This window comes from Pinus tabuliformis, chromosome 1_2, assembly GCF_031772625.1.
Source record: "Pinus tabuliformis cultivar Carrire ecotype Pingquan chromosome 1_2, CPIR1, whole genome shotgun sequence".
In the NCBI taxonomy this organism is placed as follows: domain Eukaryota; kingdom Viridiplantae; phylum Streptophyta; class Pinopsida; order Pinales; family Pinaceae; genus Pinus; species Pinus tabuliformis.
The window spans coordinates 1,001,607,534-1,001,679,622 of record NC_142298.1 but is presented as its reverse complement, the minus strand read 5'-3'; the positions used below and the strand labels follow the sequence as shown (position 1 = coordinate 1,001,679,622).

Here is a 72,089-nt window from a genome sequence, read left to right as displayed (position 1 = left end):
GAGTAAGATTCCTATATTTGATGGCACTCCTCAAAGTGTTTCCGCTCGGTAGCACATAGACAGAATGGCAGATTTTTGTGATTTACATGAGATTGATGAGGAAGATGTAACTATGCGGTTGTTTGTGCAAACATTCGGAGGAGAGGTAAGAAAATGGTTCAGAGGCTTGACAGCTAGAAGTGTACCTACATTGGCTAAACTTCATAGACAATTTTTAGATCGAAGGGAAATAAGAAAAGATCCACTTCAGATCAATGCCGAGTACAACAATATCAAACGCAATCATGGTGAGTCTGTCCAAGACTACATTATCAGATTTAATACAGTTTATAATGCTATTCCGGATGATTTAAGACCATCTAGAAAATCAGCTCTTCTTAAATTCCCGGATGGTTTTGATCCGGAGATGGCTTATTCATTACGGGACAGGGATCCGCCTAACTTGGAGGATATGCAAAAGATTGTTGTTAGTGTTGAAGCGAATTTGAATGATAAAAGAGCAAGGATGAAAGCTAAAAAGCGAGTGATCATCAAAGAAGAAGCTTCTACATCAGATCAGATACTTCGCAAAGTAGAAAGGATGCTCGAAACGGTCACTCTTGACAAGCTGGAACCGCAGATCTGCAATCCCAATTTCCGTGGTCAGCAGCAGCCACAATACAAAATTAAGAAGCGTGAACAAAGAACACAAGAGCCGGCAGTTCAGCAGCAGGTAAAGACTCCTCTTCAGCAGAATTTTGTTAGTCAAGAATCTGAGGATGAAGGTGATACTGTAGCGGAGGAAAATCATTTCTTTACTCCTGATTATCTGCCTACCTATATTACGGAAGAGGAAGAATTTGTAGAAAGCTCCACCACACACCAAGATGAGGATTATATTCTATCAAATGATGCAGTGCTTGAAGAAGAATCGGAGGAGTACCAAAGAGGATACCTGAACGCTTTGTCCGCCCAACAGAAGCAATACTCATTAAGAAATCGAGATGTGCCCATAAATCCCATTCAGAAGAAGAAAGAGACTTCAGCTAAAAATGATTCAGCTGTACCACTGAAGAACGAAAAGAGATAATTGATCCCGCAGCAAGCAAACCATCATCATCAGACAAGGTAAATCAGCCACCAAACACAATAAGGGATAAAGCTGAAAAAAGAGAAGTTCCGGTCAAAGAGGTTGAAAAAGTTTCGGCATTTAGTTTGGAGAATGAAATTTCAAAACTCAAAGTATCTATTCCTTTGACTAAAATCATGAAGAACAATAGCTACCAAGGCCAAGTTTCCAAAATTCTGAATTTTGATCCAATGTTCGACACGGTAAATGTTGAAGATGATCAGCGGGAATTGATTTTTGGGCCTGCTTTAGATGGTGAGTCTCCTGAAAGTGATGTTCCTCCTTTTTATATCAGTTTGAGGTTGCATGAGTATGTTTTACATAATGCTATGTTTGACTTGGGTGCTTCGCACAATTTGATGCCAAAAGCAATCATGGAAAAGTTGGGATTAGATATTACAAGAAAATACCATGATTTGTATTCATTTGATTCCAGCCGTGTAAAGTGTATCAGATTGATCAAGGACTTGGTGGTAAGCTTAGATCAAATTCCAGCTAAGAATGTCTTGATGGATGTGGTTGTGGCGGACATTCCTCCACGTTTTGGTATGCTGCTTTCAAGATCTTGGGGGGCTAAGTTGAAAGGTACACTACAGTTAGATTTTTCTTATGCCACAATTCCAGTCTTCGGGAAAATGAGAAAGCTATATCGAGAGCAGAAGATGAAATACATGATAACAAGCAAAGAAAAACCAATCAATCATCCTGTAAATTATGTACATACAGCTTTGGAGTCGTTTGTTTTGTTTGCTGATAGTTTTAATGAGATAGATAGTCAATTAGTTCAGGCAGAAGATATACCAGAGATCACTGAGAATTTTAGAGAAGTTCTGCAGAAAGAAAGAAGTGAAAAGCAAGCTATTATGGAGCAAACAGCTGAAAATAATGGGCAGCAAACAGGAAAAACAGAGCTAACACAATTTCAGCACTTGGAGGAGGATGAAGATGGTCTTTGGACCATGGATTTTGATGGCGCCGTAGGTAGTGATGGTGCTGGAATTGGTGTGTGGATTCGAAGTCCATTTTCCGCTCAAGATAAGGTTCCAAGCAAGGTGAGAGTATGTTCCTACAAACTAGCATTTGATTGTTCTAATAATGAAGCGGAATATGAGGCTCTCATTGCTGGCCTTAAGATTCTTCGAAAGCTGAAGGCGAAAAGAATTGCAGTATATGGTGATTCAAAGTTGGTGATAAAGCAGGTGAAAGGTGAGTTTCAAGCCAAGCATCCTCGCATGAGAGCATATCGAAATGCAGTTTTAGATATGTTGAAACTCTTTTCTGATCATACTTTGACGTGTGTACCTCACATACAAAATGGTGTTGCTGATGCACTGGCTAAGGCAGCAAGTAATTTAAAAATTCCAATGAATTCCAGCAACAAATTTGAGATTTATGTGAAACACCGCCCCACAGTTCTGGATAATCAGCGATGTTGGCAAGTCCTTCAGGATGATGAAGAGATTAATGATTTTCTGCAGAATAAGGGTAAGTTTAAAGATACCTCCATAGATACAGAACATGATGATGGTAATGTTGATATACAAGTAAATCAAATGGATGTGCTACACCTTAAAGATAACATTATTCCTAAGGGATTGATTCCTTTAGAGGAGCTGTTTGACCAAGACGATGTGGCCCGCAAACCGACATTGACACCGACTGAAAAAGGTGTTGAGGAGGTAAACATTGGGACAACTAAGAATCCCAAGATGGTAAAGCTATCAAAGTCATTGTCACCAAAGGTAAAGGAAGAGTATATCAGATTGTTGTCTTCATTTTCTAATGTTTTTGCATGGGATTACTCAGATCTGAAAACATATGACACTAATATCATTCAGCATACTATCCCTATAAAGCCAAATCAGAAACCTTTCCGTCAAAAGTTGAGGAGAATCAATCCTAAGCTGCTTCCATTGATAGAAAAAGAAGTGAACAGGTTGTATAAATCAGGAATCATTGTGCCTATCAGATTTTCCAATTGGATATCAAATTTGGTACCTGTAAGAAAGAAAACCGGTGAGATCTGTTTATGTATTGACTTCAGAAATTTGAATAAGGTGTCCTTAAAAGACAATTATCTGCTACCTAAGATGGACCATATATTGCAGCGAGTAGTTGGAGCATCAAGGATGTCGCTACTCGACGGCTATTCCGGATACAATCAGATTTTAGTGCATGAGGATGATCGTGACAAAACTGCGTTCACCACTCCATGGGGAATGTTTCATTATGCAAAGATGCCGTTTGGTTTGAAAAATGCAAGTGCCACTTTTCAGCATGCGATGGACATGGCTTTTGCCAGCGAGAAAGATGTATTTTTGGTTGTTTACCTTGATGATTTAACCGTGTTTTCAAATTCTAATGAGGAGCATTTAAATCATTTGAAAATTGTTTTCCAAAAGTGCAGCAAATATGGCATTTCGCTGAATCCAAAAAAGAGCCTTTTCGCCATGGATGAAGGTAAGCTCCTTGGCCACATCATATCAAAAGACTGCATTCGTGTGGACCCTTCACATGTTGAGGCCATCCAGCAAATTGAACAGCCCTGGAACAAGAAAGAAATACAGTCATTTAATGGCAAACTGAATTTTCTGCGTCGTTTCATTCCAAATCTTGCTGAGCATCTTAGGGAAATCACGAACATGCTGAAAAAGGACAGTCAGTTAAAGTGGACAGAAGAGGCGGTGAAATCATTCAATTTGGTAAAGTTAGTTCTTTCTTCAGCCCCTACTTTAATTAGCCCGGATTACACACAGGACTTCATTTTGTTTTCATTTGCTTTTGAGCACACTTTCGCAGCTGTACTAATGCAAAAAAGGGATGGAGTTGAAAAGCCTATTGCTTTTTTCAGTCGTATTATAAGGGATGGAGCATTGAAATACAACATCATTGAAAAACAAGCACTTGTGCTTGTAAAGGCCTTGAAGGATTTCTGTGTGTATATATTGCATTCCCACATTATAGCATATGTTCCTAACACAGCAGTAAAAGATGTTTTGGTACAGGCAGATCCAGAAGGAAGGCGGGGTAAGTGGATTGCTACATTGTTAGAGTATGATGTGGAGATTAAACGAACTAAGCTGATCAAAGGTCAAGGACTCGCCAAATTAATTGCTGAAACAAATTTGCATGTGCTAGATATAAATATGATGGCTGCTATGTCCGATGAAGATGAGGAGAGTCCAGCAAATCAGGTATCTGATATCTTTGTTTCTTCTCCTTGGTATGCTGCCATTATATATGTACTTCAGAATTTGTCTTCACCTCCCGGGATGCCTAGAAATAAGAGTAGAACATTGAAGCTGAAAGCTGCCAAATTTTGCATCCTCAATTCTGCATTATATTGGAAGGACCCTGGTGGAATGTTGCTGAATTGTTTGGTAGAGGAGGAAGCCAAACGAGTTGTGGAGGATTTTCATAGAGGTGACTGCGGGGGCCATTTGTTTTGGAAAACCACAGCGAATAAGATTCTAAGGGCAGGTTTTTATTGGCCTTCGTTATTTTCAGATGTGTATAAGGCTGTTAAGAATTGTCACGAATGCCAAATTTTTCAGGGGAAGCAGAAACTACAGCCATTGCCTCTCAAACCAATTGAGGTCAGCGCACCATTTCAGCAGTGGGGCTTGGATTTCATCGGGGAAATTCATCTGGCATCGTCAGGATAGCATAGATGGATATTGATAGCTACAGACTACTTCACAAAATGGATTGAAGCCATTCCCACCCGGCAGGCCACGGATGCGGTAATTATTTCTTTTCTTGAAAATAATATACTGTCACGTTTTGGGTGTCCTAGTAAGTTAATCACAGATAATGCAGCGGCATTCAAGTCAAAGAGAATGGTTGAATTTTGCTATAAGTACAATATCAGCTTGGGGCATTCAACCGCCTACCATCCTCAAGGAAATGGGTTGGCGGAATCTTCAAATAAGTCCTTGGTAAATATCATTAAAAAGTTGCTGGAAATCAATAAAAAGGGCTGGCACAAGAAATTAGTGAATGCACTATGGGCTGATAGGGTAAGTCAGAAAAAGTCTATTGGCATGTCTCCTTTCGAGTTGGTGTACGGGACAGACACGGTTTTTCCTACTTCACTTGCTATTCCGGTGGTTAAATTACTTCAAGAAGTTGGTAGTGAGGAAGATCCCATGCAGAGGCGGATTAATCAGATGATTCATTTACAGCAGACACGGGAGGAAGTATTTCAAAATACTTACAAGTTGCAGGAGCGCATAAAGAAGATTTATGATAGGAAGGCAAAAACAGATGAGTTTCAGCTAGATGAGGTGGTTTTGAGATGGGATGCCCGGAATGAAGATAAAGGAAAGCACGACAAATTTGAAAATTTATGGAAGGGTCCTCATAATATTGTAGCATATCGTGGTCAGAACGCATTTCTTATCAAGGAAATGAATGTAGATGATTGTCCTGGAGGGTCGATCAATGGTCGGCTGCTGAAACGGTACCATTTTTGAGTATTGTCTACTTATGTCATCATCATTGTATATACCGTTTTACTTCTGTTCTATTGCATGTGTGTACCGATCTCTCATCTTCAGTCTGGGGCCCACAGCGAAGGCTATAATTCTGGAGATGAAGGTTAGTTTGTTTGAGGTTTGTTGATTTGTTTTTATCAATCCTTTTCGTTTTCAAAATCGAGTCAGTTTAGGTCAGAGTTGTGTTCAGTTTTCAGTCAAATCTGCAGTCAATAAAGGTGTCAAAGTTTTGTGTTAATTGTTGAAATAATGACTCCATCACCCAATGGATGAAAGCACTGGTATGCTCTCCTAGAGATCTGTGGTTCTTGGCGTCTCCAGTGGAGCCACCATCCCCATTGGAGCCAATGTTAGAGTCGGTCTTTACAGCCCTTTGTCAGAGATCTTTTTGCTTTTGCATATCATTTTTAGGTGTCTCGCTTGTTCCACTTCATTGCATTCCGCTAGGGGAATGCCATTGACTGACGAGGGGGTCTGGTTGTCTTGTGTTTCCTCATGTTTGTCCCTACAGGGTCAGTCAAAAATTTCTCTAAAAGTTACGAGTACATGGTCATAGCATTCATCATCATACATGATTAGTTTTGTTAAAAGGGTCTTTAGTCCTAGAGTCTAGGGTTGTCAGTCCTTTGCATATACATTATACAAGCCCGCAGGCCATGAGGTTCATTTCGAAAGATTTTTATTTAATAGTTTTTCCGGAAGCATTTTAAAACACATTTTTAATCCAAAACTCTGTTTTGGAAATAAAATGAGTTATTGTAAATAATTGTATTGGTTACATTTCAAAAACTTCAGAGCAAGCCTCTGATCTTCTCCTAAGCCAAAATGCTAGATCCCTGCAAAAAATCAACAAAGATCATCAGTCCAAACCTCAGAAAAGCAAGAAAAAATCAAAAAGTAGTGTTGTATTAAAAGACCAAAAGTGAAAAGTGCCAAACCTTACAAAGTGGGTTTTGAAATTAATTTAAATCAAATGAGATATTTTGTTTACTTATAAAAGGGGAAAACAAGTCTATTTGTTCACCAACTATCAAGGCAAGAGCGTGTTCAAGCGTTGGAAGGCGAAAACCCGTGTTTACACCCGCGGACAGTGTTACGGGTGTGTGCTGCGCATAGGAAGTGCGCGCTGCGCATTGGGCAGTGTGCTGCGCATTGGGCGGTTCAAGCCAGTGCAAAATTACACAGGCGCTACGCATAGGAGCATGCACTGCGCACTGGGGTGGCGCGTTGCGCGTTGAATCACAGCCACAGGAAAAACTTGTCTATGCGCCCAGATCGTGTCTAAACGCCTCCAAAGCTACAAGTAGGTGTTTTATAACTGATTCAATCAATTTGATAGTGTTTATAGTGTGTTTGAAGAGAGGGGGTGATGTGTTGGATGTAAGAAACAAATGAAACCCTAGGTCAACAAATGAAACCCTAGACTTCACCAAAATCTGCCTTAAGGGTGTTTATGAAGATTTGTCTGCTTTCCCTTGGTGAAACATAAGCCTCATACCCATTTGTAAGCTTTGAGCCAAACAAAATTTCATATTTTGGTCCATTTGTCAAACTGTCCTTATTATTGTTTTATCCCCAACACATTAAAACAGAATGTCCATTATGGCATAAGTCTCATGATATTTCGGTTGGTTTTTGAGCATGTATTGAAATAGTAATTTCATCACACCTACAACCTACTATTGCAGACAGCATACATTTTGCAGACATTGTGTTTTCAGAGCTATGTCAGACACAGATTCGTCTTATGAGCAGGGGTATGACAGTGATTCTACAGCAGAGGGTAATGTGCCACGAAGGTCCTGCAGAGGTGGCAAAGGTGGTAAGCCTCTCAGGGAAGAACCTAGTTCTTTGGTTCAATTGCAGGCTTGTCCGCTTGCAATGGATTGTTTTCGTCGTCAGTCCCGCTATCGCTATTGTGAATTAATTTCACAATTCCAGCATCATCGTGAGCTAGCTCGTTTGTTCATTCTACATTTACATGATGGCCATGTAAACCTCGCCGGAGTTGATTTCATTTTGTCACTAGAGACTATTGCAGAGGCCACTAGGATACCAAATGTGGGAGAGCAATGGAATAAACATCAGCAGTTAGATAAATCTTACTATCAGCCATACATCAAACTTGGGTATATGAGGCACTTGTCTAGAGTTTTTCCTTTCCAATACCTGAATGATCAGTTTGCACCTTTGATGAAACTCATCATTCGGTATTTCAGTTGTGAAGGCAGATTCTCCCGTCTTTATGCGAACCATGTCCGTTTGGTAATGCGTTTTACAAGGGTACGTATGATGAACATTCCATACTTCATGTTTCGCAACATAGAGAAGATGGTGCCTCTTGTACAAAGGAAGATCCCAGCACAGCAGCATAACAGTATTTATCATTATGCCTTGATCAAGATAGTGGTGGTTCATCAGTTAACACAGCAGGGCATCACTTGGGAGGATTTTATTTCTCGTGACCTTTTCACAGTGCCTCATCCAGCTCCGGAGATAGTTCATGATGAGGGAGAACCTTCACAGCAGTTTGACATTCCCGAGACCGAGCATGTCAATGCTCCACATTATGTGACATATCAGCGAGGCCACAGGGCCTTATTTGCAGCTACACGACGAGTACTATCTCCACATGGTGTGGAAGGGGTCTCGCCTTCTTCTTCAGCACAGGTACAGGTACAGATTCAGGACAGAGGCAAGAGGTCAATGCATGAGGAGGGCCCTTCAAGAGGCCTTGATATTGATGCTATATTTACTGATGTGGATAGGAGCTCTCCTAGCTCGGAACTCAAGGAGATCATCCAAGAGCAAAAAGTTGAGATTTGTAACTTGAATGATAAATTGTTGAGAGTAGAATGGGTGATCAACTATTTGGAGCAGCGCAATAAATATTTGGAGCAGCACAATAAGCAATTAGAGGATGAACATACACTTATAGAGCTACAACAAATCCGTGAAGACCGACAGGCTGCTCGAAGACATATTCATGAGATGACAGCTATTGAGCAGGAGATAGAAGCTGACCGGGAGACTTGGCTTGAGAGGGTCAACATTCACTTAGAGAAACTGTTGGTAAAGGCTAATAGAGATAAAGATATGCTTCGACATATGAAACATCATTATTGGGCTTGCATGCATGTCAATAAAGCAAAAGTGAAAATTTTGCAAAGGAGGTTGAGCCAAGCACCAAAATGGCGAAAAAGGTCGGATCCACTTCGAGTTTTGGCCGAGGCTTCGCTGGCTGAGCATGATGCATGATGGAGGGTCTTCACTCCGAAATTGAACGAATTCAGAGAAAATTTTGTCATTTTGAAATTTTGGGTCCTAAAAACAGTTTTTTCGGCTCAACGCGCATGCGCGCTCGCTTTTTATTGGGATACTTGTTGGAGAAAAACCTTATATTTTTGGGTTTGTCATGGTAATTTATACATGCTCAGTTATTGCCGAAGCATTTCATCAAGTTCTGGACGGTCAAAAGGCACAAAAACACCATGAAAACCACCTTGCTGCCACCTTTTGCCACAGCAGGAAGTACCTCAGGGAGAATGTAGTTTTGAGGGGGAAAATGAGCTCCAAATTGGAAAATTCCACTTGGGTTAGAAAGTAGACATCCAGGGCTTTCCAACAAGCTATTGTGAGCTAAATTTGGATGCTGGGAAGTGCCTCAAAATCAGTCTGAAAGGTGCGTTGCGCATAGAGATCAGGGCGCTGCGCATTGAGGTTTTTGGTCCAGTTTTCATCCTCCAGCTCAGGAATTCAGTCATTTTTCACCAGTTTTACTCCTTGATGTGATTTTTGACCCACCATGATGTAAATTGATGTATGTAAGGTGACATGGCACCTATCTACCTTCTTCTAGATGATTCATTCACAAATTAGCAAACAATTAATGTAATGAATCAGTTTCCTTCTTTTTAGAAGCAGGTTGTTTTGGTCACCTAGATTCCTGCTCCATGTTTAGAATTTGTTGAAACTGCTCTTAGAAGGAGGAGCTCGACCCCTAGAGGGTATGGAATGAGGTTAGCTTGATCTATATATGTAAATTTTCATTCAGTAGCAGAGGTTGGACTCTTGGGAAGATTTTGGACACTATTGTACATATTTTTCATATTTTGGCTAAGGGAAGATCAGAGATTTTGCAGCACCTGTTGGGATCCTTGTGGCTTTGTGTGTTGATGGTGTGTCACTTCTCTAATTGTAAGTTGTTATTGTGTATCATTTTCCTTCTTTCTTCTTCTGCAATTGAACAAATGAAGTGTTAAGGTAGAATCCATAGATTGTTATGCTCTGCCTTTAAGTTTGTTTGATTTTCCATGTTTTCGTCAGTTTGAAGAGGATCCATATTCTCTTTTGCCCTCTTGAACTCCTTGTCATTCTGATCCGTCCATACACCTGATCAAAAGGCATCAATACTATTGCCTACCTCGCCCCAACTCGATCTCTGCAAAAATCTGAACTCAATCCCTGCACCCAAAATTGGTTTTCCTGTTTCTCCAACAAAAACCCAAAAAAAAAATCTAAATAAAACCTTCCTATCTCTTTACTAGCCTAAGATCAACATTTCACTATTGGTCATCTCAATCCCTTTTGCAAACCTTTTACTGAGATAGACCTGGAGAGAACCCTCTCCTGTCCTCGTAGGGCTAGCTACGAGGCTGAGCGTGGTTTAATGTTGCCTTGAGTTTTGCCTTTTTCAGCATGAGGCAAATTCGAGCGTTAACAGAACTCATGTTTGTTAACTACCTCCTAGAAACAACACTGGAGTGTTATCCTACATGGCTAGCTCCAACCTCACCAAACACGAAGTTGGGACTCCTTCCTTTCCAAACTGATGGTAATGGAACTTGTACAATTTATTTTTTTGATAGTAGAAGTAGTAGTAGTAGTACTAGCACACCAAATATTCCATGTACAGACGAGCTATGGGCCATGAGTCTTGATGAATATGAAACACATGATGGCTTAAGGACAGAGTGTATCTTAGTCATCCAAAACAACAAATAATCCATGATTTCAAGCTGTTTGAAGTTTGAATACATAAACAATGATGTTGAATATGAAGCTACCATGCTGAAGATACAAATGACCACCATTACAAATGAACAAAGCAACCTAGAAACCTAGCATGATCTGAAGATAGCTAGTCTTGGTACAAGCTAGACACCGCAGTAATGACAAAACGTTGATTGCCTGTCCAACAGTACCAGGATGGGTCTACACAGGCAGCTGATGACCTGAGTACATGCTACATGCAAGCAATCTATTATAGATCTAACCTACAAATATATAATATCATACCAATATACCCAATAACTGTAAATAATCACCAGAAATAACAAGATTTGAATAGATAGAAATGCTTCTTTAATGATCAAAACCTTAAGCTAGGGAAAAACCATACATTCACTCCTTAAGGAAGGAGAACACTCTACAAGCCATAAGCTTTTCCATACAATATTCCTTGACATCTCTCAATGGGGGAGCCTCTAGCCTCTATATAGGCCTCATACATAAATACCATGGGTCATTACCATGGTTCCCTCAATACCATATATCTAATACCATGGGCTTATTACATTATTGCTAACTACTTGTGGTCTCTTACATGATACGGGTTAACCATTTTATTTTTTACTATGGCCCATCCCATTATTATATTATTCCCTTGGCTACCTCCCTTTGTACCACATACTATCCCCCCTAGGTATACTACATTCCATCCCCCTTAAACATGTTTCGTCCCCGAAACATAATAAGAACACAAATAATAAGATTTACTCAAAAGAGTAGTCCTTTGATACCATGCACATGCATCTAGCCATCCAAGAGAAAGTTGAACCCTTGATCTAGCTGGTGCCTCACTTGCTTGAGATGGAAGTTGACCCTAGCAACTCTTCTTTGTTGGTGTGTTGTGGGTGGATTGCCACCCCTCTCTATATGTCATGTGGGGATTGTTGTCCTTGCTATTGATTCATTGCCATCTTGTAGGTTGTTGTCTCATTGGGCGATGTGGGTAGTGATATGCTGAAGCTTTAATTGATGGAATATATTTCTTGAATTCCTCTACTATTGGTGCATGAGTGGTGTCTAATGCTTTTTCTAATACCTGATTTAATGTTTGTGTTTGGTTGTCGACCATCAAAGGTTCATCATTTGATGTGTCAATGTCATTAGAGCTTTGTGCTTCTGCCTCCATAGCCCCTGCTTCATCCACTTTGGACTCTACCTGTTTATTGATGGACATATCCTGTAATGTAATTTTCTTCTTTTTATACCAGAGCTTCAAAAATTTCTTCTGCACATTAATATTGATAGTACCAACAGATTTGATCTAAGGGTATCCCAACACAACATCCACATTACCTATATATGAAACGTAAAAATCAGAATGAAATACATACTTATCCATAGAAATCTTAAAATCTTTATAAACTTGCGCTTGCTCATTATTAACTTGTGTGTGCTCCATTTGTTTAGCTGGAATTTGCAATTTTTTTGCCAAGTTGACACTGATAAAATTATGCTTGCGGCTAGGATTTATAGACACAATGATCTTCTCCTTCTGAATACATCCATGAACCTGCAATAAGGAGATATCGGTAGAAATAACTCCTTACATGTCTCATTATCATGTTTTCTAGCATGAGACCATTTTCCCATAAGGAGTTTTTCAAGTTCTTCACTTGAAAATTTGAACTACTGGCTGCCAAGTGAGTGCCACCATATGGCAGCCTCTCCTTTCAAATTAAGCCATAGGGAACTTCTCCAAGATTTCTGATGGTTTTTCTTAATATCTTTTATGAATTCTTCAATACTGGGACCATTATCTTTCCCTATAAAAAATTGCTTGCTAGAAGCCATTAAGAGGGTTTTGAAAACAAATCGCTTACTTGGCGAAAATTTGAAATGGCCACAATTCAGTCAATATTGCTCAAAATCCCTATTATGACCTATTTTCGGAAATGGAACAACCATTATGCATCTTCCCAAGTGACAGAAATCTCGATCTAGGCCCTGGAATTTCAGATTCACATTGCAACTGTCCCTCCGTCACAATTTTTTTTTGAAAAAAAGAGTTAATTTTGTAGAAATTCTCATTGTAGATCAATATTATGCAATATACTAAAGAAAAATATGAGCAAGATCAAATAGAACACATATAACTGAGAATGAGAAATCAATCACACACGAACACAGAAGAATACTATGGGTAAAGCCTTAGCTAAAAACCCCGATCTATGTATGATAATACAAGTGGAAATATGTTTAGATTACAAAAAGAATCAACTCACAAGATATCCTGCTCTCTCTGCAATTGAATAATACAACTCACAGACTAAATAGACACAAGATATGCCTTCCATCAGCCCTCCAAGCCTCCTATTTCCTTGCGCAGTTTTCCTTGGGGTCCAATGCTGCCACCTGTGTGAATTGGCCTCATCACACACTCACCAAACCCAAAAGTAACTGTGCAATCTCCAAGGAATGAATTCCTTCTGTATGCAAGAGATATTATCCATGGAATATTCCTGAAACTGATAGTACACTGTCCCATCATTTGATCTCAATTGGGTCTTTGTCTGAACTGACTTTCTGAGTTATTTATGAGAGAATATTTAGTTATCTGAAGTGCAGTAGTTACATGCATGCATTCATTAACTAACTGAACTCACAATTAGTTCAACAAACTATTTGAACTAATCCAATTGGACTTAGCTCAGTTAATTGGGCTAACTAATTACAACTCAATATTACAACTCATCCTTATCTCTTTAACTAAGGGATAAATTCCTCAATCAATGGGATAATTGTTGCATGTCCTCACATAGACTTCATGTTTGATTTTCTACAACTAATTAACTCAGGATGAATTAATTAATTATTTTACAAACAGCTGCTAAGACCAAATTTGAATTTTACTTCTCTATTTTAGTTCAGGGACTAACTAAAATAGGAAGGTGTCCCAAAATTCTATTTATGGCAGTGCTATTTTTAGAACTTCTATATTTAGCATTTCTTGTTGCTATTTTCAACACTCCCTCTCAACAAGAAAGGGATTATCAGTAACCCCAATCTTGTCTTTGTGGAACTCGAACTTGCATTTTGACAATGCCCTAGTCAAAATATTTGCATCCTGTTCCTCAGTCAAAACATACAACAACAATATGATCCTCTTGACCACATAGTCTCAAAGATGGTGATACCGGATATCAATGTGCTTAGACCTGTCATGAAAAACTGGATTCTCATAGAGTTTGATACAACTTTGATTATCGTAGTAGATCACAGTTGGATCCATCCTCTAACCAAACAATCCCACTAGAATCTTCCGCATCCAAATGGCCTCACATGCAGCCTGACTAGCAACCATGTATTCAACCTATGCTGAGCTAAGTGCAACTGACCTCTATTTCCTACTGTACCATGAAATTGCAGCTGAAGCAAGGTTGAAGATTCTTCCAGAAGTGCTCTTTTGGTCTAATGGACTCCCTGCCCAATCCGCATCTGTGAAGCCCTAAAGCTTCACTCCCTCTGTCCAACTGTACCACAATACAAACTGAGATGTGCCTCTAAGGTATCTTAGCACATGCTTCGCTGCCTTCCAAAACAACTTGGTAGGTTGAACCATCACTTGACTCAGTTGGTTCACCGCAAAGCATAAGTTTGGTCGTGTGTTCACTAGATACATAAGTGAACCCACAAGCTTCTGATAAATAGTAACAAATACTACCTCACCTGAAGTGGCATCCTCCTTTCTCTAGTTCCCAACCAGAGGAGTCTACATGGGCTTGCACTTCTCCATGTGAAAGAACCTAAGTATCTCATTAGCATACTTGCCTTGAGACACAAATACTTCACCATATTTCTGCCACACCTCCATGCCTAGAAATTAATGCATAAGACCTAGGTCTTTCATTTCGAACTCTCTTGCAAGGTCCTCCTTGCCAGATTGGATTAGCTGATCATCACTTGTCAAAATCATATCATCGACATAAAGAACAATGATCAATGGCTTACCTTCTACCATGATGTGGTAAAGGTTCACATCTGCTTCACTCTTGGTGAAGCCCAGCTCGGTGAAATGGTTGTCGATCCTAGTGTACCAAGCACGGGGTGCTTGCTTCAGCCCATACAAAGCCCTCTTGAATCAGCACACATGCAACTCATGATCGAAGGTCTATGACTTCTCAATGTACACCTCCTCCTCAATATTCCCATTGAGGAATGTTGTCTTCATGTCTATATGATGGATCTTCCAACCCATTTGAGCTGATAGTGCCAACATCGATCTGATAGATGAGTAACTTGCTACAGGAGCAAAGGTCTCATCATAGTCGATCCCCTCAACCTATGAGAAACCACGAGCAACAAACCTTGCCTTATGTTTCTCAACACTACCATCACTTGCCTGCTTTACCTTGCAAAGCCATCTGGAACTCACCACTGATTTTCCCTGAGGTCTTGGGACAACATCCCACACACTGTTCCAAATGATAGAGTCGTACTCCTCTACCATTGCATCAACCCAGACTGGTTGTTGCATTTCCTCCTCGACTGAAGAAGGTTTGGTATCTACAAACTCCCCAACCAGGGCCATGTAACCATTGTACCGTTAAGGTGACCTCCTCTATCTGCACTAATAAGATGGATGTCCCACATTCTCCCGCACATCCATCATCAACCGATCAACTTCCCTTGAGCGTTTCCGCCCATCTCTGAAAGTCTCAGCATGAGTGGATGTCTCCACTCCCGGATCCTCTACATGCAGCTGCTCCACATCTATCTGAGGCTCCTCCTTCTTAGGAACTCAAAGTTCCTCCTCTTTATGCAACTTGAGCTCCCTCTCAAGTGATACTCACATGGCTTTCTGCTCATCAAACTTCAGATCTCTGTGTACCACTATCCTTTGACTGGTAGGCAGGAACACCAAATAGTTATGGGGTGTATCTGTGTACCCCACAAGTATTCCCAACTTAGTTGTTGGATCTAGCTTCTTCTGGGCATCTTTGGTCACATGGAAATAAACTGACGATCCAAAGATTTGGAAGTGACTCACATCTGGTCACTTCCCAGAAAGGGCCTCCATAGGTGTCTTCATTCCCAGTATATGGTGCGGGTTTCTGTTCTGCAAGTATATTGTTGTATTTCATGCCTCATCCCACAAATGCAGTGGTAGGCTTTGGTCATGCAACATCACTCGAGCTTCTCCCACAATCGATTTGTTCTTCCTTTTGGCCATCCCATTCTGCTATGGGTTATCGAGTGCTGTCAACTCCTGTTTAATTCCTTATGCAGCATAGAAGTCCCTAAACTATGGGAGACATACTCTCCACCATTGTCGCTACGTAAGGATTTTATTTTCTTTCCAAATTCTTTCTCTGCCAAGGCTTTAAACTCACTAAACCTTAAGAAGGTTTGATCCTTCTTTTGCATAAAGTAGATCGAGCATCTACGAGAAAAATCATGAATAAAATTAACATAGTACCTTTGTTTAGTGGTGGAGGCTATAGAGAATAGTCCACAAACATCTAAGTGAACTCGCTCCAAAATTGCTCCAGCACTATTGTCTTGATCCGGAGCGGAAGATTTCACAAACTTACCCAAGGTACAACCTTTGCATGTATCCGTCTACTCTAGTTTTTCCTTGGGAAGTCCGGTAGAAATTTGCTGCTTGATCTTCAGGGCTCCATGGTGCAAGTGGCCCAGTATTCTATGCCATATCTTGCCAACATCTTGGCTCTGCACCATCTTAGCTTTGGAACTCAATGCAGCACAATCATCTACCTCCAGCTTGTAGAGATTCTTTACTTGAATCCCGATTCGCTTGGTTTGTCCAGTACTGATATGCCTCAGGAATACCTTTCCTTTACTAAAAATTACATCATAGTCTTTATCTTCTAGCATAGCGACAGACACAATATTCTTCTTCAGACTTGGTACATACTTTACATCAGTAAGGGTGAGGGGAGCTCCATGCTCCCTCTGAAACACAATCGTACCTTCAATTGTAACACAATACTTTCCATCATCGCCAATCTCGATCCACATCTGGAGATCCTTCTCCTGCAAGGTACTGAAAAGATTCTTGTCACCTGATGTTGGGTCCCTATAATACTAGTGATTACCCCATTACTATTGTAGTTATACCCCTTATTAATATTGTTGTGCCCCTATTTCCCCCATATTGTTATTACTGTGCCCCATAGAATCCCTCTATATTTATTTTTGTGGCTTTATATTATTATTGTTAGGTCGGCTGGATTATATTGTGACTCCTTAGACTCCTATATATAGAAAGGAGGTTTTTCCATTTGTATCATCCAAGAATTGTTCATTTATGTAATGTAAAGGAGGTTGCCCCCTCGAAGAGGCTGAATTATAAGGCGTTGATCTATCTTTTCTATCTTTTCTTGAGCTGGTTTCATAACATATGGTATCAGAGCTTTGGATTCTAGGGTTTCGCTGCTCCAAACAGGTCCTCGTGGAATTTTTGCTATAACTTTTTTTTCTACGTCATTTCAGAAGCTTCAGAAAAAACCCATTTGAGAAGCTATCGCGCTGATTCTCGAGTCTGAATTTCAGATCTTTTTGTGCTATATTTGCGGAGATATCATCTGAGGAAGTTTGTCTTTTTGCAGACTCCTGAATTACATTCCAAACAGGTGACCTGGGGAAAATCATCATAACTTTCTCTCTGAGCATCAGATTTAAATTTCGTAAGAAGGTATAGAAAGAGGATAGACTGTAGCTTCTTGTATGAATTTTTCAGATCCAGAGGTCGAAACAGTGACTCGTGGCACGTCATACAAGTTCGCTCTACTGAACTAGTCTACAATCAAGTCACTGTGGGAGATTTCACATAACTCTTCCTTGGAGAATCCAATTTGGGTCAGACTTGTGGATTTGGAAAGAGGACACAGAGGGCTACTGCAAGTCACAAATTCAGTACTAGATGATCAAAAAGTACAGAGATACATCAGAGGCAATATCAAGCTCCTACAAAGTGAAAAAAGGTGTGTAGATTTTCTTAAATTTTTGCTTAAGCTTGGTTTGAAAATTTATTTTGAAGGAATTCAAAGGGCATAATAGAGAATTATTATCTGTAACTCATGCCCCGAGGAAAGAAAATGCAAACACCTAGTAAGGAACCTGAAAGCTCTAGCATGACTCATGAAGAAGAAGAAGAAATGCTATATGATATATCAAAATTACAAGAAAAAATGCAACAAGTGTCACGTGCACAAAAAGCAACAAAATCTAAGATGGATGGTTTAAGGAAAGATGTAGAAGCTAAGATGGATGGTTTAAAGAAAGGTGTAGAATATAATATGGATTGTTTAAAGAAAGGTGTAGAAGCTAAGATGGATGGCATGGAAACTAAGGTGAATGGCATGGATGCTAAAATTGATGGCATGGATGATAAGATGGAAGAATTGAAGATAAATATGAATAAATTGCTACAAGAAATGTTCACTAAGGGTGAAAGGGTACTAAAGAAAACTCATGATGAGAAGAAAAGAAATGTTAATCATGATTCCATAGACTCTAATGTTGGATCGAAGACTCACCATATTCCAAAAATCGATATGAGGAAGTTTGATGGCAGGGATCCCGCCACATGGATATTACAGATGGAGCAATTCTTCGATCTCAATAATGTGCAAAACACACAAAAGGTACGTATGGAAACTTTATATTTGGAACCAAATCAGTTTGTATGGTATCAATGGCTTTGCTCTCGTAAACAATTTATCACTTGGGCAATTTTTACGGAAGAATTGATAGCACATTATGAGGATACAAAAAAGCAACACTTTTTTTAGCCAATTGATAAGTCTCAAACAAAAGGGTTCAATAATGGAGCACATTGAGGAGTTCCAAAAATTGAACATAAGGGTAAAAGATATTCCAGAGGAGCATAGGATTGATGTGTTCATAGGGTCTTTAAAGGATAATATCCAAGACGATGTTCGCCTTTGGGAACCTGATTCATTAGAGAAGGCATTCAGGTTAGCAAGAAAAATGGAAAGCAAAATTATGGCAACCAGGAAGCATACCACTCACAACTATAAAGACGGAAGTGTTGTTGCCCCTAGTCTTTCACAACCTATAAGGTTGACACCACAACAATTGGAAGAAAAAAGAGCAAAAGGGCTTTGTTACAGTTGTGATAGCAAATACACTAAAGGTCATAAGTGTGCTGAGAAGAAATTATTCTACATAGATTGTGAAGAGGAAGAAGAAAAGGAGCAAGAAAGGTCAAAAGAAGAGGATATACTCCAAGAACAAAGCCTAGATGAAGAACAAATAAATCCGACCATATCTTGTAATGCATTGGCGGGAATTACCACTCCTCAAACCATCAAGATAGAAGGACAAATCAAGAAGAAAAAGATAATAATGTTGATTGATTCAGGAAGCACCCACAATTTTATTCATTGTAAGGTAGTAAAAGAATTGAATTGCTTCCTATATCCAGCACCAGAGTGTCAAGTGATGATTGCAAATGGAGGAACAATAAATTGCTCTGGAAAGTGCCATAATATCAAGCTATCCATGGGAGAATAGGTATGACTATGCTTTCCATTCCAATGGGAGGTGCTGATGTTGTACAAGGAGTCCAATGGCTACAATCCTTGGGTACAATAGCTTTTAATTTTCAAGAACTTTTCATCAAATTTTCTATGGAAGGAAAGGAATTTGAATTAAGGGGTATTGCAGGGAAACCATGAAATATAATCAGCTCTAGTGGTATGACAAAGCTTCTAAAAAAGGAGCAAAGAGGTGTAATTGCACAATTATGTTCACCAGATGTTTCCACATCGGAATCATCTATTTCTCCAGATCTCCAAAAAGTCCTGGAAAATCATTCCAAGGTATTTGAGACTCCTAAAGGTCTCCCACCTATGCGTGATCATGATCATGCTATTCATCTGATTCCAGGAAGTGTTCCTCCAAACATCAGGCTGTACAGATATCCCTATGTCCAAAAGAGTGAAATTGAACGTATGGTTGTAGAAATGCTAGAGGCTGGTGTAATTCAACCGAGTCAAAGTTCATTCTCTGCTCCAGTAGTATTGGTGCACAAGAAGGATGGATCATGGCGCATGTGTCCGGATTATAGGGAGCTCAACAAGCTCACTATTAAAGATAAGTTCCCCATTCCTGTCATTGATGAATTACTGGATGAATTGCATGGATCAATTTACTTCACCAAGTTGGATCTTCGTTCAGGATATCATCAAATCAGAATGAAGACTGAAGACATTCTGAAAACAGCATTTAGAACTCATGAGGGTCATTATGAATTTTTGGTCATGCCTTTTAGCCTTACCAATGCACCTTCAACATTTCAAGGTTTGATGAATTCAATTTTCAAACCATTCCTTAGAAAATTTGTGCTAGTATTTTTTGATGATATACTAATCTACAACAAGTCTTGGAAGGATCATGTTGAACATGTTGACAGGGTGCTACAACTATTGGAGGAGAAACAATTATATGCAAAAAGATCCAAATGTTTCTTTGGAGTCAAGGAGGTGGAATACCTGGGTCATATTGTATCTCATGAAGGAGTTAAGGTAGACCCTAGCAAAATTAAAGGCATTAAGGAATGGAAAATCCCCACATCCATAAAGCATCTGCGAGGATTTCTCAGGTTGACAGGGTATTATCGCAAGTTTGTTAAGAATTATGGGAGAATAGCAGCACCTCTAACAACATTATTGAAGAAAGATGCATTTTCATGGACTCTGGAAGCAACAAAGGCCTTTGAACATCTTAAAGAGGAAATGTTCCAAGCACCGGTCTTAGCTACACCGGACTTCACAAAAACCTTTAATGTGGAATGTGATGTTTTAGGAAATGGAATCGGTGTTGTTCTAATGCAAGATGAAAGACCCATTGCTTTTGAAAGTCGTCCAATCAAGGGAAAGTTTTTAAGCAAAGCTATTTATGAGAAGGAAATGTTGGCAATACTCCATGCACTTAAGAAATGGCGACCCTACCTAATGGGAAGACACTTCAAGGTAGAAACAGATCATGATAGCCTTAAATACTTTTTAGAACAAAGATTATCCTCTGAAGAGAAACAAAAGTGGGTCACAAAGATGTTGGGTTATGACTTTGAAATCATCTACAAAAAAGGGAAGCAAAATGTGGTGGCAGATGCACTCTCAAGAAAGGAGGAGGATGTGGAAGCATTGTTGTGCACCATTTCTATTATCCAACCAGATTGGATAAACAAAGCAAGGGAGGAATGGAAGAATGATGAAGAAGTGTGGGCACTTATTCGAAACTTACAACAAGATTCTAGTACGTCTAATACATTTAGCTGGAAAAATGATTCGTTATGGTACAAAGATCGCTTATACCTCTGTAAGAATTCCCAGCTAAAACAAAAGATTCTTATGGAATTGCACACTTCTCGCTTAGGAGGGCACTCAGGATTTTTAAAAACATACCACAGGGTTAAGAAGGAATTTTTTTGGGATGGCCTTAAATCAGATATTCAAAAGTTTGTGGTGGAATGTTTGGTTTTCCAACAAAATAAAGTTGAAACAATTAAGACACCGGGTCTATTACGACCTTTATCCATTCCAAGCCAACGTTGGGAGGAGGTTCCAATGGATTTTATCACAGGTTTACCCAAGTCCGAGGGAAAGAGTGTCATCATGGTGGTAGTTGACAGACTTACCAAGTATGCACACTTTTGTGCATTATCACATCCATTTAAACACAGTACAGTTTCTACTGCATTTATGGAAACAATTCAAAAGCTACATGGAAACCCAAAGATTATTGTAAGTGATAGAGATCCCATTTTCACTGGAAATTTTTGGACAGAATTATTTTCTTGTCTTGGTACTCAGTTAGCTCATAGCTCATCTTATCATCCTCAATCTGATGGGCAAATTGAGATAGTAAACAAATGTTTGGAAGGATATCTTCGTTGCTTTGTATCTGATAAACAGACACAATGGATCAAATGGTTCCCTCTGGCTGAATGGTGGTATAACACTTCCTTCCATACAGCAACAAAAATGACCCCATTTATGGCACTTTATGGGTATCAACCACCATCCATCACATCATATTTAAGAGAAAATTCTAAGGTTCAGGCAGTGGAACATCACATCAAACATCAACAACAAGTCCTCCGACTCTTAAAGGATAACCTCGTGTTGGCACAGAATAGAATGAAACAACAAGCAGATCAACATCGCAGTGAAAGAAGTTTTGATGTAGGTGATTGGGTATTCCTACGGCTACAACCATATAAGCAAATGTCCCTCAAGCAAGCTAAGAAGGATAATAAATTATCACCAAAGTATTATGGTTCGTACAAGGTGTTGCAAAATATTGGTACTATGGCATACAAATTAGAGCTTCCTGCAGCTTCTCGATTGCACACAGTTTTCCATGTTTCATGTTTAAAGAAGGTTATAGGCGACAAGCTCCTAGTCCAAACAATATTTCCAGAACTTGACGAGGAAGGAAAAATTATATTGGAACCGGAAGCAGTCACAGAAACAAGAACTCGACAGTGACGAAATCGATCAATTTCAGAGTATCTTATCAAGTGGAAGAACTTATCCGCTGAAAATTCCACATGGGAGGATGAGAATTTTATGCAGAAGTATCCAGAACTACTCAAGCATTGAGGACAACACTTTTTTGAAGGAGAGGGGCATGTTGGGTCCCTATAATACTAGTGATTACCCCATTACTATTATAGTTATACCCCTTATTAATATTGTTGTGCCCCTATTGCCCCCATATTGTTATTACTGTGCCCCATAGAATCCCTCTATATTTTTTTTTGTGGCTTTATATTATTATTGTTAGGTCGGCTGGATTATATTGTGACTCCTTAGACTCCTATATATAGAAAGGAGGTTTTGTCATTTGTATCATCCAAGAATTGTTCATTTATGTAATGTAAAGGAGGTTGTCTCCTCAAAGAGGCTGTATTCTAAGGCGTTGATCTATCTTTTCTATCTTTTCTTGAGCTGGTTTCATAACACCTGACATGTGGAATGAAGCTCCACTATCCAGGTACCACATGCATCCCACCATGGATGAAACCATGCATATGATAAGAGAGAAATCCAACTCAAACTGTGAGGCCAGTGCCTCACCATCAGATCCCTTTAAGGACTCCTTCTTGGTTTTCTTCTGTGGACAATTCATAGCATAATGGCCCACTTCATGACAATAAAAGCATCGCACTTTCGATTTGTCAAACTTCTTCCCACCATGGGAAGAACTGGATTTGGGATGGGATGCCTTCCCTTTCCCTTTCCTTACCTTACTTACTAAGGCTAGATTTTCCTCATCATCTTGCTTTGAAGAGGATCCATCTCTGGTGCTTCTTCTTATCTCCTCCAGCATCAGATCCGACCGAAGTCATTCCCAATTTGGTAGTTTTTCTCTTCCATTAACCGAGTCTTGGTAGCTATGCGAGCTCTTACGAAGACTCAGGAGTGCAAGACTCACCATGTCATCATCGGCTGTCATGATCCTTACACTTCCAAGCTCATTTCTGTTGAGCATTGGAGAAGGTATGTTATTTTCATTTACTTTGTCATCTTTTATTCAAAACTCATAACCTCTTTACATCATGAGCTAGGTATATGACAAGAGATTATGATAAAATCTAGAAGATTTATATGTAATGTGAAATAACTAATAATTATCCATTTTCTATGTAGAAAGAGGAGAAAACGAAAGACTGCCATCCCAAAGGAAAAGACAAGACAAAGTTAACTACTGTCCCTTTGACAGGGAACAACATTCAAACAAGGTGATCCAAATTGGAGCGTAATAGCGAGGAAAAGGAAAAGGAGATACCCAATCGGTGCAAGAGAACAAGAGAATAACTGAGAACTAACAGTTTGGCAAATCCCTTGGGATCCTTTAATCCTAAGGGATCGCTACCTTAACAATCTTTTGTATCGTTGATATCTCCACTTGGTTGTTATAAGAAGGGGTAGCATTGTTAGCATAAGGGGGCGAACTATTATTATTTTTATGAAATTCTTCTTGGTACTTGAAACTTTGATCATCAACTCTCTTTGAAGAGCGATTCACTGTAACTATGTTTGATGTTTTAATATATAAATCTTGTTGTCGTTCTATCTTTGATTCTAGAGTAACCTTAAGTATTGAGTCCCTGGAGGATAAGGGCCTGGCCTTGGTGGATCACTTGCTCCTGTACCATTATTTCTGATTCATGTGTGGTTTGATCTCTTCCATTTACTCTGTTTAGTAATCTGACGTGCTTTGCTATTTTACATATCGGCTCTATTATATACTTGACTAAGTAATGTTATTCCCTGCAACAGGAATGCTATGTTATTCATTTTAACTTTATATCGCATTGTTGTTCCTTTTGGCAATTGATATAACATTGCTGTTCCTTACAAATTGGCATTGCTATTCACTTACAGATTAACAGTGCTGTAAATTCCTAAATCAGTACTACTGTACGGTTTATTCTTAAAATGTTATTGTTGTTCATTCGGGATTGTTGTTCTGTTGTGATCACAATTACTGTTACTTTTAATATTAAGAGTGCTGTGTGTTTAATCTAGTTTGTTGTACATTTATATTTGATATAAGTTGTTGTTCTATTTTTTATTTCTGTTAGTTTTCCATTCCATTTTTGTTTGCTGTTCGATTCATCTCTAAAGTAAAGACTGTTACCTAATTCCTATAGGATGTAATTATTGTTTCATTCATTTTCGTAGGTTAAGGTTTTGCTATTCAATCCTGTTTATAAAATTAGTTGTTGTTCCATTTCTTGTCATTTGAGTTATCATTGCTTTGGTGTGCAGACAATTTGAGACTGTAGTGAACATCAACATATGTTGTATAGTTCCCAGATTGATGATCCTTTCCTTGAGTGATTTCTAATTGCATTAGTTTACAGAGGGAAGAGTTACCATTACTGTACCCTTGACTGATAAATTGATGTAGCTTTCTGAACGCATGAGTCCTCCTTTGTTGTTAGACTTCTAATATCTCATGAGACTTTTGTGGAAGATCCAAAATGGTAAAAGGATTTGTTGGGTATCTCTTCGTATCTCGATGATGAGGTCAGTTTATTGCAAATTAGGTTTCCAGATTATGGTAACACTGAGTAAGAAAAATGCTTGTACAATTAATTCCTCCACTGGATTGGCTACAACTATTGATGCTTGACATTGTCAAAAGTTACATTGTATGGTGATTTGTTTCTAGTTGAAAGCATCCTCTGTTGTGGAAAGCATCCGAGTGTCATTTTGGATATGGGTATTATAATCATGGCAGATAGTAATGGAAAAATGTTTTACAACTATTGAGTTTGAATCCACATATCTTCACGCCCACGAATTTGAGTCCCAATAGCGTTCTGCTCCACCACTCTACAATAGCATCGAAGATAGCCTCTGCCCCGTCAATATCACCTGCCTTCTCTTTTAAAGATACTAATGTAGCAACAGTTCTAGCATTGATCCTCATGTCTTCAAAATTTCTCTAGAATCTGTCTATCAGTGTTCTAGACACTAATCGGGTATTTTTCTCTGTTCATACATTTTATTTATAAATCAGAGTCAACTAGAGTTAAGCATTAATACTGAGTTTAAGCGCTAAACCTTTCCTTAAGCGTATTTATTAAAAGTATGAATTAAGCATGTGGGTGGTATTGATAAGTGGGAAGCGATATGTCGCGCGCCCTAAAGGTTGTAAACAATATTCCTAAAATTCATGTGATTAACCTTAGTGGGTGACACGTAGCACAGGAAAACCACTTTTCTCACGCGCTCTCAACCTGATATCGGTCGTGCAAGATTTCACGCGCGATTATGTGACATTCTTTCGATTAGATGGGTCACATCGATGGTGGAGATCATCTGGGTTAGTTGGTGAGTGAACGACACGATATCCGTTGGATCTGGAGAAGTGAGATCAATGACGTGGATTGAAGCGCTTGATAAAAGGAGAAATCAACGAGGGACCGACAATGATTGGTCAGATAAGTGGGACCCCCAGGAGGAAAATCCACGTACATAATCTGTTTGTGCAAGCTGATTGGTTACAAAGCTAACTAGTAGTCAAATTACAAACTACCACCTCATTTCATCAACCTCCTATGTCATTTTGAGATAAAACTCATCAATTTGTGATAAAATTACTGAAGTCCTCATTGTCTCTTTCGACTCCTTACAGAAGCACTATTTATAGGAAGTTTGCAATACTTGAACCAAGTGTTTTCAACACATCTTGTTTTCTCATAGTTCTCTACACATGACTTGTAAACAGGATCAACATCGCTAGCACTTGCGTAGGAAGCCACCACCGAGTTGAGGAGGAGCACCTCTATCTTGAAAATTGAAATCCTAACCATTGTTGGTCTCTGTGAGAGCTTTTGTAACAAAGATTGTAACAAAGAATATTGTCAATGAGGCTATCGATATCTGAAAGCTTCCTATGTTTCTGCACATGTGGGAAGCTTGCTCCATTAATGAATGGTCGGTGAGAGTCACTAAATTTAGAACTATTTAAATTGTTGAATTTGGTCTTACAGATTGCAACCTAAGATATTAAATGTAAGCTGCAACGAGCTTGGCTTGGTTTTGATGCACTGAATAAATTTGACTGTATCGAGAATTGTGGCAAGTTTTAGAGTGATCATTGGTTATATTGCCAAATTTGAGTGTATTTTGGCCATTGTGAAAAATTATCTTTGTACATTTTGTCCAACAGGGTATCTTTGGTTATTGTTGCAACCATTTTAGCCATATAATTTGAGAGACTTATCTCATTTTTTCAATGAAAATGACCAAAATTAATGCAATATTGGAGTTCTTGAAAACTCTGATACTATCTACTTCTAATGACACATTCCAAATCAGAAAAGTCTCTCTCTCAAAAATTCAGATGTGTCTACAATATGCACAAGAACAGACTGATTTTTTGTAGCTTGAATCTCAACTACAGCAGGAAGAATTACAGCAGTGGAGTCATCATTCTAAACCTATTTTTTTTAGAAGATGAAACAAACTCCCATAAAAAACAAAACAATAATCCTATAGTTGATTTAGATCAAGTGCCTAATAAAACAACAGAGTTACATGCAGATGAAGAAGTTCAGTTTGCACTTTCCAAGCCCATCATCAGACATTGGGAAGAACTTGTCCACAAAAAGCACATAATAGGTCTTGGATATGATAAGGAGGTTTCCTTTCATATTCTAGACTCTTCCAAGCCCATCAAATTTCAAAGTGTTGGGTTTCTTCATGACAGTTCATCTTCATATGTTCCTACTCCTCTTCCACAATAATCACAATAGAATGCCAGATGCCAACACTGTGATAGAATTGGCCATATGAAAGATCACTATTTTGATCTTCATCCATGTAAACACTGTCATAAAACCAGTCATTCTTCAAATAGATGATTCAAAAACAAACCTCTTGCAAGAACAAAGATTCATCTTGGATGAATCGCTTCTTGGCAATGGGCTTCGACAACGAAGAAGATATTTCACTCATACAATAGGATTTTTTCTGGAGTATTGAATAGTCTTGCAGTTGAGTTTTCTTCATATTGTCACCTTGTATCTGACAGGGGGGGAAGTGATGGTCATATACAAGCTTCAAAGCCACATCAAGCGAGCCTGAGACACAACCTGTCTTACAAGATTCGGAGTTGTATCCTGAGACAAATATGTCCCTGAGCATGCCTTCAGTTAGTGATACATCTTCAAAGAATTGGAGACACTTCCTCTACCAGAAGACTTCAGCTTCTTGCTAGTTTTGGAAGAGTTCCAGGAATTTCATTAAGCATTCCAGTGTCGGTGGTAATCCTTAAACCATCACAGGTTGAGACCTCCCTTTTCAGGTTGAGGTTCTCCCTTTTATGCGGGGTGAAACCTCCCTTTCATGGTTGAAGGTTTCACTATTCAAAACATTTGGAGCACTTCCTCTAGCAGAAGACCTTAGCTTCTTTCCAGACCTAGAAGAGTTCCAGGAACTGCACTAAGCGTTTCGGTGTTGGTGGTCATCCTTGAACCACCTCCCTTTATACCAACATTTCATAGAGCACATTCAACCTAGTGTTGCCATGCATTTTTGCAAGTTTTGTATTACAACTCTCTTCTTGGATCCATACATACCCCTTTGGATTAAGGGGGGAATGTTGGACACCTAATCCTCTAAGGGTTGGTGTGGAAGCTGAATAGTCTAAGGAAGTCCAAGATACCTTGGAATACGAAACCAAAGGTCATATGAATGTACTATAAATGCATATCATTTGTTGATAATAGATATACTCTCATGTTTATCTTTAATATTCTGTTGCTTCCATGTATTTGTTCAACAAATTTGCATAGAACTTTTGATAGTTTTTAAAAAGACATAAGCATGTTGTTATGGATGAGGCCATTGAAGATTAATTGTATTGGGGCATGGGGTTTCAGAATATTGAAATTGACAAACATACTTTTCTCACTAGATGAGAGAGGGTTGTGGATATAGTAAATAATAGGTGGATATCCTAGATAATAAATCCTCTAACTTCTAGGTTCATCCCTTAATCTTAGGAAATGTGGCAACATTCACTAATGATGGGATTAGTTGATAATAAGAAATATTTTAATTTATCATAAGTTTGTAAAGGATTTAAAGAGGAAAATTAATTAAAATTAGCCACGATAGCTTGGGAGAAGAAGGAAAGGGAGGATTTTAGTGCACTGCATGGTAACTGAAGCTTTTAGGATGAGAAGGAAAATTTACTTAGTGGAGTTTCTCCTCACCATGCATATTTCTTATTCTTTGCTAATGTATTTTTCTTTGCTATTAAAAATAATTTCTTCTTAAAGTGGTTATGAGACCTTGTAAGTTTTTTCTTTAGTAATCATGAAATATATTATAGACTTGTTCTAATTATTTTTACATGATTGTCTTGAATACTTAGTCAATAATAGTTTGAGCGAAATACAAGCTATTTTTTGGATTATATTGGAAGATTTTTCATTGTTCTGAGTGATTTTCATTTTTAAAACTTTGTAATGGGTTTAGCATCTATTGTTCTCTATTTGTGATAAGAGCTTTATTTCTCATAAATAAAAAAATTCAAGGGTTTTTAGTTGTTAATGAGTTTGGATAGAAATTTCATTTGTTTTCATGTATGTAGTGAATTTTCTCTAGATTTATCTAGTGGACTTTCTTTCTTATCAAGAGATTTAAAGGCTATCAACCTCAATAACCTTATTGATATATTGTAACTCAATACTATGTACCTATGATGTTTTCATTGGTATCTTAGACTCTTCTTCTACACTATTTGTTCATATTTTTATGTATTTATATGATGGGACAAATGTGCTATTAAAAGGGCCCTAGTTTAAAGATATAGTTAGAGTTAACTAGTATCTTTGGCCTACATTAATACCCCAACATTTTATTAAAATATCAACTTTTAAATATGGCATTTGAGGGCTTAAGTGAGTTGTTCCGAGGCTATTTAGGGCAACTATCTTTGTAATAGTTTATGGGATATCCCCTCTAGTCCAAGAATTAGTTTGAGGCCAAAATCATGGAGGATATTATCCTTCAGAGGGTTCCCTAACACGTTTCTCTTCCATAGAACAGTCTTGAGGAACAACATAATCAAACATAGATTCCTTTTTGAATGAGAAGTATAAAATTGACCTTAGTATATGGGATGTTGAATCTCAACCTATTATGTGTGCAAACAACCACAAGAATTTTTTATAGGGCTATGCTAATATTAGGATATCATTGGATAAGAGATTTGTTGGCATGTGTGCTAATGGATCCATGAATTCCTTTAGTATTTATACACCCCCTAACTAAGATCTAAGTAAGATTTAAGGAAAGAATTCGTAGACCTTGGGAATCAAGAGTATTTGGGTTTTTCCTGAGAGAGCCACCTAAATCATTCTAGTATTAGAGTCAAAATGACGAGCACACTAGGAAACATGTTCTCTAAAATCAAATACTTTAGGAACACACCTAGCATTTTCCAGGTTAGTGGTTTAGATTTTATTCTTCAACTTCTACTCAGGTGTAAAATTCAAATACCAATGGTTCATGTCAACCAATCAAAATTCTTATCTTGTTGGTCTAGAGAGTTAGCAATATCTCCACAAAATACCTTTCCTTTTAGTTTCCATATTCCTTTATTCTTCCAATGCACTTGTATGCACCTGACAGGCTAAGTGTTGCATTATAAATGTCTTATCTATTTAAAATCTCACTTCATGATCAACATTTAATTAAAACATTCATTCGTCATGTACAACCTTCATTGGGACAAGTAAGAACGATAACCATGATTTAACTAACAAAGGCACACTATTTATGAGAATATGAATGATTTGGTTCAAATAATGCCATATCACTACATTTTACCTTGAATATTGAACTTTCTTAAATGCTTTTGGGACTCCTCTTGAAAGGAGCAAAAGGGGTAATGTTGTGATTTTTTCCAAGTATGGATTATAAATAAAGAAACTATTCTTTAGTCCTGAGGTTGTGGTCCAATGATTATGTGTGGAGGTTTGGTCCCCACAATTCCCCTTGTCCAATCTCGAGTAGGACTATGTGCACCTAAGAGCCAGGCACGATTTCTTCAATTTGAAAAAAATAAAGAAATCGTTCTTAGAAAAATATATGATACTATGGTGTGGAACATTCATATATGTGTGTATGTGAGAGTGAAAAATTATGAAAGTGTAGGAGTAGATTATGCCGAGAAATGGTTGTGTGTAAGAGCGTGAGGTGTCTTCTCCACAATAATATAAATAGGCCAAGCGTGGAGAACAATGTGGAAACAATAATATGTGGTAGTGTGGCACATAAACAATGAGGGATATGGTGGGCTTGTTTGGAGCTACAAGTTTACACACAAAATTTCAAAATTAAACTATGTATGGAGTACTCAATACAAAAGGGGAGGTATGCATAAGGACTAATGAAGAATGAAGATGGGTGAGGCATTGCTAGGGTGATACTAGAAAATGGATTAACCCTTCTTTCATTTGAAGACTATATAGTTGTCACTTTGGGTGAATTCAGTTTGTTAGGGATTTTTTCATATATAGGTTCTCCATTCTATTCCACATTTATGATAAACTTTCCCTCCAACAATATTGAAAAGGATATTGTCTACCAAACACAATCAAATGGTGGTGAGAGTTCTTGCATCAAAATATCCCAAGTCTTTATCCAATGCACCCATTGATTTCTCTCTCTTGCTATCCAATGCATTTTGCAATATTTGTTGCACTAACAAAACATCTTGATCTTCCACAATTCAAAGGTGTTCTTCCCATTGAACATGTTCACCTTGAATTTTATGTTCATTATATTTTCCATTCTGTCTAGGTCCATAACCTCCACTAGTAGGGTAAACATAACCAAATTAAAAAAAAAAAAAATCACACATTTTAGCCTCCATGTCTATACATTCTCATGTTGACAATGGTTAGTTCCAACTCTATTTAAATTGTCCCTAGTAGCTTTGCACGAGCTCCTTTTCATCTGAATTAGGCCCAATAGCTCTCCACATGCTTCTCAATCTGTGACTTTGGACCAATTCTCTCCACAAGCTTTCCACCTTGTGTATTAGGCCCCAACAACTCTCAATGAACTCTAATATAGGTAGAACAATCTTCAAGCTCTTATACCATTTGTATTTATGGAGCCCTTTAACAAGTTAAGAAATGAGCCTAGCTTATGTTGGCTGAAGAAATTGCTCCAAAAAGTTCCATAATGGGTTGCTAGGGGATTAATAAGTAGTTTCTTAAACCAAGTTGAGGGGAAATTAAAGACACTCATTCATTTTTAGGTAAATACAATAGCACGGAAATCGTGGAAACATCCCATTGAATTTGTGTTGTGAATCGTTGGATTGGAGCATGCACAACTTAATTCAGAAGCAAAACTTGTAGAGAACAAAGATGGAAGACAATTTATATCACACAATGCATGAGTATCTCTCATTTTCAAGAATTCGTGGGGGTTTGCATTGAACATGGTTCAACACCATTTATAGTTATACAATTCTAGTATGCATTGAGGAATGTAGATAGCCCAGAGTTAATTTGAGAAGCCCTCCACGTTGTTATAGAATTTGAACATGTATTACTATAAAGAACATTTGTTCATCACAAACCAACATGATATTTATCTATAAGTGCACTATATAATAAATTTATTATTATAGAAATATATACTATATCAAGAGATATGAACCAATGCTAATTGACCAACATTCAAAATGATGATATTGATAAGTATTAACAATATTTTATTTTGATATTTTATAATATTTATTAACATTAACTTTCACAAATAACATTTATAATATTTATTAATATTAACCCTCACAAATAACACATATTTATTAACATTAACCTTCACAAATAACACTTGATTTTAAAATCTGCCACGAATTTACAATTGAGCATCAGGTGAGCTGCAATTTCTGTGTTTTCTCCACACAACGAGCAATGAGAGGGGCCTAGGTAGCCTCTTTTCTGTAATCTATCATCAGCCAAGATTCTTTGGTGACACAGGAGCCAGCAGAAGTAGTCAATTTTAGGAAGCAAAGACTGGGACCAAATCCCTTTCCATGGTTTTAGATCTTGAGGAACGTGGGGATGTGATAAGATCTGCCTGTAACCCTGAGAGACTGAGTATCGCCTAGGGGTCTGACCCCAGCCACGGTTATCCACTTTCCTGCTGTTCAAAGGAGCCTTGTCATTTAAGAAGTCTAAGAAGATTGCAAACTCGTTGGACAACGTCTGGGGCACCTCAATGTTAATCCAGCTATGCTAGACTCCATTCTCCCAATTAAAAATATCCCACAGTGTAATGTGACCTGCTCTGTACATCCAGTCTTTTAACAATGTCAGGGAGCGGTCATCAGCCAGAGGATCGCAGCCCATTATATAGTCTTCCAATATTCTAATTTGCTTGCCATTACCGAGGATCCAATGAGCATGTTGGCTAATTAGGAAGGAAGATTTTGCATAGAGTTTTTGAATTAGCGAGCTAGAGTTTGCTATGGGGTGGTCCAGACACCTTTTTCTCTACCCATGAAAGAATTTTTTCCACAAGGCGAGTTGAGCCCACCCTGGATTTGGGGCAATTATCCTCTAGATTAGCTTTGCTCCCAACGCAATGTTCTGCGTGCAAATATTCTTAAAATTCAATCCGCCTTCCAATCTGGGCATGGAGATTTTAGCCCAACTTATTAAAGGGATTTTCTTTTCATTTTCTTTCCCACCTTTCCAAAAGAATTTTCTTATATGATCCTCCATTTTCTTCATAATTCCAACTGGAGCCAGCATCACAACAAACTGATAGATGGGGAGGTTGCTTAGGACTGCTTTTATAAGCACTGACTTGCCTGCTAGGTTAAGCTAGTTAAATCCCCAGGAGTGGATCTTAGATTCGAACTTTTCCAGCAGGGACAACCAGTCCCTGCTGACAGCACGATTTTGGAAAATAGGGAGTCCCAAATACTTGAAGTAAGACCAAGATGAGGAGGCCACGAAGCCAAAGCAACAGGAGATGGCTTGCAGCGTGATGGCAGGGGTATTACAGCAGTAAATATGGCATTTACCTTTATTGAGACTGCTTCCTGAGTCTTCACAATAGTCATCAATCACATCTTTAAATCTTTTAGCTGAGGACACAGAGGCAACACCCAACAAGAGGGAATCATCCACAAATAACGCATGATTAATATTGTTAACTCCTTTCGCAATGTTCAAGCCCATTAATTCTTGTTCCTATTGCTTTTTGTTCAATAGGAAGCTGAGGATAGAAGCTTGAAGGACAAAGAGCAGAGGGGACTTGAAGAAGTCAGTGCCCTCCCATTCACCAGAGGGGCTATCCATGGCTTGCTGATACAAGCCTTAATGCAGTTGATAAATTTGGATCCAAATCCAAATTTGCACAGGACATCCATCAGAAAACTATGTCTCACTCTGCCAAAATCATTTTCAAGGTCTAACTTAACAACCATTCCTTTTTCTTTGCAAGCAAAACTAGAGTGAATCACCTCTTGGACCAGGATAAAGTTATCCTCAATCTGTCTTCCTTGAATAAAACCTCCCTGGTTCGCAAGAATGATGTTTGGGAGAATGATTTTTAATCTATTGGCAATAGCTTTCGTAATCAGCTGATAGCCTATATTACAAAGGGAAATAGGACGAAACCTGTTGAAGGTGTTGGCGCCTTTCTCCTTGGGAATGAGGGCCAGGAAGGCCGAATTAGTGCTTCCCCCAATTTTCTGACACTCTTGAGATTTCCGAATCATTCTGCGTAAGTCCTTCTCCACAATCTGCCAACAGGACTGCCGGAATCTGGCGGTAAAACGATCAGGGCCCGGGGCCTTATCCGGTTCCATAGTGAAGAGGGTGTTTTTTATGGAAGAAGGAAGAGTTTCTATCTCCCGCCTTGAGCCAGAGACTGCGGGATTTCAGTCTCCAATACTCTTCCTCTGCCAAGCTAGCCTTAAGGAGCATATGCTGAAGATTAGCCTCCTTGTCAAGTATTTCTTTTGTGATCTTGACATTTTCCGAAACCAATTGGTGCATCTCTAGTCGTTCCTGAAACATTTTCCTTTCCATAGCAGGATTTGGCAAGGATTTTGCCCAAGATTTTAGAGCAGATTTAACTCTCCTAACTTTCTCCTCCCAAACAAAGAAGGCAGAGCCTTTGACTGGGAGCTTCCAACTTTCTTTTATCAGAGGCAAGAATGTCTGTTCCTTGACCCATTGAGAGCTGAATTTAAATGGAATAGGTCCTTGATCAAAATGTGCCAACAGATCAAGTTTAATGAGGCGATGATCGGAAAAACTACAAGGGGGAATATGCATTCTAGACTCTAGACCAAGAAGAAGAAAAGAACTTTGAATAAGGAATCTGTCTAACCTTGCAGCGATATGTCCCAGGCTGATTCTTTTGTTTGTCCAAATGTACTTCCTAGATGAAGGCTTTATATCTATCATGTCCCAGTCTTGAAGCAAATCCTCAACCCATTCCTGCGCCGGGTCCCTAACAGTGTTTCCTCCACGTTTTTCTGACAATGATAAGGTGAGATTTAGATCCCCTACAATTATTATATTAGCCAAATCTTCAGCATCTGCCAGACTTCTAATGGAGTTCCAACAATGCTTCTTCTCTCCTACGCTAACAGGAGCATACACGTTAAAGAGGGAGAGAGTCATATCTGTTTCTACGTGATGTATCTTTGAGAAAAACCAATGGGTGTTTTTGACTTCTTTGATCTTTCTGAATTTGTTAGCATTCCAGATAGTGCCCAATCCACCTAAAGCACCTCGAGCTGAGATTGCTTGGCCTTTTCTTTTCTTCCACAACTTCTTACCGATCTGGAGTGGGAGATTCTGCTCTTATCAAACTTCTTATGGCTTCTTTTTTTATTCTGCTCCCCATACCCCTACAGTTCCAGGAGACGATCTTCATCACTTGCTTTTTGGATGGTGAGCTCCCCTAGAGCTCTAGGACTGATTTTTGTTCTTATTTAGAGTATTTGCCAAGAGTTTCTCGAGGGTTGGTTGACTTCCCTGAAGTTTGTCTTTGTAAGTCTCTTGCTCTCTTTTTTCCCGAGTAGATTTTCGGCCTCTCAATGATCTTCTGGCCGAGGTTTGTGAAGCCCCTATTTCGCCTTCTTCTTCTGATTCCTCTGAACCTTGCACTTCCTCTGTCTCTTCAATTAAGATCTCTTTTGATCTGTCTTCATTACTTTCCACAAGATTTTTTCCCAAGGGGGACTCCTTGTGGGTCGATCCTTCATTCTGCATCTCTGATTCTTGGGTTCCTTTTATTGCTGAGCTTAACTGAACAAATTTGTTTCCTTGCTCTTCCATGATAGGGGTTTGGTTTCTAGGGGTTGTCTGGGGGCCATTGCCATTTGTATTGCCAGGTCGAAAGGCTTTGTGAGCATTTTTGGATCTTTTAACCTAAGTCCAACCTTCATCCTTGCTTTTCTCCCCTTCACTATTCTTTGGACAGTTTCGAGCAAAATGGCCATAGACCTGGCATTTCCTGCACTTAAATGGAAGCTACTCATAATCCAGCTTTTGAACTTGAGTGCAGCTTCCAACCCTGATCTTTACTGCTTTGGGCAAACCAGCCTCCAGGTAAAGTTCAACGCAGATTCTAGCACAGTCGTATTGGTCTTTGTTGTTTGCATGGTCGATGAATTTGCCCAAGGTGTTTCCGATATACTTTAGGGACTCCCAATTCCAACAATGCACTGGCAGGTTGGGCAGCCTAACCCACACAGGAACAACTGTGGGAACGTCAACTGCTGGGTCAAAATCGAGCATCCACTTGTTGAGATACAACCCCTGAGGGCCCATGAAATAGGGACCGTTCTGGAATATCAGATCCTTATCATCCTTATCAGTGAATTCAAACATAAAGAATCCCTTCCCTAGAAAATACGAGGTGACACCATTTTTAATCAGCGGAGCCCAATTTCTAGCAACCCAGCTCTCCGTGGTTTTGGGGAGGGCCAGAGGCAGTGGATTGTCCTACCAAAGCTCTCTCACCCAGAGAAAGGGCGACCTGGATCTGACCCTCAGGGTGGAGCGAAATCTTAGGGATGTCATCCAATCGTTTCATGAACTTTGCAGCCTCTGAAACTTTCTTCTTCGGGAGTTTGAGAAACGCTTCAGCATCAGAGGGGGGAGGCGGAGGGGGCGGCTCCATGGTTGCAGCAACCACAGATCCCAGCAGACAAGGCCGATCCCCTCAAGCTATCGTAGGACAAGCAGAGAGGAATAAATAGCCCCATCAAATCTAGAGCAGAGGATTAAGGCACCGCGCAGAGAGGCCAATGTGCTGCACAGGGAGCGCCGCACATAGCCAAAACGATCACGGGGCCGGATCAGGAGGCACCGCCTACAAGAGGACAGCGGAGTCCATCGAAGCAGCCAGAGGGCCGAGCCGATGGCCTCAGACGCAGAGGAGATGCAGAGCGGCGGCTAGGTCTCAGCCTTTTACTTTGTACTTTACTTTGGTTAGCATTTTGTAATCAGTTTTGAGGCATTTTGGCCAGAAATTAATATATCACTCTATCCATTTCTGTTAAAAAAAAAAAAAACACTTGATTTTAAAATAATTTCACATTGGGTATGAATAGGCTCAACCCTAGGTGTGCATGCAGCCCGTATCACAAAAATGGTTGATTATGACTGATTGGTATTTGAAAGCAACAGATTCTATTAAAACCAACAATTTGTAATCGAGGAAGCTTCAAGTTTTCTATATTACTCCAAAACTTTGTAATCGCGTAAGCTTCAAGGTTTCTATATTACTTAACGACTCCCAGCACGTTTTTATAACACTTTTCTAACTTATCACTTCAAAACTTTGAGAACGTTTTATGAAACTTTCGAAAACCCTCGGGACCGACCACTGACAACAGCACACAGCCACACATATGGAATCTGCCGCAATTTGAGATATACAGCCATATAAAAAAATATTAAAATATCTTCTCCGTGAGATTTGCACTTAAAAAATATCAATATCTCATTGCTTCTCGTGAAAAATGTCACCTCACTAACATTGTTTTTATATTCATAGCTCGTGGTGAAATTTATACCATAAAATTTCTATATATTCATAGCTTATCGTCAAATTTGTATTGTAAAAACGTTTTGGATCAAGCAAAAAGATAGGCTCCAACTTTATAAGGAGTTGTGTTTGCTTCCTGAAGCACTTGTGTTTTGGTTAGTTTTAGAGATGGCTCCGGCTTTCCTCTCAGGCAATGATTACAATGTAAAAGTACTTAGCAGGGATTTTGTAGTTAATGCTTATCCTGTGCAAGAGCATCGACTGACTTTGTCCAATTTGGATCTGACGATTCCTCCTGTTTCAGTTTGCGTTTTCTTATGTTATAAGAAGCCCACCACCAGATCAGTATCCTCCTTTGCAGAGGAGGCTACCCATGATCTGAAATGTTCGCTATCAGAGGCCTTGGTTTATTGCTATGTTTTTGCTGGCGAAATGATATCCAACAGCTCTGGGGAGCCGGAACTACTTTGCAACAACCAGGGTGTTGAATTCATTGATGCTACTTCGAACATGGGACTTGCTGAGCTGGACTTCTACAATCCTGATAAAACAGTGGAGGGGAAGCTCGTTCCTAAGCTTTCGAATAGCTCCGTATTTGCCAGCCAAGTAAGCTTTTGCGTATAATATTGTTTAGCGTGGTCTTATGACTCTATAGAGTTGTTTTGTTTTGGAAATTTCGGTCAGGAAATTCCATAATTTTTTTTTGCCTTTCTTAGAACTCGTCATTAGTTTACACTACACGTTGTCATTAGTTGACTTGAAAAGATTTTTATGGAAAATGATTGGTTTCTGTATTTTCAGGTAACAAAATTTAGTTGCGGAGGTATTATTATTGGGTGCACATTTGATCATAGGATTGCTGATGCATTTTCTACCCATATGTTTTTATTATCGTGGGCAAAGCTTTCTCGAAAGGAGTCCATTGAAACGTTGAAACCCAACTTTGTTCGATCAATATTACAAGCTCGACAGCCTCCTCATTATTGCTCTGCAATTGATGAAATGTATACGAGACACTCTTCTCTGCATTTAGAAAAATCCAAGAAACAAGATCCTCCTTCTTCTCCAGTTAGCAGGATCTATTACCTGACGGCCAGAGATGTTCAGGTTCTCAAAAGTAATGCAAGTCAACACGTTAAACAGTATAGCAAATTGGAAGTTATTGATCCTTAGTAAAGAGGTCCAGAGTGATAGGAATTGTAGTATAAGATGGTCGCACCCGTTTAACAAACATGGGAATGCCATCTAATTATTTTGGTAATGTATTATTATTACCTTTAATCGAAGCTCAGGCCGCAGATGTTATAAACCAACCACTGAGTTGGAGTGCTATGCTCATTCATAATGTTACATACAGTGCTGCAAATGAGGAACATTTTCAAAGCTTGATTGATTGGGTAGAGATGATCCGACCAGACCCTGGCTTAGCTACTATTTATTGCAGACAAGATATTGCATTATCCAATGGTCCAAGTATTTTGGTTTCTTCTGGCTTACGTTTTCCCTTGTCCAGGCTGGATTATGGATGGGGCAAACCTTTCTTTGGAAGCTACCATTTTCCTTGGGGTGGGGAGGCTGGCTATGTAATGCCACTACCAAGTTCTTTAGGAGATGGGAGTTGGGTAGCATACATGCATCTTCCTCTGGATCAACTAGAGGCCATTGAGTCGCATGTGGACTGCCTTTTCCATCGTATTAGTTCAAATTTCTTAGGACCGTATTGATTTATAAAATGTTTTAAATTTCTGAGTACTGTATTGATTTATAAAAGTTAAAACATTTTATAGTTATTATTATTATATTTTTCTTAATCATCCGTAGTTGTGATTGCATTATAAATTTTTTTTGTTAGTGTGTGGAGAGTTGCTTTAAAATTTAATGATGTTATCAATAACACTACATTTAAAGATGATAAAATAACATTTTGATAAAATAATATTTATATTAACAAATTAAAATGTACTAATAATAAAAATATTTAATATTGGTTATATATAAAATATTTTAATTCCTATTTTCAAGTTTTTTTGTTTATTAGGTTATGTGAGTCCTAATATGACTCGCATGGCTAACCCATGGTTTGAATAGCAGAAACTCAAGGGCATCTAACCTAGGGATCACACCTAACATAGGCCAAACTAGCTCTTAACATCATTGTTTCCTCTACTCCTCGTGGGCCAAATTTCCAGATTCATTTTGAATAAATTTTATATAGAGATAAAGTAATTGAAATTAAAAAAATTATAGTTTTTTGTGTAAATACTTTGTACTTTTAGAACAAAAACATGAAGATGGCGCACAATGCTAGGGTTTTTCAGCTTTCTGAAGCCAAGTGGGTCGCCACCACACTGGTTGATCTTGACATTGCAACTCTTGACAACCTTGCCTATGGCCAAAGTCTGGTCCTATTTATCTCGGTAGATGGGATAGGCTTGTTCTTTCGGGTCTCTCCTCGGAAATGGTTGAAAGGCTTCATCATATCCTTAAAAGAGACCAAAGAGACCAAGAGTGGCGGAAGTACTATTTTTTCAATTTATCATTTATATTGGGCCACCTTTGCTCGAGAAGAAGCTTTTCGAAGCACCCACAAGTCATTTTTCGATGGAATTTGTGTTTGGGTCTTCTTAATGGAGTCAGCGCGACGGACACAAAAACATGCCATGGCCACCTCTGGAAGTGCGATCGCTGGCTTGGTGGAAGATTTGTTAGTGAAGAGCACTGCTAATAAGGCATTGAACGACAAGAAGAGATTGGAAACAAGCGGAGCAATCATCGCCGATGCCTACACAGTCCAGTTTGGCACATGCCAAGTCCCTTACAATTTCACTAGCTGCCAAGATATGGCCAAGACCAAGCATGCATAGATGATCACAGATGGGACAAGGTAGAGGAGGCTAATCTCCCAGGCAGAAACAATTTGCAGCAAATGGAAGGGTTTTTCGATTATTTGCTACTTCGGTGGCCTAAATCTGGCAGATCTGTCTACTGGAAGAAGGGATTTCCAAATTTTTGTGGAAACACCAACAGGAACATCAATCAACTTGTGGACTTGAATGGAATCACTAGTGAAAGATATGAAATTTGTGATTTATAAACAAATGGCATTCCATCGGATCTACAAAAGTTGATATATGTGGGAAGATCCATGTAGGACCATGGGCAATTACTAGACTATGGCGTAGAACAAAATTCCGTGATCATCATTAATGTGAAGTTGCAGGGGGTTCGACATGATCTAATATTCCCAAGGGATCGGGGTTAACCAAAGGTCCAACCAATGGATTTACGTCATTTAAATATGCCCTCAAGGGAAAGGCTATAGGATTAGGTAAACCTGAACAAACCCTCAATATTCCTGGGCCTTATATTGTAGAGTAGATGAATGAAATTCTGGAAATGATAGTAGATCTAGCAAAAATCAATAATATATATACAACATATCAGTCCCGAGCAATCATTGCAGGTTCAATGGTTTCTGGCCAAAACTTGTGGATCCTTTTTAGTGGATCTTTACGACTTGGATAATAAATTAAGATATTCACTTATGCTCAAAGGGTTTCTTCATTGTAAAATTTGAATCATCAGAGATCAAAGATTAGGTGTTACATGAGGGTCCTTGGTTTTGGGAAAACACGAGATTATTTATTACCCCATGGTTCGCATGTTTTGATGCTAATACAATGGTAGTCTCTAAAATACTGATTTGGGTAAGACTTCATAACTTACCCCTTCACTTCTGGAACCCAAAAGTACTGGAAGGAATCAGCAACATGTTGGGGAGATACATTAAGTTGGATACACAAAGCACTGAAGAAGCAATTTACACTTTTTCTAGGACATGTGTTGAGGTAGACCTCAGTAAAGGATTGCCTGATCATATCCTTTTGACACACAACAACCAATGCTCATCCTTGTTCTTAGATTATGAGAACATTACATTTAGATGTCGTCTCTGCCTTAAAACTAAATATCTACAAACTACATGTCCTTTGGCAAAGAAAGATCCCAGGAGGAAAAAGAAGCTTGTCAAAAATCCAAAGGGGTGGCGTTTCCCAACACCACAACCCGACGAAGAAGAGGACTTCAGACCCTCCATCACTGAGGAAATCCCAAATCCACAGACATCTTCAACGAATGAAGAAATGATCCAACATGGAATAAGGGGGTCAACTCCGCAAAATCCAAGAGTAGAAGGTCACTCAAGCCATGAAATGCCGAAGGAGAATGTGGTAGTAGGACTCAAACGTCCTTATACATCTAGGAGTTCAGACTCAGATAAGGAACATCTGAGGCAAACATAAGAGAATCAACTAATTATTGTAACAACTACTCCTGATCAAGGAGGATGGTGAAAAGTAGAAAAGAAGAAAGAGAGAAAAGGGTGACTAAGATTTTTTGCTTAGCCCCATTTTTATTTTATATTTTATAGTTTTTTTTGGCTTTGTTTCTATGGGCACCAACTTTTTGAGTTGTGCAACTTGGGACAGTAAAGGAATGCACTGTGTAGATCTACTACTATAACTTTTTATAATTAATAGAAAGTTATGATTTTTCCATGGAAAAAATATTACTTTGTACTTTTTACTATTAGGGAGATGCATAATTCATTTATGTTAAACTGACATGTATTATTTAAATAACTTACATTAATAACAAAAAGATATTTTAGTTTTATCCATAAAGAAAATATTTTAATGTCCATATTAATAACATAATTTTAAATGAATTTGATAAAAAGAGAGATAAAATACTTGAATTAAAAAAGTTCTTTTGAATGAAATTATAAGAAATTTCAATGTAAGTTATAAATGAAATATTTTAATAAGCAATTTAAGTAAAATAATGTTAATGAAATGTTTCAATATGAGCTCTAAGTAAAGGTTAAGTAAATATTTCAATATCAAATAAGAGAGAGAGAGAGAGAGAGAGAGAGAGAGAGTTCTTATTCCATTGATAGGGGATTTCTAATTCAAGATATGAGGGAGATTAGTTGACATGTAACATTTCAAAAAATATTTAAAATAAATACATATCTATTTAGAGAGAGTAGGAGAGAAAATTGATGTATATGTTTTATAAAGTAAATGAAAATAACTAGTTCTTTATGGTTACAATATGTTGTTAATGTGTTGCTGAACATGAAGGAGATGTGCATGTGTGTCTAAGTTGAGAGAGAGAGAGAGAGAGAGAGAGAGAGAGAGAGAGAGAGAGAGTCTATATTATATAAATAAATGAATTTTATTTATTTTCTTATGGTTAAAACACCATAAACATTATATTAGTGTGTTGTTCAAGATAAATGACATTTGTAATTCCTTCAATACTTAATATGAAGTTGACATGTAACATTTAATATATATATATTCAAGATAGATCCATGTTGATCTCAAATTTATCAAACACCAAGATAGATCAAATATTTGGTTTGCACCTCAATAGATTTGATCCCTCTTGACACTTGATAAATTCGAGGTTGTCAAGCCCTAGAGTTGGGCATGCCTTTAACCAAGATGCATACCATGGGCGAAATCTACATTTCATAATTTGTGATTAAAATATCACAAGAAATGTGATGAAAGAGGATGTTGGGTGAGAATGCACCAACACGAGGTGTCGAAAAATTAGCACTTGGGGTTTCTATTGTGCACATGTGGGCATCTTGGTGGAATAATGGATGTGGGTGATGAAGCACTCGGCTTGGTTGAATGATGGGTGAGGAGGCTTAGGACAACAACATTATGAGTAGTGTGGATGCCCCAATACATGGGCCAAAATGCCCCTATATGAGTGACCAAGTGGTGGATGAGGTCGGCCTGGGATGAATTGGACCAATGAGAGGGCATCCTAGTAGAATGATGCTGGGATGAGTCCCAAGATGAGTGAGCCAAAATTTGGTGCCACCAGGACAGGATGAGCTAGGTGAGTTGAAACTTGGCATCGGTCAAGACATAACAAGATGAGGGTGCCTGAGACAAGATGAGTCGAGGGCACGCTGAGATGAGATGTAATGAGTCAAGGACATAATATGATTCAGATGGAATGACTTTTGGTACCAAGAGGGATGAATTTTGAGGGCACTTGGGTGGAACAAGTGTTGACCTGACCTAAGAAGCCCGACACCTAGGCGAGCTAACTTGCACAATGATGTGGAACAAATGAACTTAGACCATAAAAAGGTGGGATGAGTTGCATAAACATATAAATCGCATTGTGTAATGAGGAATCCACCAACTCAATGAAAGTATCGAAGTCACATGCATAAGAACTGTTTGAAGAGGAGAAAAGTTTGAGATGAAGGGGAGTTGGCAAGGGATGTTTGGGCCTACGGTTGTGTAGGGCCTAAAGGTAGAGGCAAGACAACCAAACCGACTTGACTGAGAAGGGGAGCTGACTCGTCTTGAAAGAGTGACGATCCACAATAATGTAGTTGGGTGGTTCGATCGGGTCATCAAGTCAGGTATTAGTTATCTTTGCAAATTTTATAGATTTTGGCTTTGATATTTGGTTGGACCGAACCATTTTCTCAAGGAATTATTGTACATATAAATTTTAATAAAAGAAAAAGGTCATATGGTCGTTTCCATTGAAATTATGCATTCATATGATGATGATGTTATCTTGCATATGATGTTCATGATTTTTGTTAATGGAAGATGATGTGACAATGTTATTATTGTTCTATGTTTGATGAATTCTACACATTAATAATAATATAGAGAATAACATGGGTAATACACTGTGATGCGCAGTCTGGGTGAAGTAATAATGTACTATTCTAGGATACTGGGAAACATGTTATTGCTACACACTCGAGGGATCATGGTGTGTCCAAGAGGTTCCTTGTGACCGTAGGAATCAAACATGTTTGCAAAGATTCAATTATAAAATAATCCAATGATACATCACCATAAATACTCGTGCCTATAACATGAAACTTGAATAACTCATTGTGGGAACAATAATATCCCAATGTGATAATTTTAATATTGTTTGAAAACTGAAATAGCCTCCTAAATTACAAATAGAAAAATTGTACTTAAACTAAATTTGCTTGATCAAAAGTAGGGATCTTTCTCCTTTGGACCTGAAATACAATATGAAGTGCTTAGAAATGATGATAGGATCTAATCAAACCTATCAATCCCTGTTGATGAGTAGACATTGAAATCCTAATGGAAACAAATATGTAGAAGAATAAATGAGAGGGAAAGTTGAGCAAGATGATTTACAAGATATTATAAAGGATAGTGACTTGGTAGTAATTGATATGATCCACGTGAATCTTGGGATTAGATTTATAAATCCTTCCTATTCATCTCACATGAATTGTTGGAGGGAATTTATAATGATTTATAAAGAAATGGTCTTCTCATAGTGTTTTTGTATGAAGTAGAAATAGCCACAAAACCTTGCATATGTTATACACAATGTAGTTTTTGGTTACCATCTAATTACTTAGCCATTGTGTTGTGTCATTGCCCAATCATCTGTGTGCAACCAATACCTTCCAGTTTCACCTCATGATATGTCCAATTGGATACCACATGTCATAGGAATAAATACCAAAGGAACTTATTATAAAAGTGATAGGAGAAATATCAATAATGCAAGGATGATGTGAGATGTGGGAATTTCGAAAATATCATAAGTGTGCAAAGGAACAAAAAAATAACACAGTGGCAAAAGTTTAAAATAAATAAATGGATCGAATAATGATAAAAATGGAGATGATGACAATGAAAGTTTAAAATGGATCAATGGAAAATGGTGATATCTTTGGCATATGACCTTTGTTTTTTATTTTGTAAAATTCTAGATGAAGCTGAGACATAGGGATATCTAAAGAGAGGATGAACACAACTGATTAATTCCTTATTAACCCTTTAATTTTCCAAAGGCAAAAACCATCTTGGATATACTTTTATAGGTAAGAACCACATCTTGAAATTGATTTTTAAACTATTAAATTTTTTGGGTCTTCATGAGGGTCATCTCACATATTAAAAAGAGAAAAAAATCAGGCTTCAATTTGATTAAGGAATGTTGATCAACACTGGGTCAAGAGCTTATTACTCAGGTTGAGCCACATTTATTTTTTCATTTAATTGGAGCATGGATCTTCTAAAGAAGACTCCACCACCATTTGATTTCCACAGAGAAATGAGATTCAATAAAAGATGAATAACCAAGATTTGATATATTATCACCAGTTCTAGAAATCTTATACATATAAAGCACACCCTCATCATCTTCCTTGAGCCTAATAAAATTTGAGACAATAAGGCCAACATAATTATCCCATTCAACTACTTTTGAACTGATTAGCCAAATATTGACCAATGATTTCCAACCAAATTTGCCACAGATATAGGGGTTTTTGTGTCAACTTGGGAGAAAATACTAGCCCAGTGGAGAAAATCAAAGGGAGGGGTTGATAAATGATAATATTCACTTGCACTTGGCCATGGATCTTCCCATAACTTTAATTTCCTTTCATTACCAATATTCCATACAATCCAATTGCCTATCAAAAGGAAAGAAAAGACAAAGGGTTTCCAAAAAACCCTTTAAACAATTTTTTGGGGTGCCTATAGTAATCCTTAGTAGAGTCATTGTGTAAATATTTAAATTCAAAAACATGATCCCATAAAGAGGTGTTATGTAAGTCACCATAAGTTGTAGACAACCATAAATTTGCTAAAAAGGAAAATATTTTTAATGCCCTACTCACCTAAATTCTTGGGGGACACCAAATGAATCCACTTCACTAGAGTAATACTACTAGTTTTATAAGAGCTACCCCATAGGAACTGAAAGGATTTTTTTCTTGATTTTAGATAATATACCATTTTTCACTGAATAAATCAACATCCAATACTTAGGGATTCTTTCAAGGATGGCCTTGAGTAGAACTAAACTCCCTCTTCCGAGCAAGAGTCTGTTCATTTAGAGTAAAAATCAAGCTTCAATTTTGTTATACAACCACAACTAATTAGTGAACTTATGATTATTTAGATTTAAACAAAATCCTATATACTTAAATCCTTCATTCAAATCCTTTTACAGGAAAGGAAATAAAATCTCAACCTAATAAGGAGAGCATTAGGAAGAGCATTGGATATGAGAAAGGATTAATTGATATTCACCTTCATACTCATTTATTTATAAAACAAGTCTAAAACAATTTTCAGAGATGAGAGGTCCCTCAACAATCTAGGAAAGTGTTGTGCTATACAATAACCTGTTGAAAATTGGCAACAAGAAATTGCTAAAAATAGAAGTGCTAAAAATAGCAGTTTGGGAATTAGTGTTAGATTGGCAACCGGGAATGAAAAATGAAAGTGCTAAAAATAGAAGTTCTATTTTTAGTAGTTCAAGTTGGATTCCTATTTTTAGACAATCCCTGGTTTAAAATAGGAAGTAAAATTTGAATTTGGTCTTACCAGTAGTTTGAATATTAATTAATGAATTCTCCATGAGTTAATTAGTTAAGGGAAATCAAACTTGAAGTCTTTGTGAGAACATGCAATAATTTCTCCACTAATTGGGGAATGTGTCCTTGATTTGCTCCACTAATTGAGGAATTAAGGATGAGTTCTATATTGAGAGGATCAATTGAATTAGTTTAACTTAGTCAAGTTCAGTTAGATTAATTTAATAGGTTGTTAAATTAATGAGATACAGTTTGTTAATGCTTGAATGCATGTGACAACTGTTATTTTTAGATAATTGAGTATTATCTCATGGGTAACTGATGCATGGCAATTCATACAGAGATCTAGTTGAGATCAGAGAAGGGACAATGTACTATTAGTTGGATGAATACTTTTCCTATAATGGAAGCTCATCCATGATGAGGATTTATCTCCTTCAAGTTTGTGCAGTTAGATCAGAGGTTAGTGAGTGTGTGAAGAGGCCAATTCACACAGGTGGTAGCACTGGACCCCAAGGAAACTACACAAGGAAATAAGAGGCTTGGAGGGTAGAGGAGAAGGTTTGTGAGAAGCCTTTGACTATCTATGAGCAGCAGAGGGATTGTATTGAGAGCTGGATAGCTTCTGAGCTCAGGCTTTGTGTAATCCGGACTATATTTCCACTTATATGATAATATAGAGATGGGGTTTTAGGCAGGTGCTTTCCCCGGGTAAATTCTTCTTTGTTATGTGTGATTGATTCCTTCTTATCAATTATATGTGTTCTTATTGATGTTGCTCATGTTCGATTAAGCTTTCGCTAAATTGTTTGTAGAAGTAGATCAAGTGTTTTGCTTTAGTACATTTCATTACCAGGTGATCTACAATGGGAATTGCAACATGGTATCAGAGCTAGCTGATTTGTAGAAAAAATTCTACATGGTATCAAAGCTAGCTGATTTGTAGGAAAAATTATATAAAATTCTACATGGTATCAGAGCACAGGTGATCAAGGAGAGAACAAGACACTAAGAGGAGATTTCAAAGTTTTGAGTTTTGGGCTGAGAGTTTGCAGAGCAGATTTGAAAATTTCTAGACAAAATTTTCAGAAATAAATTGACTGAATCAAAGTTCGAATGAGGGAGATATCGCTGATTTAAAATAAGCTCTTTTTCTAGAAAATTTCGTGATTGCGGGAAAGTGGAAATAGATTGGTGTGCTAGCCAAGAACCTGTATGCATTTGAGGTACAAGATTCATGCAAAGCCTTGAGGAGCAAGGCAAAGGTTAGAGACTTGGTGGCTAAGAGGGAGAGTATATTACCTCTCAAAATGCAGTGCCAGAAGAAGTCTCAGACAATTGTGGAGTAGCCATGATTGGTTCAACAACTTTAGGAGGTTGTGGAGTAGCCACAATAGGGAAAGTTGAGAGGAGTTCGAGTAGAGACATTTTCTCATGAATAGACCTCCAGTAGGGGGAAACTTCGAGCCAGGTGGGCAGAGGGATCACATGTAGCCACACCTCCAGGTAGGAGGTGGGGCGATGTGGAGTGATCGTCCCATGGAGGAGGGGCAGGATCCTTGAGGTACCCAACCTCTTGGATGAGACCTTGCTACGGGAGCCCCGATGTGGAGTAGTAGGAACTGACTGATTAGGTAGAGAGAGATGCGGATGGAGCGGTAGAGAGAGATATAGTGCAGGGAATCCTAGGACAACATAGGGCATGCAAGCTGCAACAATGTGAGAGGCACAAGTATGTTGCACTGTGTAGGGTAACACAGAGAAGGGTGTAGCGGTGTGAGATGCATGGAGATGTTGCAGCAACACAGAGGTTACAGAGGGAGCACTTATCAGTAGCAGGTAGAGCTTCAGCATCAGAGTATGTTTCAAGCCCAACAGAGAGGTTAGTTGGGAGTTTTTTTGTTCTGAGAGTTACTGGAGCAACCACACTTGGTAGATGTGTTGCATGTAGAACATTCTAGGGGTACATGATTGGGTTCGAGAGGAAGCCTTTCTTGTTGAGAGGGAGTGTTGAAAATTGGCAACAAGAAATTGCTAAAAATAGAAGAGCTAAAAATAACAGTTTGGGCATCAGTACTGGATTGGGCAGCAGGGAATGAAAAATGGAAGTGCTAAAAATAGAACTTCTATTTTTAGCAGTTCAAGTTGGATTCCTATTTTTAGACAGTCCCTGGTCTAAAATAGGAAGTAAAATTCGAATTTGGTCTTACCAGTAGTTTGAATATTAATTAATTAATTCTCCATGAGTTAATTAATTAAGGAAAATCAAACTTGAAGTCTTTGTGAGAACATGCAATAATTTGTCCACTGATTGGGGAATGTGTCCTTGATTTGCTCCATTGATTGAGGAATTAAGGATGAATTCTATATTGAGAGGATTAGTTGACTTAATTTAACTTAGTAAAGTTTAGTTAGATTAATTTAACAAGTTGTTAAATTAATGAGATACAATTTGTTAATGCTTGCATGCATGTGACGACTGTTATTTTCAGATAACTGAGTATTCTCTCATGGATAACTGATGCATGGCAGTTCAGACAAAGACCCAGTTGAGATCAGAGAAGGGATAGTGTACTATTAGTTGGATGAATATTTTTCCTATAAAAGAAGCTCATCCATGATGAGGATTTATCTCCTTCAAGTTTGTGTAGTTAGATTAGAGGTTAGTGAGTGTGTGAAGAGGCCAATTCACAGAGGTGGTAGCACTAGACCCCAAGGAAACTACACAAGGAAAAATGAGGCTTGGAGGGCAGAGTAGAAGGTTTGTGAGAAGCCTTTGACTGACTATGAGTAGCAGATGGATTGTACTGAGAGCTAGATAGCTTCCGAGCTAAGGCTTTGTGTAATCCTGAAAAATATTTCCACTTGTATGATAATACAAAGATGGGGTTTTAGGCAAGTGCTTTCCTCAGGTAAATTCTTCTATGTTATGTGTGATTGAGTCCTTCTTATCAATTATATGTGTTCTTATTGATGTTGCTCATGTTTGATTAAGCTTCCGCTAAATTGTTTGTAGAAGTAGATCAAGTGTTTTGCTTTAGTACATTGCATTACCAGGTGATCTATAGTGGGAATTTCTACATGGTATCAGAGCTAGCTGATTTGTAGAAAAAGTTCTACATGGTATCAAAGCTAGCTGATTTGTAGGAAAGATTATACAAAATTCTACATGGTATTAGAGCGCAGATGATTAAGTAGAGAACAATATACTAAGAGGAGATTTCAAAGTTTTGAGTTTTGCACTGAGAGATTGCAGAGCAGATTTGAAAATTTCTGTAAAAAATTTTCACAAATAAATCGGCTGAATCGAAGTTCGGATGACGGAGATATCACTGATTTAAAATCAGCTCTTTTTCTAGAAAATTTCGTGATGGCGGGAAATTGGAAATAGATTGGTGTGCTAGCCAAGAACCTGCATGCACTTGAGGTACAAGATGCATGCAAAGCCTTGAGGAGCAAGGCAAAGGTTAGAGACTTGGAGGTTGAGAGGGAGAGTATATTACCTCTCAACATGCAGTGCCAAAAGAAGTCTCAGACAATTGTGGAGTAGCCACGTTTGGTGCAACAACTTCAGGAGGTTGTGGAGCAACCAAAATAGGGGAAGCTGAGAAGAGATTGAGTCGAGACATCTAGTCATGCAGAGATCTTTAGTAGGGGGAAACTTCGAACCAGGTGGGGAGAGGGATCACATGTAGCCATACCTCCAGGCAGGATCGTCCCATGGAGTAGGGGAAGGATCCTTGAGGTACCCAACCTCTTGGATGAGACCTTGCTACGGGAGCCCCGATGTGGAGTAGTAGGAATTGACTGATTCGGTAGAGACAGATGTAGATGGAGCGGCAGAGAGAGCTACAGTGCAGGGAATCCCAGGACGACGCAGAGCATGCAGGCTGCAACAATGATAGAGGCACAAGTGTGTTGCACTGTGCAGGGTAGCATAGAGAAGGGTGCAACTGTGTGAGATGCATGGAGATGTTGTAGTAGTGCAGAGGTCAGAGAGGGAGCACTTGTTAGTAGCAGGTAGCGCTTCAGCATCAGAGTATGTTTCTATTCCAAAAGAGAGGTCAGTTGGGAGTTTTTTTGTTCCGAGAGTTGCTAAAGCAACCACACTTGGTAGATGTGTTGCATGCAGAACATTCTAGAGGTACATGATCAGGTTCGAGAGGAAGCCTTTCTTGTTGAGAGGGAGTGTTGAAAATTGGCAACAAGAAATTGCTAAAAATAGAAGTGCTAAAAATACCACTACTAAAAATAGCAGTTTGGGCATCAGTGCTGGATTGGGCAATAGGGAATGAAAAATGGAAGTGCTAAAAACAGAAGTTCTATTTTTAGCAATTCAAGTTGGATTCCTATTTTTAGACAGTCCCTGGTCTAAAATAGGAAGTAAAATTTGAATTTGGTCTTACCAACAGTTTGAATATTAATTAATTAATTCTCCATGAGTTAATTAGTTAAGGAAAATCAAACTTGAAGTCTTTGTGAGAACATGCAATAATTTGTTCACTGATTGGGGAATGTGTCCTTGATTTGCTCCACTGATTAAGGAATTAAGGATGAGTTCTATATTGAGAGGATCAGTTGACTTAGTTTAACTTAGTCAAGTTCAGTTAGATTAATTTAACAAGTTGTAAAATTAATGAGATACAACTTGTTAATGCTTGCATGCATGTGACAACTGTTATTTTCAGATAATTGAGTATTCTCTCATGGATAACTGATGCATGTCAATTCAGACAGAGACCCAGTTGAGATCAGAGAAGGGACAGTGTACTATTAGTTGGATGAATATTTTTCCTCTAAAGGAAGCTCATCCATGATGAGGATTTATCTCCTTCAAGTTTGTGCAGTTATATCAGAGGTTAGTGAGTGTGTGAAGAGGCCAATTCACACAGGTGGCAGCACTAGACCCCAAGGAAACTGCACAAGGAAATAGGAGGCTTGGAGGGTAGAGGAGAAGGTTTGTGAGAAGCCTTTGATTGTCTATGAGCAGCAGAGGGATTGTACTGAGAGCTGGATAGCTTCCGATCTAAGGCTTTGTGTAATCCGGACTATATTTCCACATGTATGATAATACAGAGATGGGGTTTCAGGCAGGTGCTTTCCTCGGGTAAATTCTTCTGTGTTTTGTGTGATTGATTCCTTCTTATCAATTATATGTGTTCTTATTGATGTTGTTCATGTTCGATTAAGCTTCCACTAAATTGTTTGTAGAAGTAGATTAAGTGTTTTGCTTTAGTACATTGCATTACCAGGTGATCTACCGTGGGGATTTCTACATGGTATTAGAGCTAGCTGATTTGTCGAAAAAGTTATACATGGTGTCAAAGCTAGTTGATAGGTAGGAAAAATTATACCAAATTCTACATGGTATCAGAGCACAGGTGGTCAAGGAGAGAACAATATACTAAGAGGAGATTTCAAAGTTTTGAGTTTTGGGCCGAGAGTTTGTAGAGCAGATTTGAAAATTTTTGTACAAAATTTTTAGAAATAAATCGGCTGAATCGGAGTTCAGATGAGGGAGATATCACTAATTTAAAATCAACTCTTTTTCTAGAAAATTTCATGATTGTGGGAAAGTGGAAATAGATTGGTGTGCTAGCCAAGAACCTGTATGCACTTGAGGTACAAGATGCATGCAAAGCCTTGAGGAGCAAGGCAAAAGTTAGAGACTTGGTGGTTGAGAGTGAGAGTATATTACCTCTCAACATGCAGTGCCAGAAGAAGTCTCAGATAATTGTGGAGTAGCGACGATTGGTGCAGCAACTTTAGGAGGTTGTGGAGCAGCCACAACAGGGGAAGCTGAGAGGAGATCGAGTAGAGACATGTACTCATGTAGAGACCTCCAGTAGGGGGAAAGTTCAAGCTATGTGGGCAGAGGGGTCACAAGCAGCCATACGTCCAGGTAGGAGGTGCGGTGATGTGGAGTGATCGTCCCGTGGAGGAGGGGTAGGATCCTTGAGGTACCCAACCTCTTGGATGAGACCTTGCTACGAGAGCCCTGATGTGGAGTAGTAGGAACTGACTGATTCAGTAGAGACATATGCAGATGGAGTGGCAGAGAGAGCTACAATGTATGGAATCCTAGGACAGTGCAGAGTATGCAGGATGTAGTAATGTGAGAGGCACAAGAGTGTTGCACTGTGCAGGGTAGCACAGAGAAGGGTGCAACGATGAGAGATGCATGGAGATGTTGCGGTAGCGTAGAGGTCAGAGAAGGAGCACTTGTCAGTGGCAAGTAGAGCTTCAGCATTAGAGTATGTTTATAGCCCAACAAAGAGGTCAGTTGGGTGTTTTTTTGTTCTGAGAGTTGCTGGACCAACCACACTTGGTAGATGTGTTGCATGTAAAAAATTCCAAAGGTACATGATTGGGTTCAAAAGGAAGCCTTTCTTGTTGAGAGGGAGTGTTGAAAGTTGGCAACAAGAAATTGCTAAAAATAGAAGTGATAAAAATAGCAGTTTGGGCATCGGTGTTGGATTGGGCAACAAGGAATGAAAAATGGAAGTGCTAAAAATAAAAGTTCTATTTTCAGCGGTTCAAGTTGGATTCCTATTTTTAGACAGTCCCTGGCCTAAAATAGGAAGTAAAATTCAAATTTGGTCTTACCAGAAGTTTGAATATTAGTTAATTAATTCTTTATGAGTTAATTAGTTAAGGAAAATCAAACTTGAAGTCTTTGTGAGAACATGCAATAATTTGTCCACTGATTGGGGAATGTGTCCTTGATTTGCTCCACTGATTGAGGAATTAAGGATGAGTTCTATATTGAGAGGATCGGTTGACTTAGTTTAACTTAGTTAAGTTTAGTTAGATTAATTACGCCGTAAGGCGTTCCCTCTGAGATCAACTCCCCTCTCTGCTTACTTGTCATCTTGTAAGCCACACGATTATATGTTAGACGATTGCAACAATTTCAGCCGTTGATGGTTGATTCAAAAGGGTTGCCCAAATGGTTTGGGCGTTTCATTTGGCATCGAATAGTTTCATTTTCTTCGAAATATCAGGGGTTTGAGATAGGCGTAAGGGATACAAGGCGTACTTTGTTTTGAAAAATTTTCTCCGTTAATTATTTTCTCTGAGTCTGAGTACTTGTAGCAGAAGGCATGAATTCTCAAGGAAAGGGTTCGCTGGAATCGGTGGATTATGCATTCCTTGGTAGGATATTAGATTGGGCTGGGCTTTTCACGCAGGCAGGAATTCATAATCGGCGCTGCAAGCGGTGGATTATGCATTCCTCGGCAGGACATTAAATTGGGGACGATGTGTTATCTGGGCAAAATGCTTCAGATCCAGGGAAGACACCCAATTACATTAAATTGGGGACGATGTGTTATCTGGGAAAAATGCTTCAGATCCAGGGAAGACACCCAATTCTGAGCCAGGTGATATAGTATTACCAATGTTATCAGACACCAGTGATAATTTGAAGTCCTGTAGTGCTGTGGAGACAGAAATTGCCATGGGAGAGCAGTCTGGGGGTGCAGAGAATAATAATTTGGTAGTTGATCAGTCTGGGGGTGCACAGAATATTAATTTGGTAGTTGATCAGCGTGGGGGTGCAGAGAATATTAATTTGGTGGTTGATCAGTCTGGGGGAGCAGAGAATATTAATTTGGTAGTTGATGGTCTTTCCAGGGATGACAGTTGTCCCTCTAGGCCTGATGGTTCAATTGTGTCTGCTTCATGGGAAGAGGAGGAAGGTTCCAAAGGTAGAGAAGTGCTGGTAGAGCAGGGATTGGAAGCTTATGTAGCCGTACATAGTTCTCCTTCAAGCTTCACCAATGATATGGACTCTCCTTCCTTACAAGGGGAATCAATTAGTGTTTATGCTATTAGAGGTCTTGCACCTGAACACAGTGGTATAGGGAATTCACTTTCTGAATTGGGAAAAGATGAAGATAGCATGCCATACAGAGATCCTAAATTGCAAGAGCAAGTACACGCTCTGGAGAGCACCGATGTTGAGCTTGCAATTCTTGAGTTTGATAATGCAAATGAATTAGAACAGGTAAATCTAAATTTTTCTGAAGGCTCTTAAGAGAGCCAAAAAGCTCATTTGGAGGACAAAGTTGCTGCAGGGGATGAAATAAACTCGTTTGCTGTTTTGATTTTCTTATATATTGGGCACTGAGGATGTCTTTATTCATTTATAAGCTCACCTTGTTTTGGTTAGGGTTTTGCAGGAAGTCAGGTCTCCAGTTCTGGACTTGAAAAATGATGAACATGGAGAGCTACGGGGAGCTGCACAGTGTAGTGAGGATATACCTGTTGCATTTTTAAAAAATTGCAGTTCACAGCCTTCTCATGTTGATACCCTACATCACTTCAAAGGTGACAAGAATAGGAATATGAGCATGGACGAGTCCTTTGTGGATGCGCTTGACCATCTGACGGAAAGTAGAAGTGCAAGTCTGGAAGAGTCTAGTTTTCTTCTGAAGGGTAATTTTCTTGAGAAGGAAGGTCAGTTATCAAAACTTTATGCATGCGGTGAAGAAGCTGAAAAACCCGCTTCACTACTTGTAGAACAAGAGCAATTGAGACAGATGGCTCATGACTTGGAACAGGAGAAATTAGAAATGGCAAATACCTCGGATGACTTGAGATCCCAGCTGCAAAGCAAAACCCTGGAAATTACACAACAGAATCTTCATGATTCCATTGAACAGAAAGGTACACTTGCAGTTGCCAGTGATTCTGAGACAAAAGTGACTTACATTGAAGACTTGGAAAAAGCAACTGGTTTGTTGGAAGAGAAACCCCAGATATCTCAAACAGATGGGGAACATTTGACAAAGAATGGGAATCAATGTCCACTTGATTTTAAGACTCTGCGACAGAAATTAGAGGATCTTGAAGCAGAGAAAGCAGCCGCTTTTTCTAAAATCAAGGAAGCTGAACAAAATGTACGAGTGGAATCAGTGGGTGAAATCAAAGAAGGTAAGGCTTGTCTTGAAGTTGAAGTTGAAAGATTTATCAAGAGAGCCAAGGACAGAGAAGAAAATTATATTGAAATGTTAGAAAAACTCAGAACTTAAGAACAAAGTCTCAACGATGAAAATCACAATCTTTTAACGAAGCTTGATGAGCATGCAAAGAATATGGCAAAGGCAGAACAAGAAAATCAGCTTGTAAGAAATGAATTGGCTGAAATGAGACCTGTTCTAGATGAAGCTATTAAAGCTAAAGAACAGATTACAAGAGATTTGAATGTTATAAGCTGGAGACATGTTCTACAATGGTTGAAAAAGAACAACTTGAGACAGAAGCTATGAGAACAAGGCAGCTGACTGATGAAATTAATGGTCAAATATCTCAACTTAGTGATGAAATGCATGAAATAAAGGCTGAAAAGGTTAAAGCGATGAATGATCTTGATGAATTCAAGGTCTGGGTCAAAAAATTAGAAATTGAGAGAGCAGAGCTATCTGAAGATCTTCATGTAGTGAGAGCTGAGCTGGAGCAAATGAAAAAAGAAGCTGATTTCCACCAAAAACATGAAGAAGAAAGGAATCGATTCTCTGAGGAGAATGCCAAACTTTCTGCAGAGCTATATGATTGCAAGGAATATTTATAAGGAGGCAAGATGAAAAATCAGAACGTGATAAGCAATTGAGAGATATGGTACTTGAGCTTCATAAAGCTACATCAGAAAATATGAATTTTGCAAGCAATGTGTGCAAGCATAGACATATGTCTTGAGAAGTGTGGAGCTCTCTTTTCAAGATATATTAAGTCAACTTGATGCTTCAAAAGGGTTAGAGTTGCCTAGTATTGATCTTATGAGTGGATGGACTTATCCTAAAATTAAACAACCCAAGGAGGTAATGCCAGAGTGCCATTGATTGTTGAAATTGGTGTGATATATCATATAAAACCTGTTTTATAAATTTTATTATTTTGTTTGTTGCGGGTTTTATCATATCACTTTAGAGTAACACTAGATGGGTTATGCTTCATGAACCTGCAGTCTGACCAAAATAAACTCCTTCATCCATAGGATTCACTATTCAGTAGTAGACGATTAAGGAAATGAGAGACATCCATAGATATGCAGAATACAAACGAGATTCAAAATATGCCCATAGTAATATTTAGAGGTCAACTATTACGATTGACAACTCTGCAATCTTTGTAGTTGGCCATGCCCTATTGGTTTTCGTCTAATACTTACCCATTAAATGTCCAGGTCAAGAAATTCTTTGATTTGAATATAGTTTTCAGAGGGGTGCCTACACGAGAATTGGTATACTTAACTTCAAATGATGCTTTATTTGGTGGATCTCTTGACCGACCAATATTAATGGACTAATGTTTGGATCTAACTATTAAAATACTTAGCTATGATCTGTCAAACTTGTAGTTAAATTAGAGCTCAAAACTAAAAACTGTTAGAAATTTCAGGGTCAGATATCAAAGGATTCTGACGCCATGTTAGAAATTAGCATATATCTTGCAGCGGAAGAATTTATACTTTTAGAATTTTATCTTCTGTCACCATTTAGAGAAAATTGTTACCATTGATTTACAGGAATTCACATATAGCAGAACAACATGAACTTGCTTTAATTTAATAATGCAGAATACGGAAGAGTACAATAGTGTGATGCTGTGCTATATGGCACTAATGACCCTCAAAATGATTTACAGCTCACAGGCCAACTCAGAACTTACAGCTCTAATATCCCTTTCACAATATGTAAGGCTTATAGAACCCTGTAATCATTTTTGCCTGTAAGGCCACTTATAGACACTTATATGCTACGTCAAATCTCAGAGCATATTATTCTAGGGTTTGGTCGTTTGAGTTTTCAGATCTTGATTTCAGTTTCTGTTCCAAATTCCAGCTTGATTGTGTGCTATGGTGGTTGCCCATGTTCTTCTTTTCTCTTTCCAGGTGGGCAGGTTTCTGGGATATTCAGCACCATTTCCCACCTTCTGGTTTGGCCCCTGACATTATTAGGGCTTCACCATTCATATCCTGCTTGCTGGAAGTCTCAACCTTTGGTACTTCTTCTATATGCGCTGATGCCATCTATTGGCACTTATATTCTTATATTCACCCTTATATTCTTCTTTTGCAGAGGACAATGCAATTGTCAACTGCCTTTTTTCTATTCGATGATCCCACCTACTGATCCCACCTAAAATGCAAACCAGATGATGATCTTCTGCCATCTGCACATCTGGCCCAGTGAGAATATGTAAATATGACCAGCTCAATTATCTCATTCCAGGTATACCACAGGCCATATCTCAGTGTTCCTTATATATGACGTAGAATCTTCTTTTCCGCTCTCAAATGGCTTTTCAGAATCAGGCATCAGTGTTCCTTTTATGTGACATAGAATTCTCTCTTCTGCCCTCAAATGGCTTACTTTAGGATCATCCATATATCTTGAAACTACTTTTAACTACATAATTGATGTTAGGTTGTGTTGTAAACTAAATCAGGCTTTTGACGAGCTGTCAGTGTAGTGTCCTATTGACAGGCTTACTTTTTTTCATCTGTGTTTAGCTTCCATAAGAATATGCTTAGGCATGCACTTTGTCATCTAAAACTTTTTCAATGGGTTTTATGCATGCCTTGTTTGAGATAAAAAAGGTTCTTTTAGGATTTTGCTAAACCTCCTTGCCCAAGTAATAATGCAGAACTCCCATGTCCATCATGTTAAATATCTTCATCAAATTCTGCTTCATTGCCTTCTCACAATTGCCTGTTATAATTAGATTATCCATGTACAGAGTTGCTAATAGCAATCAGTGTTCCATGGGGACGTGTTCCTTAGGGTGGGGGCTGCACCTCCCATGTTTTCCACCCTCCGGGGATAGGAGGTTGCTTGGGGAAATGTTTCCCCACATCCCCTTTGGGGGAAATTCTGGGAAATGCATGGCAAAACATTTCCCTAGTGTGGGGGACACATTTTTTCAAAAGGGAGATGCCTGCCCCCCCCTCCCCCTCCCCTCCAGATTTTTGGTCCATCAACCCATGATGTAATGGTCTAGGGTAATTTTTCCCTAGAATTTCTTAGGGCACTTGGGCTTCAACATATTTCTTCTTCTTGCACAATAGCTGAGTTCAATAGAATTAATACGTATTCAATAAAAGTTCAATAAACCCAACAGTGAATATATCATTCAACAAATCCACCAAACAGTATAATCCAAGTTCCACAATATAGTTTCAATAGATCAGAGTAAATTCAACAATACAGAAGTACCCTAACCAGAAACATCAAATTATCCAAGTACAGTTTCCTAACAGCAAAAACCCTATGTGAGCTCTTGTCTGGACAAAATTCCTAAAGTGTCACCAAACCGTACTTATTTCCTGCCTCTGTATTGTCTTTGGAAAGCTCAGACCTCTTCCACAAATCTCAGACTGTTGCAACCGTAACCCTCTCTGCTGTGTACAGGTACTGATTCCTTTCCAGAACTTCAGATCTACCCAAAACAGGAAATAATTTGTTCTCCAAATGTCTCTGGTCCGCTCAGAATCTTTGCCTCAGGTAAGTTTCGGTGCCTCAGACCTCTGTTTGAAAAGACCTCGGTTGCCTCAGGAACACATCACTTCTATCACAGGAGTCTTGGGTAACACAAACCCCACCGTGGCCCTGATGTTGTTTTAGAATGGAGGTCTTGGTCTACCTGTGCAGGCTTACTCCTGCTTTGGCATCCTCAAAAAATACACAAAATGATTTACTGTTCACCAAACTTGCCACTCAAATTGAATGTTTCAATATAACTTCGACCTGCTACAGACTGCCCTTACAAGATTTTTCAAGCCTCAGGACCTTCTTTCTGTTCAGGCCTCAACTTCCAGGAGTAACGCCTACTGTTTAGGTGCTTTCCACAGAACTTAGATGCTGTTCAAAGGTTAATCACAGAGAGATCCACCCAGATTTTGCTTGCTTTGCCACCATACTATACTGCTTCTCAGATAGAAGATACCCTGTTCTAGAACAAATAGAGAAAATGAAAAAAAGAACTAACTAGGGTGGAATTTTTCAGCACCAAAATTAGTATAGGAGAAGGGGTCTTGACTCTTAAAAGTTAAAACCCTCAGAGCTAAGCTCAAGAACACAAATGAATTGCTCTACAAAATCATGATGATCATTTGATCTCAACTTCTCTCTATTTATAGATTTCTCCACGGGCTTCAAGATGTGGGGGTTGTGGGTGCAACCCCTAATTTTGGGTTCTTTTGCTCCAGCCAATCCAACTTTTGCCCCAATTTGGGAAAAATTGGGTTTTTTACCCCTTTATCAAGGCTATAGCCTACTGGGTCAGATAGGCTATTTTGTCCCTCATCATCCCTTCAATTTGAAGAGGAAATTATAGTCCCTTCTACCCAAAATTGCTTGCACTCAAGCAATTGCAGATTTGGGTTCTGTAAAATTCATTTTCCTTCCCACGTGGCGTCCTCCTCTAGTAGACACTTCCATCTAATAAGATATTCTGGGATTGTTCACCCTCTTAACTTCTTCTCTCGTACGATCATGATTGTTTCTGGAATCAATTCTAGTCATCCTGGAAAGACCATCAACTACCACACGATTATATGTTAGACGATTGCAACAATTTCAGCCGTTGATCGTTGATTCAAAAGGGTTGCCCAAACGGTTTGGGCGTTTCATTTGGCATCGAATAGTTTCATCTTCTCGAAATATCAGGGGTTTGAGATAGGCGTACGGGATACGAGGCGTACTGTGTTTTGAAAAATTTTCTCCGTTAATTATTTTCTCTGAGTCTGAGTACTTGTAGCAGAAGGCATGAATTCTCAAGGAAAGGGTTCGCTGGAATTGGTGGATTATGCATTCCTTGGTAGGATATTAGATTGGGCTGGGCTTTTCACACAAGCAGGAATTCATAATCGGCGCTGCAAGCGGTGGATTATGCATTCCTCGACAGGACATTAAATTGGGCTTCTCACGCAGGAGCCAACAATCATTGCTGGGTCCCCGTCTTCCATCGTCGCTCACAGAGATCTGTATGTACTGTATTCTGCCTCTTTTGTTTCCTTCCCGATTCAACAGATTCTGGACAATTTATGTTCAAGGTTACAAAATTGTGAAATCCGAATGTCTGATCTTTCGAAAATCAAAGAAAGTCGTGTATAATTTAAATAATTGATACAAATATTTTAAAATTTAGCATTCCAATCAACGTCTCGATAATTAATTAGTTTCCGGGCCGGTTAATATTTGACACTTTCGCCTCTATCTCCGGCCTGGATTTTGTCTGTCAGAGTGCCTGCCAAATTTGGCATACATGAAGGCTTCCCGCCGTGAATTCATAGAAGATTTCGTATAAATTACAAGAAGGCTTCCCGCCGTGAATTCATAGAAGATTTTGTATAAATTACAAGATTCATGTTTTAGGAGTTGGAAGGTTAGTAAAGGGTTTGGATTTGAATTGTTTGTATTGATTAGGTTTCCAGCCAGGAAATTCATAAAGCCTTTGTGATCAAGATAACAGCCGAAGTCAGATCACGATTTTGGAGGATACGGATCAGTTTTATCGGTTTTATCTTGAATAAAATGGGTTGTTATTACCGTAGAAAGATATTTGACATCAATAGAGCTCCCTCTGAGTGAAAAAAGGACACCAATAGAGCTCAGCCACCGGCTTTTTAGCCCTTGCTGGTGCACCCTGCACTCAGTGGGATGTATGAGATTTGCGGCATTTAATGTAGATTGGTAATGGTAATAAATGGGTTGAGAGTTAAAAATATGTGTTTTCTAAATCTGTTTAAATCAGTTTGATACGATATATAATAAGGAGTTTTCATATGAATTTGATTATGATTTAAATTCTGAAAAACAAAATATTTTTATGTTTGCATTTCATTTTTATATTAATTATTTGTAATATTAACATAAAATTTAGGTTATTATTTTAATATATTTTTTTCCCAATATTTTATAAGTTAAAATGATCTTGAAATAAACATTATATCTGATAAATTAAAAATAAAATTTAATATAATAATTTTAAAAGTTTATCTGAAAAACATAATTTAAAATGTAATATACATATAAATGCATATTAGTAAAAATTTATGTCTTTATGGATCACTAATATCTTATATTTACCTATTATTATAAATAATATAATTTTCCTTTGAATAAATATTGAAGATGATATGATTTTTCGTTTAAACAGCTCCAATAATAATCAATAATAACCATTCTCACAAGTAACCAGCATTATTCGTTACGTATCATAATCAATAATAACCATTCTCACAAATAACCAACATTATTCATTACGTAGGGAAACATAAAATAGTGAAAAATAAATGGTCCACGTTGAGATGCCCATAGAAGGTATCTTTCTGATTCATCCATCATTGATTTGGGGTTTGCCTGATCATGGCTTTCCATCATTGATTTGGGGTTTTCCTGATCATGGCTTTAATGGGATGCTGCAATTTGTGGATTATGCATTCCTCGGTAGGGCATTAAATTGGGCTTTTCACGCTCATCTTCAATCCTCGCTTCCAGATGTATGTATTTACTGTGTTCTACCTCCTTTCTTTTCTTGCTAATTCAACAGATTTTGTACAAATCCTATTGAAGGTTTCAAAATTGTGAAATCCGTGGGGTCTGATCTTCGAAAAGCAGAGAAGCTTGCGCATAATTTAAAGCATTGATGCCTGAGATTTTCAAATCTAGCATTGCAAGGGAGCAACTCGATAATTAATTATTTAGGAGGCCAATTAATGTTTTGACCTGGATTTTGGCTGTCAAGGTGCCTGCCAAATTTGGCATACATCTAGCCTTCCTGCTGCGAATTCATAGAAAATTTCCTATAAAATTATGAAATTTGTGTTTTTGCAGTTTGGAGGTTAGTACAGGGTTTGAATTTTTATTAATTCGGTTACCAGACATGGGAAGTTCATAAGACCTTTGTGACCAGGACGACAGTTGAGGTCAGGTCTAGATTGTCTCGGATGCGGATGATTTTAAGCCCCTTTTTTGGGAAACAAAATGAGTTGCTATTATTGTACAGAGATTCAATATAGATCAGCTGTTGGCCTTCTAGTCTTTTTGCTCCCAGAGAAGCTAGGTGCACTCTACACCGAATCACATGTAATATAGTAGGTGAACTCTACACCAAATCTCACTTGTAATATTGGAGGTGCACTCTACACCGTTGGATGGATGTGATATCACATGCAATGCGTGTGGGTAATGATAATAAACTAAAATGGAAATGGATTTCAATTTTGTAATGTAATAAAAAAGGAAAAAAAGGAAGAAGATGGGAAAGAGGAAAACAGAAAGATACGTGCATAAAAGAAGAAATGAATTAACATAAAGCTATCCTAACTTTGAATTTTTAAGCAGTGAGATCCATTTCAATGGTTAATGAGTCTACGATTAAGATGGATCTCTGCAATGTTAACAACCAGTAAATAAATAGGCAATAGTCCCCGGGACATTGACATTCTAGGACACATGCCATAGAAATGTCCTATATGTTCGACTTTAAAAGTATTTTGCATTGTTGTTTTGTGACTCTTAAGAGTTCTTACGGTCTCTTGTTCTTTCTTATTATGCAGGTGAAGGATAAAATGTAGATTTGAATTAACATGAAGCTATTTTAACTTTGAATTTTTAAGCAGTGAGATCCATTTCAACCGCTAATAAGTCTACGATTAAGATGGATCTCTGCAATGTTAACAACTAGCAACTAAATAGGGCAGTCCCCGGGACATTGACATTCTAGGACGCTTGACATGTACTTGATGTTTAGTTTTAGGGTTAAAGTGTTTTGTATTCGACAGTGTCTTGTTTTTAGGGTTAAAGTATCTTGTATTAGACTCTTGTTTTTCGTGTTCTACGTGTTTAATGTCCTTTGTGATGTGACTTAGATTAGTAGACTTGGCTTAGGAAAGACTTGACGAGGCAGAAGAGTGTCGATAGTTTGACTCATCTCAGGAGAAGCTTGGTAAAAACTCGGCAAGCGCAAAAATGTAAGTAGGGCATTTGTAGGCAGGGCTGTTTTGGGGCATTTATACTTGGGTTGGCCAATCATGACTTCAGGTCTTCGATGCCTCCAACAAGTTTTGATACAATGTCAAATATGGAATGACAAGCACAGAGTTCTTTAGAATATTATATTCACTATTTTTATTTTCCATTTGAAACTTGAAAAAGGATGTTTCAAGATCAAATACCATTTTGATAGTTTATGTCTTCACAACTGATTCATTATCAATGGGTTTTAACATATTTTGTTAACAAAATCAATTTATTTCAATGAATATAATACATGTTTTCAATATGTCTTCATATTAATTAAATTTCCTGTTTGATTAATGATTTCTTAAATAACCCTATTCAAATCGATATGGATACCCAACCCAGTTCTTGTTCGCGTTTCGCGTGAATTTATTCCTTTACCTTCACCTTCAACTACGCAATTTCAATCCAAATATGAGGGGTCTAGACAAGTTCAATGGACATTTAAGACTACTTGCATTCCTTTTCGTAGCCACTTTAACCCCCAAATACGCTTTTCGACATGGCTTCCTCAAATTAAAACTCAAATACATCGACCCTTGCTTTCAAAAAAGCCCATAAAAGCCCATTCACATTTGAATAGTCTTCCACACACTATGCCTTACGGCGTTTTCTTTGCAACATTAGGTGCAAATGCTAGTTTAACATGTTGTTAAATTAATGAGATACAGTTTGTTAATGCTTGCATGCACGTGACAACTGTTATTTTCAGATAATTGAGTATTCTCTCATGGATAACTGATGCACGGTAATTCAGACAGAGATCTAGTTGAGATCAGAGAAGGGACAATGTACTATCAGTTGGATGAATATTTTTCCTACAAAGGAAGATCATCAATGATGAGGATTTATCTCCTTCAAGTTTGTGCAGTTAGATCAGAGGTTAGTGAGAGTGTGAAGAGGCCAATTCACACAGGTGGTAGCACTGGACCCCAAGGAAACTGCACAAGGAAATAGGAGGCTTGGAGGGCAGAGGAGAAGGTTTGTGAGAAGCCTTTGACTCTCTATGAGCAATAGAGGGATTGTACTGAGAGTTGGATAGCTTCCGAGCTAAGGCTTTGTGTAATTCAGACTATATTTCCACTTGTATGATAATACAGAGATGGGGTTTTAGGCAGGTGCTTTCCCCAGGTAAATTCTTTTGTGTTTTGTGTGATTGATTCCTTCCTATCAATTATATGTGTTCTTATTGATGTTGCTCATGTTCGATTAAGCTTCCACTAAATTGTTTGCAGAAGTAGATTAAGTGTTTTGCTTTAGTACATTGCATTACTAGGTGATCTACAGTGGGAATTTTTACATGGTATCAGAGCTAGCTGATTTGTAGAAAAAGTTATACGTGGTATCAAAGCTAGCTGATAGGTAGGAAAAATTATACCAAATTCTACATGGTATCAGAGCACAGGTGATCAAGGAGAGAACAATATACTAAGAGGAGATTTCACAGTTTTGAGTTTTGGGCCGAGAGTTTGCAGAGCAGATCTGAAAATTTTTGTACAAATTTTTCAGAAATAAATTGGCTGAATCAGAGTTCGGATGAGGGAGATATCACTGATTTAAAATCAACTCTTTTTCTAGAAAATTTCATGACTGTGGGAAAGTGGAAATAGATTGGTGTACTAGACAAGAACCTGTATGCACTTGAGGTACAAGATGCATACAAAGCCTTGAGGAGCAAGGCAAAGGTTAGAGACTTGGTGGTTGAGAGGGAGAGTATATTACCTCTCAACATGTAGTTCCAGAAGAAGTCTCAGAAAATTGTGGAGTATCCATGATTGGTGTAGTAGCTTCAGGAGGTTGTAGAGTAGCCACAATAGGGAAAGCTGAGAGGAGATCGAGTAGAGACATCTACTCATGCAGAGACCTCCAGTAGGGGGAAACTTTGAGCCAGGTGGGCAGAGGGATCACATGCAGCCATACCTCCAGGTAGGAGGTGGGGCAATGTGGAGTGATCATCCCATGGAGGAGGGCAGGATCCTTGAGATACCCAACCTCTTAGATGAGACCTTGCTATGGGAGCCCTGATGTGGAGTAGCAGGAACTGACTAATTGGGTAGAGACAAATGCGGATGGAGCGGTAGAGAGAGCTACAGTGCAGGGAATCCCAAGATAGCGTAGAGCATGCAGGTTGCAGCAATGTGAGAGGCACGAGTGTGTTGCACTGTGCAGGGTAGCACAGAGAAGGGTGCAACGATGCGAGATGCATGGAGATGTTGCAGTAGCACAAAGGTCAGAGAGGGAGCACTTGTCAGCAGCAGGTAGAGCTTCAACATAAGAGTATGTTTCTAGCCCAATAGAGAGGTTAGTTGGGAGTTTTTTTGTTTCGAGAATTGCTGGAGCAACCACACTTGGTAGATGTGTTGCATGTAGAACATTCTAGAGGTACATGATCAGGTTCGAGAGGAAGCCTTTCTTGTTGAGAGGGAGTGTTGAAAATTGGCAACAAGAAATTGCTAAAAATAGAAGTGCTAAAAATAACACTGCTAAAAATAGTAGTTTGGGCATCAGTGCTGGATTGGGCAATAGGGAATGAAAAATGGAAGTGCTAAAAATAGAAGTTTTATTTTAAGCAGTTAATGTTGGATTCCTACTTTTAGATAGTCCTTGGTCTAAAATAGGAAGTAAAATTCGAATTTTGTCTTACCACCAGTTTGAATATTAATTAATTAATTCTCCATGAGTTAATTAGTGAAGGAAAATCGAACTTGAAGTCTTTGTGAAGACATGCAATAATTTGTCCACTGATTGGGGAATGTGTCCTTGATTTGCTCCATTAATTGAGGAATTAAGGATGAGTTCTATATTGAGAGGATCAATTGACTTAGTTTAACTTAGTCAAGTTTAGTTAGATTAATTTAACAAGTTGTTAAATTAATGAGATACAGTTTGTTAATGCTTGCATGCATGTGACAGCTATTATTTTTAGATAATTGAGTATTCTCTCATGGATAACTGATGCATGGTAATTCAGACAGAGACCTAGTTGAGATCACAGAAGGGACAATGTACTATCAGTTAGATGAATATTTTTCCTATAAAGGAAGCTCATCCATGATAGGATTTATCTCCTTCAAGTTTGTGCAGTTAGATCAGAGGTTAGTGAGTGTGTAAAGAGGCCAATTCACACAGGTGGCAACACTGGACCCCAAGGAAATAGCACAAGGAAATAGGAGGCTTGGAGGGTAGAGGAGAATAGAAGCCTTTGATTGTCTATGAGCAGCAGAGGGATTGTACTGAGAGCTAGATAGCTTCCGAGCTAAGGCTTTGTGTAATCCATACTATATTTCCACTTGTATGATAATAAAGAGATGGGGTTTTAGGTAGGTGCTTTCCCCGGGTAAATTCTTCTGTGTTATGTGTGATTGATTCCTTCCTATCAATTATATGTGTTCTTATTGATGTTGCTCATGTTCGATTAAGCTTCCGCTAAAGTGTTTGTAGAATTAGATCAAGTGTTTTGCTTTAGAACATTGCATTACCAGGTGATCTACAATGGGAATTTCTACATGGTATCAGAGCTAGCTAATTTGTAGAAAAAGTTCTACATGGTATCAAAGCTAGCTGATTTGTAGGAAAAAATTCTACAAAATTATACACAACCCCCCATTTCAAATTTTTCTTAATTTTATTCTTAGATGCTAAATGGGAAATAGGGTCCCTATAGTTTGTAAAAAAAAATAAAATAAATCAATTTCTTTGTTTTTCATTTTTTTAAAAATAAAAGTGCTTCAAAAAACCTTCTAAAAACAATGCACATCGCATGCACTTAAGGCCAAAAAGAGTTCAATCTAAATATTAGTGTAGTAATGCGAAGTTACCGCACAATCCTAAATGTTAGGCTCCTTAAAAAAATTCATTGGTGAACATGTCATTGCGATAAAACTATTGCATATCGCATGTCACCAATTCCAATAAGCAAGCTGTAATGGGCCATTGAAACTTTGCGATGTGATAAGATTCTCGCATCTCACATATTGTTAAAAACCATATGTAGCAACACTTGAAAACTTGCGATGTGATATATATTGATCGCATATCGCATTCCCAATAGAGACAAATAAGATTCACCTCAGGGGAATGTGATGCGATGTTAAATATAAATAAAGTGACAATAAAAAGAAAACATTATCCGGGCGAGTAAATAAGGATTTCCCCTACTCTTTGTGCCAAGTCATCATACATCACAATCACATAAATTCTAAATGCTTTTAGAACATGGTGCCTACACCTTCCGATTTGCGATATGCGATGGCTCTCAGAATATTAAAATAATATATATTGAAATCGCTCATCACAAAATCAGAAGATTGATGGCATGCATTCTAATTAGGCCTTGGGAAAACTGCGATGCGATCTATTTATTGCAGAATTTAAGTTTGACGTCCTTCGATACAGTAAGGCATTAAGAACAGTGATGACTACGGTCCTTCAAAGATTTTGTCTTGTGTTTTAATATCAATTCATAATTTGAAAACTTTCATGCCAAATGCTCCTGCCCTAATTTTCGACTATACTATTATCACCACTATTTGTTCAAGCATGAGCCACTCTGAAGGTTTAAGTTTATTGCTCTTTTCTATTTCATATAATTGTAGTTTGAATCTGGAAGTATGCAACCAGCGAAAGTGACAAAGAAGGCCTAAAAGATGAAAGCTTCACCTGTAGTAGCCGAAGGAATGGAAAAAGTTGTTTGATCTCAGACACGACATGTCAAGATTGTTGGAAGATTTCATGGGAAGGAATATATGATATGTTGGAAAGGGAAAACCCAAAGGTAATGGAAGGACAAGAAATGGCTAATGGACCTGCAAAGTAAGAAAATACACTTAGTGATTTAGCCAATTCTTTCCTTTTCCGAATAGTGGTCCACACAAAGATTTTACCATACAATGACATGGTAAAATGGCTAGTTGAAGGTATCAATATAACAGACAAAAATATCTTCACATCTGATGGGAGAATATTTGGGTCCTTTAAGCCTGCGGATTTGAAGAAAATGTATCATTTTCCGAAGCCTAAGAAATGCTACAACAAATAATTCCTTGAAGCTTTCGCGAAGGAAAATGAAGTAGAGTCCGACCCCATCAAACAATGTAGGCATTTCCCTAACAAACAAAAGCATGAGTCATCCAGTATGTATTCTGTGGACTCGCTATCATCTCCATATTGTTACGTTGCCGCAATGGTGTGTAGATTATTTGGAAGCCCCAATTCTCTTAAGTTTTCCATTGAAATGGTTCCCTTAATAGAAGCGGCTCTGAATTGTTATGTGATGGATTGGGCAACCATTCTATCAGATAAAATGGTTTTCCAAATACTTGATTATAGGAAGAACAGGTTTGTTACCACCTGAGTGTTTCCCCCATTTTATATGAGTGCATATATAGTTGACACCATTTGTTTTAACTCTGATTTTCCTATTATGGGATGGAAATGGACTGTGCAGGACCCAACCCCTATCCATATTTACCATAAATACTTGTGGCAAAATAAATATTAGAAACATTTTTACAGAATTCGCCATGGCTTCATCCTACCCATTCATTAAGCTATCTTTAATAGACCAGCCCCTCGGCTGTCCGAGGAAGCTAGCATCAATCTAACTTCAATTGGTAGTTGGTTTGGGGAAGAATTATTTACGCACATTAGAGTTTATGGTAGCATCATTGATCCGCATGTCCTTGCACTATATGTCCCGGATAAACTATTGAATAGGGAAATAACATGTTAGATGGTTGAAAAGGGCCTTACAAAATATCTATTCGTTGCATGACTACAAACATGCACAAGCTGAAGTTGAGAAAATAAGGGTTCTAAACCTAGCTGTTATTCCCAGAAGACAATATGACCCAAATAAAGTTGCTTATAATTTTACTACTCAGGTAAAGGTTAAGCAATTCATCCATGAAAAAGATGAATTCGATGACTTCTTCAGATCAGCAGAGACATTTGCGCAAGTGAGCCATCTGGAAAAGATCAAGTTAGGACTAGGAAAAATGGACCAATTCATTCAGTACAGGGTACAAAGGCTTCAGTCAGTACCATTGGACTTATTGAACACTACACCGGTCATCTATCACACAGAGAAAAGCACAGAGCAGGACAGAGAAAAATTCTGTGAAGCCAAGAAAAGTGAGAAAGCCAGTGAATAGTTGGGTACAGATGTTCACATTGATCTGGTGTTGATCAAAGAATGGGAACAGTTTGACCTTCAGATTAAGGGTCAAAGTGATACCCAAACTATTATCACACCACAATCTCCCTTAAGACAACAACCCATAGTTCAAGCTCTTGTGGTTGAAAAGGCATCTAGCAAGGATTCAACTATGAGGGAAGTTGAGATAATCCCTGAGAATCCTACATCATAGATTATATTGAGTATTGATGAGATCCCACCATTGGATGTGTTTTATAGCCCTAAACACAGGGTTGTAGTCAAAAGGTAGAGGAAGAAGGGGAAAATAGACCAAGTATCGACAACCGTCTCTCAAGATGAATACATGAATGTCATTTGGAAAGATTCAAAAGTTGATCCCTTTGAAGAATTGACTAAATTATCTTAGTTTGCAGGTGCATATACAGTTGCCACAATTGATAAAGCAACTAAAGTTAATCAATTGATCAAGGAAAAAATATCAAAATATTAAACAACTTGAAGATCAGCTAAATGTTGAGAAACAAAGGATTAATCAACAGGAGATTGAAAGACAACAACAACTATCCCAAGAGTTTGAACAACTAAAAATGGAACATGATGAAGAGATTAAAGCTAAGGATGAGCGAATAATGCAGCTACAACTCTCAATAGATCATTACAAAGAAAACCCTAAAATTGAAGAGTTTATAAAGGAAGCCTTAGCAATAAATAATTTATTATCTCAACAGCTAACCTAACTCTACTAGAAGATATCCCTCATTCATCCATTTTGCATCAAAACCAACACACTGGTAGATCAAGTAGTCAATTCCAGATTAGAGTTCGAGAAAGCAGATGACAAGATTACAAATTATATCTCTTGGTAAAACACGGAAAAGGGAAGGGCTACTAAATTACCAGTGATTGAAGAATCTCATAAAGAGATATTATTCTCAAAATGGGAGACACAACTGATCAAAGAAGAAAGAGAAAATTGAAGGGCCAGGGAAGCAAGGAATAATATCATTTAATTGATAAATGATAATTTACATAGAACCAACTTAATTTTTGAGTGCACCCTTGAAAATATTCTTAAGGTAAAAGTATTGGAAAAACAATGGAGGCAAGATTCAAACACCAGATAAGAAAAACTCAAAAAATTAAAAGGCCTCAATTGAGATATGCATTGGATCTATTTGGTCAAACCGCATAATCAACAAATGACTGTCAAATGTCTTGCGGATGTAGTCGATCGCATGATACCCCAACTCTCAAATGCGATGTTTACACGTCAATTGCATGCCAGGATGAGTCATCCACCGGAAGTCCAAACTATGCTCGAGATTTGTCAACTAAAGCCACAGGAGGAATGATAGATGCAATGCATCTTTTTGAAGTTATTTGCAATTCTATTTTTGTCATGAAATCCCATATTTTTAGAGAGGTTGTTCCAACCACTCCAAGCATCTTTTATGAACAGTTTGTTTTTATTTTTACTATAAAGACCCTTTCATGTCATTTTAGAAAGGGTCCTGAATTTGTATTAAAATTGGATTGAAGAAGAGAGCACTTTTGCACTTCTTAATTTATTTTTTGTAGAAAGCAAGGATCAAGGTTCAAACTTTTTTTTGTAAGCAGATTTCAAAAGGACTTGCATTTCTGTATCTTTTTGGAGTTTTCAGAAATAAAAAGGAATGAACCAGATTGTTACTTCAGTAGCATGTTCAAATATATATGGTACTTATATCTATGTCATTTTGTTTCATGTTAGGCAATTTAATAGTATTTTGATTCAATACTGTTGTATATGTGACTGTCCATTCAATTCTGCATTTATATCACTCATGAATAATTCTGCAATTGATATTCTGAACATGTATGCTGGCAATTAATGTTATTATGATATGTGATCTATCTTACATTACTTTGTTTGAAGTAATCATCATTCACGCTTAACTTCTGTGGTTGATTGATTAATCTTTATTAGTGATTGATTACTTGAAGTCATCCTAAATCGCACAGATATTGAGTTACCTGGGTTATATATATATATATATATATATATATTAGTATATTTTCAAAAGTATTGTCATTCAAACCATCTATCATCCTTTCACATATTTTAGACACCCACTCATCAAAACACATCTTTATAAGGAAACTGGTGCCATATTATCCAATTGGAGCCACCATACCAAACGGAAAAAGGAACTATATTAAGGTCTAGACCGGGTGGTTATCCCCCAATGTTCTTGCAT

The 72,089-nt window shown here is 38.2% G+C and overlaps 2 protein-coding genes and 1 pseudogene across 3 annotated transcripts; 2 read left to right on the top strand and 1 right to left on the bottom strand.

Moving 5' to 3' along the window:
- Positions 1-35,713: 35,713 nt before the first annotated feature.
- On the bottom strand, positions 35,714-36,365 carry LOC149209468 (uncharacterized). Its single transcript, XM_089398635.1, has 2 exons — positions 36,206-36,365; positions 35,714-36,087 (listed from the first exon to the last, which is right to left on the bottom strand). Exons 1-2 carry the CDS (start codon positions 36,363-36,365, stop codon positions 35,714-35,716), a joined length of 534 nt encoding a protein of 177 aa, XP_089254761.1.
- Positions 36,366-37,304: 939 nt separating this feature from the next.
- On the top strand, positions 37,305-39,049 carry LOC149209467 (coniferyl alcohol acyltransferase pseudogene; annotated as a pseudogene). Its single transcript, XR_016252220.1, has 2 exons — positions 37,305-37,841; positions 38,037-39,049. The product of XR_016252220.1 is annotated as a coniferyl alcohol acyltransferase pseudogene (transcript).
- A 14,965-nt stretch (positions 39,050-54,014) lies between these two features.
- Positions 54,015-55,847, top strand: LOC149209466 (uncharacterized). Its single transcript, XM_089394268.1, has 2 exons — positions 54,015-54,676; positions 54,852-55,847. The coding sequence occupies exons 1-2, from the start codon at positions 54,068-54,070 to the stop codon at positions 55,701-55,703; spliced, it is 1,461 nt and encodes a 486-aa protein (XP_089250394.1). The 5' UTR covers positions 54,015-54,067; the 3' UTR covers positions 55,704-55,847.
- Positions 55,848-72,089: the final 16,242 nt, after the last annotated feature.

What these genes read in the sequence shown, in the direction of transcription:
- LOC149209468 (XM_089398635.1), bottom strand. Translation starts at nt 36,365, where the DNA reads ATGGAGCCGCCCCCTCCGCCTCCCCCCTCTGATGCTGAAGCGTTTCTC. An exon ending in CCAGGTCGCCCTTTCTCTGG is followed by an intron (nt 36,088 to 36,205) that starts GTGAGAGAGCTT and finishes CGTATTTTCTAG; the next exon opens with GGAAGGGATTCTTTATGTTT.
- LOC149209466 (XM_089394268.1), top strand. Translation starts at nt 54,068, where the DNA reads ATGTTATCAGACACCAGTGATAATTTGAAGTCCTGTAGTGCTGTGGAG. An exon ending in ATGCAAATGAATTAGAACAG is followed by an intron (nt 54,677 to 54,851) that starts GTAAATCTAAAT and finishes AGGGTTTTGCAG; the next exon opens with GAAGTCAGGTCTCCAGTTCT.